Source organism: Nansenia antarctica, assembly GCF_963989245.1.
Source record: "Nansenia antarctica genome assembly, chromosome: 2".
Classification (NCBI taxonomy): Eukaryota; Metazoa; Chordata; class Actinopteri; order Argentiniformes; family Microstomatidae; genus Nansenia; species Nansenia antarctica.
The window spans coordinates 43,335,624-43,407,712 of record NC_137675.1 but is presented as its reverse complement, the minus strand read 5'-3'; the positions used below and the strand labels follow the sequence as shown (position 1 = coordinate 43,407,712).

The 72,089-nt window shown below is 46.6% G+C and overlaps 1 protein-coding gene across 2 annotated transcripts; it reads right to left on the bottom strand.

The window, feature by feature from the left end:
• Nucleotides 1-11,951: 11,951 nt before the first annotated feature.
• Nucleotides 11,952-58,754, bottom strand: mvp (major vault protein). 2 transcript variants are annotated; one of them, XM_080523892.1, is made up of 18 exons: nucleotides 58,473-58,754; nucleotides 56,386-56,552; nucleotides 51,668-51,863; nucleotides 50,212-50,335; nucleotides 43,402-43,533; nucleotides 39,139-39,233; nucleotides 37,714-37,950; nucleotides 37,247-37,372; nucleotides 31,187-31,234; nucleotides 29,691-29,903; nucleotides 28,847-29,082; nucleotides 25,879-26,076; nucleotides 21,025-21,169; nucleotides 20,463-20,674; nucleotides 17,667-17,783; nucleotides 15,714-15,840; nucleotides 14,820-15,008; nucleotides 11,952-12,741 (listed from the first exon to the last, which is right to left on the bottom strand). In XM_080523892.1, exons 2-18 carry the CDS (start codon nucleotides 56,550-56,552, stop codon nucleotides 12,619-12,621), a joined length of 2,685 nt encoding a protein of 894 aa, XP_080380018.1. In that variant the 5' UTR covers nucleotides 58,473-58,754; the 3' UTR covers nucleotides 11,952-12,618. The 2 variants fall into 2 exon arrangements, with proteins under 2 accessions (XP_080380018.1, XP_080380019.1); XM_080523893.1 differs by lacking the exon at nucleotides 31,187-31,234.
• Nucleotides 58,755-72,089: the final 13,335 nt, after the last annotated feature.

The window sequence follows — 72,089 nt, the reverse complement described above, 5'->3', positions numbered from 1 at the left end:
ATACTAATGGAATATCTGATCAAAAATAGAAACAGTGAAAAGACAAAAATCTCAAAAATTTACAAAATCATGCAAGAAATCAAGATACAAGAAGATAACACTAAAGAAAAATGGGAAAACGAATTAGCAATAACAATTACGGATGACGATTGGAAAGAAGCATGCAAAAGAATATTTAAGACAACACAATCAAAATTCTGGAAAGAATTTGCTTGGAAAATAAATATGAAGATCTTCCTAACACCGAAAATGTTGTCAAAATATAGGCCAACAGGCAATGCAGAATGCTGGAGGAAATGTACGGAACGAGAAGCCAATCACACACACATTTTCTATACATGCCCTAAATTGAAAAGGTTTTGGGAGGCAGTTCAAGTAAAAATAAAAAATACATTTACCTTACAAAATCCTATACATCCAGTCAATATTATACTCGGCCTTATTCCATTAGATATATACAGAGAGGGAGATAAATATTTGTACACCATACTACGTATCGCGGCTTTAAAGCAAATCACACGTAAATGGTTGGACTTAAACCCACCATCTGTTAATAATTGGAAAAAAACTGTTGAAGAGATAAAAGAAATGGAAAGAATTACTTGCAAAGTGGGAGGCCGTGAAGAGCAATTCACTATGAACTGGAGTAAATGGATCGAATGAATGAGTAGGAAGGAAGCCCCCCCCCCTCCCCCCCCCCCGATCCCACCCCTCCCACCCCCCCTCCCTTTGTCTCTTACTTTTCTATTTCTATCCCTATAATTTCTCTCTTTCTTTTCTATATTTTCTCTCTAGTCTCTATTCTTTATTTTCTTTATTTCTTGTTCTCTTTATAAAAAATAAAAAAAGTAACAAAAATGATGCAGGATGAACTTAAACAAGTGAAGAAAACTTGTGAAGTGTGTGAAATTAACTTGTGAAATGTAATGTAAAGTCCTGCAATAAAGTATAAAAAAAAAAAAAAAAAAAAAAAGTCACGTACGCCAATCAAAACCACGCCCACTAATCTGGCGCTTGCACAATACTGAACAAATCTAAGACAGAACTTATACAATTACAATAACAATACATACACCTTCATGAAAACGTACATGAATAGTATGGAAAATAATTAAGGAAATAACAGGGGCAAAATAGGGCTGATTTGGGGAAACTAACTGGCTCTAAATTGTGGGCCTTCATAACAGCCGCCCCATGAAACCCTCGGTTTCATTTAACTATGGAAGGCACACTGGCTAGGCTGCTCTAGCAGCGTGAGGTATGAGGTGATAGTGTCCTTTGTAATTTGAGGGAGCTCAATCAGGCGTGCCACAGGTCGGGTGTAAGTGCGACCACCAACGTCCACGATGGCCGTCCGCACCCTTCCATCCGGACCCGGCAGGACCTTGGTCACTCTGCCTGTCTGCCAGGCGGCGCGTGGAAGGGACTGGTCGATCACCAGTACCACGGCACCTTCGGACAAGTTGTCTCTCTCCCTCGTCCACTTCTGCCTGACTTGCAGGGTCGGCAGGTAGTGCAGTATGAACTGCCTCCAAAACTGGTCCGCGAGCACCTGGCTGTGCCTCCACCATCTTCTTCCGGTGAGCTCTGCAGGGTCGTAGACTACCTGAGGCAGTGCAGAGTCTCGCCGCCCCATCAGCAAGAAGTTGGGCGTAATGGGATCCAGATCTGCTACATCACTGGAGGTATAGCCTAGGGGCCGGGAGTTCAAGATGCCCTCAATCTCTGCTAGTACAGTCTCGAGCACCTCATCGGTAGGCACCTTCTGTCCGAGAATGGTACGTAGGACGTTCTTTACTGAGCGAATCTCCCGCTCCCAGGCTCCCCCGAAGTGTGGAGCATTTGGGGGGTTGAACTCAAACTTCACTTGCTGGGAGGCGAGTCTGTCACGGGCCTCCTCAGTCATCGCAGCGTAGCTCGCCCTCAGCTCGGCCTCACCACCGACGAAGTTGGTGCCTCTGTCCGACCGGAGGGTCTTAGGGGTCCCTCGCCTGGAGGTGAACCTCTTGAAGGACATGAGGAAGCTGTCGCTTGTGAGCTGGTGCAGAACTTCAAGGTGCATTGCTCTCGTCGTCAGGCACGTGTAGATGATGCCCCACCGCTTTTCGGAGGCTCGCCGGTTTCGGACTAGGAGTGGCCCGAAACAGTCGACCCCAGTAGAGTGGAACGGAGCCTGTCTCAGTCGCAGCCGGTCCTCGGGCAGATCGGACATCATGGGCTGCGGCGGCGTGGCTCGCCACCTCTGGCAGTCCGAGCAGGACCTTTGATATCTCCGTACCGCCTCCCGTCCATGGAGTATCCAGAATCTCCGTCGTACCTCCGCGAAGACACGCTCTCCACCCGCGTGCTGCACTTTGTCATCATGGTGCTTGATGACCAATCTGGTGACCTGATGCTTAGTGGGAAGCACGATGGGATGCTTCGTGTCTAGGTCTAGATCTTGAGCGCGGCGCAGTCTGCCACCCACGCGAATGAGAACACCGTCGAGCTCTGGAGCTAAGCCGCGGAGTCTACTGTCCGAGGGGATCGGCTTCCCTTTCTCGAGACACTCCAGCTCTCGGGAGAAGGCATCCTGTTGGGCACTCTGCAGCACCAGGAGCTCCGCCGCGGTGTAATCTTCGGCGCTGAGCGTAGTATCTAGGGGTAGACCGGCCTTGGAGCAGAACATCCTCTTCTGCAGCTCTTCGAGCGTCTCACACTCCTCTCCCGGAGTAGTCTCAGGGTCTACGACCTGGGTGGCTCCGCAGAACAACGTCTTACGCAGCTCTTTGTCCTCTCTGTCTTCTGCTAACGCCGGCGTGGCTGGCCACTCTGACTCCCGCTCCTGTAGGAAGTCTGGTCCCGTGTGATACAGGTGGGGCTCAGCCAGATCCTGGAGAGTTGCCCCTCTCGTGATGACGTCAGCAGGGTTCCTCTTGGTGTCTACATAACGCCAGCAGTTCACCTCAGTCAACTCCAGAATCTCTGCGACTCGGGTGCCCACGAACACCTTATACCGACATGAGCTGGACTTCAACCACTGGAGGACGGTAGTTGAGTCTGACCACATGGTGACGCTCATCAGAGGTAGCTGGAGCTCGTCGAGCAGGAACCTTCCCAGTTGCGCGCCGTTCAGGGCAGCACACAGCTCCAGTCTTGGGATGGACTGTTGCTTTTTCGGCACCACTCGGGAACGTGCCAGGACAAACGAGACGTGGACTTCACCTCCAAGCTCTGCCGCTCTGACGTATGCCACGGACCCGTACGCCATCTCCGAGGCGTCGCAGAATACATGTAGCGTGATGACACTCCTCTCTAGGTCCGTGGAGGGAGGGAAGTAGCTCCGCTGCAGCTTGATGTGCTGGAGAGTGGGAAGTTCCTGCTCCCAGGCCTTCCACTTCTCTTCTAGGTGACGAGGCAGAGGATCGTCCCATCCTCGTTCTTGGGCCCACAGCTCCCGGACAAGCACCTTGGCCATCGTCGTGAAGGGAGCGATATATCCCAGTGGGTCGTACTGGCTCGCTAGAGTGCTGTATATCGTTCTCATCGTGACGCGTTGGGGCTTGGCAGGCTTATTGCGATAGCGTAGAGTGTCGGTCTGGAACTGCCAGATAAGTCCGAGCGTCATCTCCTGAGCATCATCTGGTGAGTGAGAGACCCAAGCCTCGCTGCTGGTCGAGGTGGCCTCCTCCGGGAGGTCTCTGATGACTTGCGGGTCGTTGCTGGCCCACTGGCAGATCTCAAATCCACCCTCCTGGAGATGAGCACGCAGGTCCTGGACTAGCTGGCGGGCTTCCGTGGCTGTCTTCGAACTGTGGAGGCAGTTGTCCACGTAAAAGCTCTTATGGACGGCGTCAAACACTCCAGGAGGTGCCGTCTCCTGCGCGGCGTGAGTCTGTAGCGCATAGGTGGCGCAACAGGGGCTGCAGGTTGTCCCGAAGGGTAGCACCTCCCACTGGTAGATAGAGGGGTCGGGGTCGCTCGGGTCCTCTCTCCAGAGAAACCTCATGAGTGGCTTGTCTTCCTCCAACATCCTGACCTGGTGAAACATTCGCTTAAGGTCACCACTGACTGCGATCGGCTGCTGACGGAATCGCACCAGAACTCCCAAGAGGGCTGGGGTCAAGGTTGGACCAGGGAGAAGATAGTGGTTGAGGTTGAGCTTCCCCACCTGGTAGCTACAGTTGAAGACCACTCGGTTCTTCCCGTTGTGGTGAACATTGTGGTGCGGGAGGTACCAAGACTCGGCACTCTGGTTCGCCTCGGCTGGCTCAAGCTTCTTCACCAGACCGGACTCCGTCAGTTTCTTCATCTCCGTTCTGTAAGAAGCAGCAAGGACCTCGTCCTTCCTCATACGCTTCTCAGTGCTGGTCAGACACTGTAGGACGGTTCGAGGGGATACTCGAAACTCTGGCATGGGTTCTCTTCGGAGTAGTGGTGTGACGTATCTCTTCACGCCCTGGACTTCGATACGCACTGTCTTTGCTTTAAGGAGGTCTATGGCGTAGACGTCCTCCTTTGACCGTACGTAGAGCTTCTCATTCTTGTAGGGCGCAACGTCTAGCGTCCACAGCTTCTGGACGTTGTCTAGTAGCGCCGCATTCATGGAGTCCACACTGGTGTGAAGGCAGTTGATGGTCTGCACTTCTTCGGTTCGGACATGGAGGGATGACGTAGCTCTCCCGTCTCTATCTCTCCACTCGGTAGCGCCTTGGAGGGCCCACCCAAGCGCAGTCTTAACAGCCATCGGGCAGCCTCGTGGTCCTCTCAGCGGAGGACGGAGCGACACGATCAGTGCAGCGTTGTCCGAGCCGATGAGAAGGGTTGGCTCCGCTCCTTCTATCGGATGTAGGTCTACTCGCCATAGGTGGGAATATCTTGCGCGTAATCTCTCCAGGGGGTAGTCGTAGCGGGAGAGCGCTAGCTGGTCTGCGGTGAAGACATTCTGAAGCCGATATCTGTCCGACGGCCGCCCCACCGGGGAGATAGAGAAGTTGATTCTCGCCCCGGTGACCTCTTTAAGGTCGCGACGTATCGTGCGCAGAGTCAGCTTCTCCTCAGTCCCTTGGAGCCCCAACTGGCGCACTGCCTCCTGGAGAAGGATGGTCCGTTCCGACCCGTCGTCTAGAACGGCGTACGTGTCGTACACAGCGTTGTTGTGGTGAAGTCGGACCTTCACCACCTTCAGTAGGACCTTGGAGCCGCTGCTCTGGGTTGGGTCTAGATAGTAGACAGGTGTTTCCTCTTCCGGTGCGCTACCGGACCTAGGGCTTCTGGTGCCCTCCGTGGACCTGGCGAGGGAGACCTCGTGTAGGATGTTGAGGTGGACCTCCTCACAGCGGTTGCACTTTCTCCTCAAGGTGCAGTTCTTAGCCAGATGGTCGCGCCCACAGTTCCAGCACCTCTTGTTCTCCTCGAGCCACCTCTGCTTGGCCTCGGTACTCAGGTTGTTGAAGTCACTGCACTCATTGAACCAGTGCTCGCTGGTGCAGTACGGACATGGCGGTGGACCTCTCCGTCCCTTTTGAGGGGGTTGAGAGGAATCCTTTCCCTCAGGTCGGGCTTTCCTCTCTCTCCGAGGCTCCTCCTCCGTGTGCAGCACTCCTACTGGGCGTCCTCTGTTCGAGCTCGGCCTGTCCCAGCGGTCTCCCTTCTCCCTCTCCTTCTTCGGCTCAGCGTAACCCATGGCGTCTACGTTGGTGTCATGCACTTCCTCCAGTAGGAACTCCGCGAAGGCAGCCATGCTCAGACCCAACTTCCCGGGGTTACGAACGCGCTGCTGTCGCCGGAACCTCTCCTGCCGGAAGCGTGGGATCTTGCGGAGCAGCCGCTCTACGTTGGAGGTGCTGTTGATCTCGCTGGCGCCAGCTGGGCCCTGCGTCTTCAGCATTCCAACCAAGGTGTGCACGCGGAGCGCGAAGTCATCCAGCGCCCGTTCATCCTTGATGGGGGCCTGCTGTTCGAGGGCTTGCAGTTCAGCAAGGGCGTGGTTCCAGGGACGACTGTAGCGGGCATCCAAGTCGGCGAGCGCTCTGGTGTAAGGTGTCGGTGCGGAGGCATGGGCCAGAACCATGTTGTGGGCTCTGGGGTTCCTCACATGCTGAAGGAGAATCGCATATTTGTAGGACTCTGAGCAGGAGTCGTCCAAGAGCGTGTCTAGGCAGATGCGTAGTTCCACATACTGGCTCCTGTCCTCGTCCTTGAAGAAGGGGAACTTGGGTCCCTCCACCTGGGGAAACATCCTGTAGTGGATGATCGGGGCTGGAGTGACGGTCTGGGTGTCCGGCCTGCATGCCTTTTGGTTCACTGGAGGACCTAGGGGTGTGCTACGCTCTTGGGGAATGGCTCCCCTCCCGGGCAGCGACGCTGGCTCCCTCTGGGCCGCGTAGCGGTCGGGTCCCTGGTCCTCTTCCTTCAAGGTGGTCAGCTGGGCCTGTAGTTGGACAGTCATGGCGGGGGTCATGGAGCCATCGGCGGGGGGTTCAGGAGATGGCACTCGAGAGGGCCGTGCGGATGATGCTCTGGAGCTACGGGCCGACGGAGCTCTGCTGATGCACACGTCGCGCATGGTCTGCATCACTTCCTCCATCTTCTCCGCGTGCAGTTGCTCTCTCTCCATCTGGAGGCGGTCGCGCTCCATCTGGAGGCGTTCACGTTCTAGCGCCTCCTGGCGCTGCCTCTCCGCCGCGCGTTCCGCCCCCTCCATCTGGAGGCGCTCGCGCTCGAACTGGATGCATTCCCTCGCTAACGCCTCCTGGCGCTGTCTCTCCGCCGCACGTTCCGCTCCTTCCATCTGGAGGCGTTCACGCTCGAACTGGAGGCGTTCCCGCTCTAACGCCATCTCGGCCTGTTGGCGCATACATTCTGACAGCGCGGCACTACTCCCTCTGGAGTGCATGCTATCCGCCCCAGAGGCAGAACTGCCCACGGAAACCCTGGACCGGGAGGAAGCCACTGAACGGCAGGAGCTAGGTCTCGAGCGCGCCGTACTGGGAGGCAGATCGTTAAGGCTGAGGCCCTCCCTCTTCCGCCCGCAGGCGCTGTCAGACCGGGCCTCTCCTTCCTGCTCTTCCGTTTCTACGGCAAAACCCTGCTGTTCTGCCATCTCATCCTCAGGCTGGTGCTCTTTGATGGCTGTCTCGGTGCTAACCACCCGCGCGCCGGCGGACACCTCGGCCTCTCCGACCACTGTATCCCGTGGAGTGCGCTCCTCACTACCACTCAGTGAGCTTTCGAGCTCAAGCTCATACTCTTGTAACCTCTGAGGCAACCGCGGGACTCTCTGTGGTCGTGGCTCTGGCTCAGGGGGCGGAGAAGGGGGGGTAACTGTCTTGTCTGGTTGGCTGCGCTCAGCCATGCTATCACTACACAACCTATCCGGCTCGAAGGACCAATTGTAACCAGGGAGTAGCTAAAGGACTGTAGAATTTTAGGAAGGGCTGGTTATCTAACTAACTCTGAGCTAAATCGGCAGTGTAGGAGGATAGAGGCAGGGGGCGCCAGCAACCCTTTAGACTAGCATATCACAGTTATATATATATCATATATTATAATACAAGCTATAACTCAGTTAATCACACTATAAGACAATACTTAAACCCAATACTAGATTTGCTGTTAAACTAAACAATACAGACAACTAAACACACAGCAATGTATCAAATATAAACAAACACATTTATTTATACAAATTATATATACATCCCAATATACTCCCTCCCCGCCGGCCACACACACACTCACTCACTCACTCACACACAGTACCTGGCCTGAAAAGGCTTAGAGTCCCGGACTGAAAATGAGCGCGTTGAGGCCTGGTTGGAGCTCGTATGTGATTCGAGGAAGGCAGCAGATAAGGGGGGGGAGTGACGTTGCAATTTGAAGGGAAAGGGGCGTCTTCGTAGTAAACGACGAGGTGTGAATGGTTCAGGTCCGGTGGTCCACGGTCAGCTCCGGTGGTGTTAGCGGTCGGTCGCAATCCACCTCGGAGGCGACGGCTTTGTTTGGCTTTGGTCTCGCTATGCGCCAACGTTAGCAGCCGGCGGCTAGCAAGGCTGGCTAACGGTGACACAGCTAAACTGGGCTAGCGCTGTTAACTCACTAAACTCCGAACTCCCGCGGTGATGCGGGTAGCTAGTGATTTACTATTAACAGTCGATGTTAAAGGCAGGTCTCCTAGACAGCATCACACAGTACACAGTAATGAGTTCACCTTGACGAGGCTGAATTCAGCTATGCTTGGTCGACTTTGTGACTGACAGGAGTAACTTCTCATTCATCTTCACTCTAACGCACAGACCACCTCCGTAGCTATAGATACCAACCGAACATACATCAAGTCACGTACGCCAATCAAAACCACGCCCACTAATCTGGCGCTTGCACAATACTGAACAAATCTAAGACAGAACTTATACAATTACAATAACAATACATACACCTTCATGAAAACGTACATGAATAGTATGGAAAATAATTAAGGAAATAACAGGGGCAAAATAGGGCTGATTTGGGGAAACTAACTGGCTCTAAATTGTGGGCCTTCATAACAGTAACAGACTTCAATTATCCCGGAAATATTGCTCGCATACTAAATTTCTCGCATACTCAAATCTCGCATACTGTACAGTGTGAACGCACTGCATACTCAAAATCTACGTCATATCTAGTATGAGTAGTATGCTATTCCGAACACAGCCTGGGTGAAATTGATTTTCTGTTGCGGCGTTTCACTGACCATTTATAGGCAACTATGGGCGCTAAAAAGGGTGGGACAAAACGCTCGTTCACGTGCGGAAAATTTAGAGTTGATTGTGAATTATAAAGGGAAGCAGGCATGGAACTTGCTCACCGCAAATTCCACTTGCATGCTCACCGTTTTATGAAATCTGAACGTTGGTGTGCGTAAATGTTCTTGCTTTGCATACGTAAGCAAGCTTTTTACGCCAGTTCTACGGAAAGCATTATATGTGAGGCCCCAGGTAAGTTACTCAGCAATGATTACTTTAGAAATAAATATCTACTTTACAAAAATTAACTGCAGCGCATAAAGAGATGTATATCTGGTTAAACAGTCATAGAGATGTATATCTGGTTAAACAGTCATAGAGGTGTATATCTGGTTAAACAGTCATAGAGGTGTATATCTGGTTAAACAGTCATAGAGATGTATATCTGGTTAAACAGTCATAGAGATGTATATCTGGTTAAACAGTCATAGAGGTGTATATCTGGTTAAACAGTCATAGAGATGTATATCTGGTTAAACAGTCATAGAGATGTATATCTGGTTAAACAGTCATAGAGATGTATATCTGGTTAAACAGTCATAGAGGTGTATATCTGGTTAACAATCATAGAGATGTATATCTGGTTAAACAGTCATAGAGATGTATATCTGGTTAAACAGTCATAGAGATGTATATCTGGTTAAACAGTCATAGAGATGTATATCTGGTTAAACAGTCATAGAGGTGTATATCTGGTTAAACAGTCATAGAGATGTATATCTGGTTAAACAGTCATAGAGGTGTATATCTGGTTAAACAGTCATAGAGGTGTATATCTGGTTAAACAGTCAGAGATGTATATCTGGTTAAACAGTCATAGAGATGTATATCTGGTTAAACAGTCTGGTGAAACAAACGTTTTGAGCGTGAGATGTGCTTCACCTTGCAAAATGAGTCAGACACTGCACTTGGTGTTACATATCTGGTTAGGGTTGTAAACCCATTTACAGACTATTGTCGAGAGCAATATTACGATATTGAATATTTCCCCAACCCCATCGCTTAGTGGACAAAAGATCACAAGTTTGCGTCGCGCATGGGTTGGTGAGGGACGGATGCGCTAGACTTGGATCACCAGTATGCTTGGCTGACCACCGAGGTCGCTGCGGAAAAGGGAGAAAGTCACAGCGGAGATGAGTGTAAACGATGTTATCAGCTGCGCGCACACACACACACACACACACACACACACACACACACACACACACACACACGAGACTTGAAGAAGTGTCATCCTCAGCCATCAAGGTTGAGGGCGGTTAGCCATCCCAGACCATGGTTTAGACTAGCGGTTAATGGTAGCTTCATATACACCACATCACTAGACTGTGTCCATCTACAACCAAAGATCTCTACTCATTCATGTACGTCTGTGACTTCCATCCCCATTGTCCAACACTGCATACATACAGCATGTAGGATGTAATGTATATATATATATATATATATATATATATATATATATAATACTGCATACATACAGCATGTAGGATGTAATGTATATATATATATATATAATACTGCATACATACAGCATGTAGGATAGGATTACACCCCCCCCCCCACCCCCCCATGGCCAGAGTCTTTCCTTTGTCACTGTCGCCTCTGCTGCTCTGGACACGCCTGGATCATGCTTTAAGGTTCAGTATGTTTGTATGAGAGAGGCAGAGAGCAAGAACACTACACATGTTACATGGCCTCTATTTGGCTACTAGCCTACATTTATATGGGAACCCCTAGAATGCATAATTAACCTGCCTAAATAACACAAAAATTAATTAACTTGGGGTTTTGTCTCTCATTTGCTCTCTCTCTCACACACACACACACACACACACACACACATACACACGAGTAAAGAGCGAATGTGGGGCTTTGTTTCTCATTTGCTCCATCTCTCACACACACTCACATGCACACGCACACGCACGCACACACACACACACACACACACACACACACACACACACACACACACACACACACACACACACACACAGATGAGTAAAAAGCTAAATGAGCGAACATGGAGCTTTGTTTCTCATTTGCTCTTACTCTCACTCACACACGCACGCAGGCACGCACACACACACACACACACACGCACACACACATACACGCAGATATAGGCTATATGCAACAAAAGGATGGCAGATATTACAAGTAATTTACAAACAGCATGCTTATAGTGATTCCACCTACCTATCTTATTGAATCTGATGAGGCACTATCCTGAACATTTTTCTTTTGTTGAATACAATTCCAGAAATCACAAAAAAGGCAATTACTGAAATAAAACCGTAGCTGACACAAAACGCTGGCACGCTTAAAATCTCCACAGATAATGTTTAAGAATACTACTAAACTGATATCGACTACAACCTTTTTTCCTTGTGATAAACGGTATAACGGTACAAACCACGCAGTGGGATGTTAGATTGCGCGCTTGTGCTTGTTACCTCTGCTCTCTCTCCCTCGCCCGCGCAGACACACACAGAGAGAGAGAGAGGGAGAGGGAGAGGGAGAGAGAGGGAGAGGGAGAGAGAGAGAGAGGGAGAGGGGGGGGGGTAGAAAAGAGGTAGGGGGTTAGGCGAGGTATGTTGTTTTTCTCTCAGGCTCTATTTTGCTGATGAAGCAAATAATCTTAACGCCTTCTTCAAACCAAATTATTCATTGTATTCGCTGTATGCGCATAGTCCCTACCGCATTCAAACATTCAACTGTGCTTAATTCATTGCCCGATTTGCATGAAATTAGCCTGTGTCGGCACAATTTCACCACTTCACAAAGGTAGTTGATAGTCATCATCAATTCCAGAAAACAAAGCAGCAAATAGGCTAAAATGGACAACCTAAACATACAAAATAGCTACTTGTATTTTTTAAATTGATGCTTCTGTAGTGCAGACCAACAGTAGCCTGCTGGTTGCCTATCCCGCTCCTGACCTGAATACCAGAGCTATGCTCTTACACCGCCCTCCTGTGGCCAGACATCGCCATTACGCTCACAACAGTAAGACAAGTAGAGAACACACACAACTGTCTAAAAAGAAAACCATAGATGATCATCCATGCATTGTTGTGGTTGAATGGACATTGAAGTGTCCTAAATTATGTTTATCCTAGATAAACCCTCAAATAGAAGAGAGCCTAAATACAAATCATTCACACAAAGGTAGCCTCATGTTCTTTATTATTCATTGCTGAATGAGTTGCACACCTTCAAGGATGAAAGATGATTGCAAGTGTTTGCTTTGTATTCAAAGCGGTAAAACATTTCACAACAGAGAAATGTCATGTATAGAGCAGACATGACTTCCTACTCGACATACCAGACATTCATGTGGTTTTCATATCTCATTAACTGGGGACAATTCAGTTAAATTCTCTTTCTTTTCAACAGTAATAGGACATTCATAGACATCTTTTTTTCCCCATCACTTTCCTTCCATATATTTTTAAGATGCATTTAGACAGCAGGAGAAAGAGAGAACGCAGATGAGAAGGACTACAGGACAGATTTGGTGGGGCTCAGTGTCAGGACACAAGTGTTACCGTTTAATGTTACATTAAAAAGCAGTCTAGCCACTAATACCCCATATTTGTCAGTTACATTATCAGAATAGTGCAAGAATAGTGCAAGAATAGATGCAAATGCAAAAAATAAGTAATTTTCTTTGGACAAAGATTTCTTTGTAGGACAGAACACAGTACAACATTCTACTTTCAACATACTACATAGGCATATTCCTCTTTTTTCTTTCTATCCAACACATCTTCATTGTTTTGGACACCTAGTCCTCCAGTGTTAGATCTGAGGGAACTAGGAGGGGTAGGAGGTTGTTGTCTTCCTACACCTGGTTCTGGTTCTGCAGAGCTCCCAGCAGACCGCCGGCCGTGTTGAAGAGGTTGATGGGAGAAGAGCCATCTGTGATCAGGGTGGTCTTCAGACCCAGAGACTGGAGCAGTTTGACCTGGGGGAGAGAGAGAAAGGGACCGGGACGACACAAATATGTGATTCAGCGGTATACCACAGCTTCTCGTTCCATAACGCTTAATTGCATTGAACAGTTGTTTATCGGTTGCTAAGCAACGGTAAGTGACGCCACAGTGAGCTTCAAAGGAACACGTCCGTACAGTAACAACGTGAGTGAAAGAAAACACGTCTGTGTCATAGGACTTAAGTTTTACTTGTCATTTAGATATAGGTACATTAGGTAGGTATGTTACAAAACATGCCCAAAGGCGCCCCCTAAATGTCTCTCGCCAGCTGCTGCGCTCTGAAGTGTTGTGCCGTCAGTGGCTCGCAGTAGCGAGTTCTAAACTTGTGATCCATCAGTCAAACGAATGTTTAGCCGGTGGAATTTTTAAGAGGAAACCGGAGTGCGACGTGACCTCAACATTACCAAAAAAAAACAAAAAAAAAAAACATTTGCCGGCCACCTAAAGATGAAGCGCATCTTCGTGAACGACAGGGAAGAAGTTTCCATCGATCAAAAGTAACCTTCCATTGAGAAGAGGATATAATCTAATACATATGTTAGTATCATCACTAATTTCGTGTGCAAACTCGCACAAGAAGACCCGACAGCTGCTGCACACTCAAGTCAAGTGCCAATATTTAATGAGTATTTACCTCAATTTGCATATTTAAATGTGTTGGTAAAAAAAACTTAGAAACTTAGAAAAACTTAAAAACTGTTCTATACATGTTTGCTTTCACTATGTTAAGTTTCATTATGATAGGAGGGAAAAAAATATCATATTCTTGGGTGAAGATCACAGTTTTTAGACCATTTACATTGAAAACAGGGGACAAAATCATGCACTTTTTACTGAACTAATATTGGCAGAACTTTCTTATTTCTTAACCGATTTGGACGATCTTTGTGTTTTTCTTTTTCTTTTTTCAGGTCCTTTTAGGCTGGATGTTGGGCTTGGTTTCATTTTGGAAGAGTTTACATTTTTTGTAACATACCTACATTAGGTATAATAATGTACACTGATGAATAACTGAAATATCAAAGGAAAGACGAAGTTTTGTAACACGATTTTTGTTCAATATGTGAAGGCCCCAAGCCAACACAAGGATGTAACAAGCGTTTGAAATATCCTGTACTCCTCTCCCTCACAGGATATGCTGTCACACTACATTTCAATGCAATCACATAGAATCTTTTTTTAAAGTTAAATATAAATAAAGTCTTTGTAACAGCCCAGTTTTCTACTCACAATACTTTCATTGCCACCCTAGTCTATGGAATGACGCGTATAGTATGATAAATGTTGACTACGTACGACATGTGACAGTCTGATCGTTTGGTCCGCATGTCGGCAACCAATCCAAATGTTCTGACTTTTCTTTTGAAACACAGTACTACATTTTCAAATTAAATTTGTTTTTCAGATTTTTATCCCTTTTTCACCCAATTTGGTAGCCAATTGAACCCAACCTAGCATCCAATTATCCCCTGCCTATTGCGAAGGATCCGCCGCACGACCCCCGTGGCCGGCAGTCCCAGAGGAGGCCGCCAGGCAGACTAGCTGACTGGCTCCTCGAGCCCAGCACCGTTATTCCGGCACCCCGGGGGCGCTGTTGCGCGACGGATCCTTGTCCGGAAATACTCCTATACCCCCCCTCGGGAGCGGCCGCCCAATATGCCGCTCCCCGTGTGTGCCCCAGCCATATCCGGATCTGGCGAGCTGGGATTCGAACCCAGTCCCCGGTGGGCAGCATGCACTAGTGGCCAGTGCTTAGACCGCTACACCACCGTGGGGCAGTACTACATTTTCAACGGTGTCGAGAATCACAACACAAACTCGCTAGTCAAGCCAAAACACTGCAACGCAATGGATCCGGTGAGTAATCCCCACTGCTATCTAGTGAACTGATTAGTTGACTAGCGATGTGTCGTTGATTTTCAACAACGCGGAAACGTATTCAAATTTTTCAAAAAGAAAAGTCGCGATCGTTACATCGGATCCCCGACATGAGGACCTAAAACACTAAAATGTGTGACATATAATATCCGGTATGGGACAGGTGTGTTACCTGCAGCTCCGGCCCTGCCCTGGCCATCTCCTTGATGGTGTCGCTGCCCAGGTTCTCCACCAGCTGTTTGAAGCGGCTGCTCTCGATGCCCGCCATCTTTTCCTGTTTCTCGATCTCCAGGCGGTCCATCTCCTTCTTATAGGACAGCTCTTGTTCCCGTGCCTTCGCCAGACGCTGCAGCTCCCCGTCCTATGTGATAGATGCCATTTAGATGATGCCTAGCTAGCCGTTATACAAAGCTGTCCCTTTAGCTGGCCGTTATCCAAAGCTACCCCTTTAGCTAGCTGTTATACAAAGCTATCCCTTTAGCTAGCCGTTATACAAAGCTGTCCCTTTAGCTAGCCGTTATCCAAAACGACTTACATTGCAATGAGTGCATACATTTTCAGTATATATGGTCCCAGCGGGAATCGAACCCACAACCTAAAGAGTTGTTAGCGCCGTGCTCTACCAACTGAGCCACAGAGGACCCACGGACCCCCCCCACACAGACGTACCTCTACACTATAGCACACACACACAGACGTACCTCTACACTACAGCACACACACACACACGACAGACGTACCTCTACACTACAGCGCGCGCGCACACACACACACACACACACACACACACACACACACACACACACACACACACACACACACACACAGTCGTACCTCTACACTACAGCACACACACACCTCTACACTATAGCACACAGCGCACACACACACACACACCTCTACACTATAGCGCACGCACACACACACACACACCTCTACACTATAGCGCGCGCACACACACACACACACACACACCTCTACACTATAGCGTGCACACACACACACACACCACCCCACCCCACCCCACCCATCCACACGGCTATGGCCAGGTGATGTTCCTACGCACCGCCTCGATCCTCTGGGCCTCGGCCTTCAGCTTGGCCTCGTTGACGGCTGCCTCTCCCTGGATGCGGGCGGCCTCTGCCCTGGACTGGGCCTCCGCCTTGGCCGCGCCTGTGCTCTCCACCGCCGCACTGCAAGACATTTTTAGCCATTTATCCAAAGCGACTTACAAGTAAGTAAGTAAGTAAAATGTAATTCTATAGCGCCTATCCCAGACCAGGGGTCACAAAGTGCTTATACATATACAAGAACATAATAAAAGAGCAAAAGTTATAGCAGGTTAAAATAGGTAAACAAGTGAAAGAAGAACAAGTAACAAATAACAAGTGTACAACAATATCAATAGGACACAGAAAGACAGCCCTTTGGGGTTAGCCTATGTCCTGTCTATACAGGACAGTCTTTAGCTGTTTTTTAAAAGCAGAGACCGAGACCGCTGATCTAAGGTCCAAGGGAAGAGCATTCTAAAGTTTGGGAGCCACGGTTTGGAATGCTCGATACAATACATCTGTCAAAGTAGGTGAATCATCTATCCATCAGTCATCGTAAAAGTAATCGATGCTCGGGGCCAGGGGCCATCGGCAGTCAACAATGCTAGAGGAAGGAAGAATGTTTGTTTTTTTGTTTTTTTTCCTCAACGCCTGAACTCCAAAAGGACCGTTTTCCCATACTACAATCATTCAAGATACATTACAGAGCTTGTTTGCTAGTTCTTTACTATTTTTTGGCTTGAGTGTTAGAATGTATGGTTCATGGTGAAAGAATGATGAAGATGAATTTAATTTAATTTAATTTTAATTTTGCCATTTAGCAGACGCTTTTAATCCAAAGCGACTTACAATTACGAATTACAGGGACATTCCCCCTAGAGTAACTGAGGGCTAAGTGCCTTACTCAAGGGCACACTAGTGGTGGTGTGGTTTCAGATGGGATTTGAACTCACAACCTTCCGATCACAAGTCCAACTCACTATCCACTAGACCACCACTACCCCTCTGAATGTATGGCTAATCAATTCCTTCTCATTAAACCGCACAGTCCTCAGTTTGACGTGCAACAAACCTTGTTCCTGGGGGGGTGGCCCTGTCTAAACAATCAGGTCATTTCTTAACAATATCCATGTGTATTTAGGGGATCCATCTTGGCTCAGGTCTCCCAGAGGTGGGAAGGTTCCATACAGTAATGTAAACGCTGGCTCTACTGCTGGACTCTGACATTGGAGGATTAGCATCAACTCTGAGCGAACGACTTTAGCGATGGCAAAGCTTGTGGATAGCATTCAGCCTGCTTGTGACAACACAATGATTTTTCCATACAACATACAATAGCTTTAACACTATCCCGTTAACTCAACAGAAGATTGGAATAACTGTTTCCGATCAGTCTTAACATTAGCCATATTGGGTTGATTTAGCATTTCCTGGGCTGGGTAGGCCTACCCTACCCAGTACCCTACCCAGCCCAGGAAATGCTAAATTGACCCAATATGGCTAATGATATGTGATATATATGATATATGTTGTGTGTAGGGCAAGGTTTAGCATCAGTACAGTAGTATCATTAGTGTTTCTATCCCAGAAAGTGCTAACATGGTTTATTAGTGTCTTATGCCAACATGGTTTATTAGCGTCTTATGCTAACATGGTTTATTAGCGTCTTATGCTAACACAGTTCATTAGCGTGTTATGCTAACATGGTTTATTAGCGTCTTATGCGAACACGGTTCATTAGCGTGTTATACTAACACAGTTCATTAGCGTGTTGTGCTAACACAGTTCATTAGTGTGTTATGCTAACACAGTTCATTAGCGTGTTATGCTAACACAGTTCATTAGCGTGTTATGCTAACACAGTTCATTAGCGTGTTATGCTAACACTGTTCATTAGCGTGTTATGCTAACACTGTTCATTAGCGTGTTATGCTAACACTGTTCATTAGCGTGTTAGGCCCTCTCACCTGAGGGCCTCCAGCTCCAGCAACTCCTTGCGGGCCTTCTCAGCCTCGGCCTGGTCCGTGATCCTCTGCCTCTCCAGCCGGCCCCGGGCCTCCTGCTCCAGACGCTCCGCCTCGTGGCTGTGGGGACCAGGAGAGTCAAGAGTCAACACTACCGTCTGATTCTGACCAACACTACTATCTGATTCTGACCATCACGACCGTCTGATTCTGATGCTCCAAAACAAACAAAACTAAAACAAACAACACACTTCAATGGAAGATGAAAACTGGATTAGTTAAATGTGTGTTAAGGTTGGGGTAAACAGGACAGGTTAAATGTGTGTTATGGTTGGGGTAAACAGGGGGCCGTTCCACTAAAGGTGGATCAGTATATCGGCGATTGAAATAAATCAGGCGATCAGGCAACTCGGGATTGGAATTCAAGCCTCAGGTGATTCCTCGAACGAGGATCAGGCTTGTGTGATGAGTGTTCACAGAACACCGGCTTAGAAATCTTCGATATGGGCGCGTGCACGCAGACATAAAGAGCCCCGAAGAGTCGATCTGTCGAAATGAAGATACTCCACTCTGCAGGGGTTCTACATTTGCGCAGCATTCCGAATTATTGATCTTTATGAAGACGGAAAAATAAGATGTAAAATTAGCAATTAACAAGGCGAGGGAAATGGTTTGGCAAGAAATTGCTGACCGATTAAATGCGTAGGTCATACTAGCCCGAGTTATTGTTATATGTTCATATTTTAATAAATTAATATTACTACTGTGGTGATATCAGCAGCAGGCTACAATCCGTCATATCGCCACAATGGCCTAGTGGTATCGACCGCTGCCATAGGATTTATTCGTCATTTTTAGACGGTGGTTCGAATCCCTCTTCGGACACACTTTTTACTGCATTTCGTTGTCTGAATCTAATCTAAAATCTCATCTAAAAAAGTATGTACCGTAGGCTATACATTTATTGTGCAGGCTAATTTACAAGAACTGACACGATTACAATGGTGTTTGAAGCCTTTGCATGAAATCTTCGGTTAAATGTAAAAAAAAAAAAAAAAACTTATCCAAGTCTCGAACACGCAACCTTTGGAACTCTAGCTGGTTGCCTTAACCACTGCGCCAGCCAGACCGCTGTGATGACAGCAATGCAAGTTGAAACAATTACCTTTTTTTTAACACTCTTTTATTTATTGATCTATCGATCTATGTATCACACTTTCAAAATATCAAGTTATCTATCGATCGATCACACTTTCAAAATATCAAATTATCTATCTATCACACAGTCAACCAATCTATCTATCTATCTCGTGTGAAGTGGGAACTAATATTTCCTAAAAGAGGAACTGTCGTTCGGGATGTAGTTTCCGCCTGTGAGCCTTTTTTGACGCACGTCTTACTTTAGCCAGTGTTTTAGCCTGCTCGCGACCAGGCAAATTATATCTGACTCAGAAGGAGCTCAACCAAGCAGCGAATTATTTGAGCCACATTGATGGAACCGAACGCAAGCTAACATTATCGAGGCTTAGAACTTTATCGAGGCTTAGAAGATAATCTCGCTTAGTGGAACGGGGCCCAGGACAGGTCAAGAGGTGGACAGGGAAAACTGCTCATCCACCAGCACATTAGCGGAGACACTGCTAGTCTTGTTCCCAAACATGTGTCCTGTTTTAACTGGAGAGACTTGACAAGAGGACGAGAAGGTAGGGAAGGAAACTATAGACGCACTGAGAAAAACAAAGAGACGGAGAGAGAGGGAGCAATTAGCCGAAATGAACGAGACTATTAGAATAAAACAGCAATATCACAGCGAGGGAGGAACAGTCTCACTGAGGAATAAGAACACCCAAACCAAGTAAGAAACTATCTTTTCTTCTAATAACTATTTAGTTCCCATCTTTCATTAATGTATGTTTTTAGCGATGCCTCCTCATGTTAGGTTCATGTCAATAACAACTTCAATTAACCTAATACGGGTGGATGGACATTTGCACTATTGAAGCCACTGTAAAACCATCACTTCATTACTTGATCAATGTAGGGTCAGTTATTATTATTGTGTTTTTGGATCTGAATGCTGCAATGTCAGTGTTGAGGAGCCAACGCCTAAGAACGTGAGTCTAGTGTACTGGTAGAGTGAGGTGTAATAAAAGCGGTTGTGATTGTTTACAAACAGACAGACTCTACTGGTAGAGGGAGGTGTGATGAAGGCGGTGGTGGTTCTTTACAGAAAGACAGACAGAGAGACAGACAGACAGAGGTGTGATGAAGGCGGTGGTGGTTCTTTACAGACAGACAGAGAGACAGAGAGACAGACAGATAGACAGAGGGAGGTGTGATGAAGGCGGTGGTGGTTCTTTACAGACAGACAGAGAGACAGACAGACAGATAGACAGAGGGAGGTGTGATGAAGGCGGTGGTGGTTCTTTACAGACAGACAGAGAGACAGACAGACAGACAGAGGGAGGTGTGATGAAGGCAGTGGTGGTTCTTTACAGACAGACAGAGAGACAGAGAGACAGATAGACAGAGGGAGGTGTGATGAAGGCGGTGGTGGTTCTTTACAGACAGACAGAGAGACAGACAGACAGGCAGAGGGAGGTGTGATGAAGGCGTGGTAGAGGGAGGTGTGATGGAGGGAGGTGTGATGGAGGCGTGGTAGAGGGAGGTGTGATGGAGGCGTGGTAGAGGGAGGTGTGATGGAGGCGTGGTAGAGAGGGGTGTGATGGAGGCGTGGTAGAGGGAGGTGGGATGAAGGCGTGGTAGAGGGAGGTGTGATGGAGGCGTGGTGGCTCTGACCGTGCCGCGGCCTCCTGGGAGTTGGTGGTGATCTCGATGGCCAGCTGGACGCTCTTCTGCAGGGCGTCCCTGGTCCTCTGGTCCACCGGCTCCACAGACTGGATGTCCACGCTGCTGATCACCAGGCCGTTCTGGCCAAAGCGCAGGCTGGCCCGCACCGCCATCTTCTCGTCAAAGCCGAACACCGAGGAGCAGATGATGCGGTTGGAGTTCTGGTGAAACGAGGGGGTGGGGGGTAGATTAGATTAGATTAGATCCGACTTCATTGTCATTGCAGAGTACAAGTACCAGACAACGAAATGCAGTTTAGCATCTAACCAGAAGTGCAAATAGTGATATAAAACATGATAGTGATAGGTACAGTATAGCAAGTACGGTAGTCAGAGATATATACAGGAGAATGGATAGGAGTGAACTAGGTTGGATGAGTGTAGAGATATGGGTTATTGGTGAGTTGTTGGTAGACAGGCAGACAGGCAGGCAGACAGACAGACAGACAGACAGACAGGCAGACAGACAGAGAGACAGACAGACAGACAGGCAGGCAGACAGACAGGCAGACCTTGTGGAAGTCATCAAACTGCACGGAGGCCACGGCTCCTCTGACGCGGGAGGCGATGGCTTTACAGGCGTCGCCCACGAAGTCAGGCACAGAGAACAGAGACGCTGCCTGGGACGCCTCCGCTGGAACCTTCACATCAAAGTACCTGAGACAGAGAGAGAGACAGAGAGACAGAGAGAGAGAGTTAATCCAATATAGGGTCACATTTGTGTGGGGACAAACCGTTGAAGTCAGTCACCCAGCCAGCCAGTCACCCATAGTTGGGGGCCTTAGGGATATTTTTGTGCAAATGTGTGCAAAAGCACCAAATTTGGCCCAGATGTAGCTCAGAGTATGCTCTAATGATTTAGCCAGGGCGCCCGAGCCAACGACCACCGCCCTCTGAAAAAGGTTTCGGCTATAACCTTTGAACCAAATGAACTAGAAATGCAAGCCTGGTGTCTATTTTATGTTTTTTGACTATTAGAAACACATTAGAATGCTTATATTCATGAGTGGGTGTGTCTGGACCCCTAATTTGCATAATGCAATTTTTTGGTTTTGTTTGGCTTTTGGGTCAGGTCGATTGGCAAATGTCAATGTCCTTGCTGTGACGTATTGCGTCGGTCTTGCAGGTGTGATGGGCCAAATGCATTGTACTGACATTGACATTCTCGGTTGCAGGTTGGCATCTTCTTCTTCGGCGTATGGGTAGTTGTCTTTCCTCTCCACTCCACCAGGCTCGGGGCCGAGGGGCTACCCTTTTACCACCCCGAGACCTGGTTGAGGGGCTCACCCGGGCTATATTTCTGGACACCCCTCCAGAAGCCACGTCATCGTCTCGTCATCTAATACCGACAGACCATGCATCCCGTTGGGTGGGTGGTACACCGGGCAATCCAGGATAACATGGTCTGCGGTTTGGCATCTTCTGTATTAGCTGCACAGGGTTTGAGGAACTCTGGACCATGGAGGACGATATCATTGAACACTCGTAAGGGTTCAGCAACAGATGTTGTGAGACAGTTGGACAGGAAGGAGCCGTCAAATGTGTGGCCTCGTTGTAAGCAGTACTTGTGTAAAACCAAGGCAGCCCTCATCAACAGAATTGCCTCATCCTGAGCCAATTGTTCCTCTTAGCCACTTGTTCCTTGTTTGCGATGTAGGTTTCCCTCCCCTTCTGGTGTTCACTCTATTCAGGCAGATAGCTGAGGAGATGTTGCTTGAATGTTGTTGTGTGGGGTTCATAATCAGACACAAACACCTGCGTTCTTTCATAAAGTTCCTGTAGAGTTGCCGTAATAGGAGATTGTGAAGGAGGATCTGAATCCTCAACCAGAGCAACAATTTGTGCAATAGTTAGATGGTCAAAGGTTGTCCCCCACTCACTGGTAGATGCTTCCCCTTCTGACACCCTGGCCTGGCAGTGTCATGAGATGCTTGCCGTTTTGCTGCATATCTCAACATGAGATAACATTTGGCATGTAGTACACACCTGCTGCGTGCACATCGGAAGCTTGTGTAACTAATCTACCAAGAAGCTAAAAATGTTAACAGGATTCTGCTCAGCTTTTCAGATTGGAATCAACATTATCTGTTACTGCCTTGTGAAGGTCATCCATATCTCCCCCTCACATATGACACAATGAATGCCACAGGCTTTGGGTTGACATGATCGAAGCTTTTTAGGACTCACTACTAAGGAGGAGCCAACGTCATACTTTGGAGCCCTTTTGACACGACAACTACTACAGTAGCTTCTACAGCGTTTGTGATACATAGCATTATGTGTTTTAAGCGTTGCTGCAATACCTGAACCGTCATTCAACTGATCAATTGTAACATTAACAGTAGAAGGAAGAACATTAGCAATAGCTAAGAAATCTTTTTTTCCCTTTCTAGTGATACACAAGTCGTTGTATCTTGGGTCTTTGCAATGGTTCATCAGCATCTCATTGGCAGAGACAGCATAGGTCCCAATTAATGGTGCCGCTACTAGAGGTAGAGGTAGAGGCCATATTGTAATGACATAATACATGACTTACGTGAGATTGAGAAAATTGTAGCCAACATGTTGTCGTTGCAGGAAATAGTAGTTGTAGACAGAAGTAAAACAAGACAATACCTTATTTTCAGCATGTCTCCTATCAATTGAAATTATAAGAATGCATATATGACAATGGGCTGTGTTCGTGTAAACAGAAGAAGGCATCAGTCATTGTTATCTTGATAGCTAGCTACTGTAGAATATTACAGGCTGGCTCCACTACCAGCGTTGCGTCACCTCGCCACCGGCGTTGCATTAACTTGACGTTGTACCTGCTCCACCGTCATTTGTCGCATATGAAAATATAGATTTTTCCACCTCAAGTATCAGCCGTTCGTCATCCATTTCTGCAACAAGCTTCAAGCACCTGTGGTGATTAACAATTCGCAATAGCTGCGACCAGGTACGAGCTATAGAGTAGTTGGCTACGTGCATTTTCAATCTGGTGTCTTCTCTAGTAGTGGATTAACCGCTGTGGTGATTTAACTGATGATAAAAAGACATCAAGTAGACTGCAAACAGAGCAAAACAAGAAAACAACACCAGAAATCAACCAATATACAACTATAACCAACAACCAATATACAATTGTAAATATACGTTTGCGTTCGACATCAGAAATCAAACTTTGCCGAATTTTTACTTTGGACGCAGCCATCGGCCGCAACGCAACACCGCCGCACCTTTCATTGATTACAAAAGAAACGTTCCCTGGCTGACAGCAATTCCGGACGCAACGCAGACGCAACGCTCGATGGCCATAGTGGAGCCTGGGCGTTAGCTAGCCAGCTAATGTTGTGAGGTGCAGAGAGCGGGATCCTGGAATATTATGAAAATTACTGATGATGAATGATTAATTATAACTTACGTGAGGAAGAAAATAGTAGTTGTACACGTTACTGTCCATCTTTATGACTTGCACACAAGCATGAAGTCACACTACTGTAAACAGCTTGTTAAAATTCAAATTGTAACTGTCTTTAAGTTCACGAGGTCTGGCCCTCCCACATTCTCCCCAACATTCAAGTTATGGTAAAACAAATTTTCGGGGAGCCGCCATCTTGGAAATATGCAAATTAGGGGTCCAGACACACCCAATTATAAATATAAGCATTCCAATGTGTTTCTAATGGCCAAGAAACATAAATAAGACACCAAGTTTTTATTTGAAGCTAATTTGGTTCAAAAGTTATAGCCAAAACCTTTTTTCGGAGGGCGGCCATATTGATTTGGCCGCCATGGCGACCCCAGTGGTCACTGGCTCGGGCGCCCTGGCTAAATCATTAGAGCATACTCTGAGCTACATCTGGGCCAAATTCGGTGCTTTTGCACAAATTTGCACGAACATAGCCTCATATAGCCCTAAGGCCCCCAACTACCAGCCAGTCAGTCAGCCAGTCAGCCAGTCAGCCAGTCAGTCAGCCAGCAAGCCAGCCAGTCCATACCAGTTGAAGGAGAGCTAGTCAGTCCATAGCAGCTGAAGGAGAGCTAGTCAGTCCATGCCAGTTGAAGGAGAGCTAGTCAGTCCATACCAGTTGCTAGTGTTGTAGTTTTATATCATTTTATACTGAGAATTTAAGTCTCTCTACATTTTGGAGAATCTAGCACTCAAGGAAGGCCCATTTCCTTCCTGTAAGGGATGGGCCAAGATCTGTGGCGCAGTGAATAATTCTGACTATGGACAGGGCCCATAAACTTGTGCAATCACAGATTTGTATAATATGATTGGTTCCCAAGAATAGTGACCTCATGACCAAGGATAGTTCTATAAATATGAGTCCCGCCCAAGGTTGTTGTTTTTTTGCTTTTTGTCTGCTACTTTCTCTCTGCACTCATGTGACTTTGCTTACTAAAAGGCCTCTTTGGAGACAATTGATATAGGTCATGTTCTCACATGAAAATCAGAATCATGACCCGGAGCAAGTGGATGAGATTGCAAAATTGTTGCATAAATTATTTCTCTGATTTGCATTCTCACAGCCCTTTATGTAAACGAAGTAACATACGCAATCGAAGCAACAGACGTGGTAGTTGATTGGTCAAAAAAATGTAGAGGGAATTCAACAGAGACACGAATGATGGACCCACAACAACGTATGGCGTTTCTTTTTGGTGCCAGATAATGGCAAATCAAGATCAATACGAGCATGAGCGGGAAATAGATCTTCACCACCATTTATAAATAAATAAATAGGCCTACATACAAACAAACAAACAAGTGATGGGCTGTTCTTATGAACGGCAGAGAGTGGAGAACACACGCACTTGATCTAGAGACAGCTGCGAGCTTTCATTTACCGGGGGTCTCCACATGCAGCGAGCTTGTGACACACACACACGCCGACTGAATGCCCACCGACACGTTGACTGTCCTGGGACGTACGTAAAGTAGGCCTAGTCCATATAGCTGCTTTGAATTCGAGAGGTGCGCGCCCAACATAACAGGGGAATGGTCTCATAGGTTTTTTGAAGAGCAATGTAGGCTACAGATTAGAACGATCGATAGATCTGCCCGTTCGTCCCGCTCTTATCCAAAGCAACACGCATGCGCTGTTGCTTTCCTATGGACAGCCTCGATGCGTCGTTTCTAACCGGAGCGAAACCACCCTTTTCAGGCAGAGCATGCGTCGGTTGTTTGCTCCGGGAGCGACTTCGAATGTGCATTCTCACAGCTCCAAACGACGCAGAGCAAAGCGAATTTTATCCAAAACTTCGATTCCAAGTGAAGCAAATGTTCTAGTGAGAACACACCCAAGCTCTTTGTGCTTCTTTAGTTTTATTCAATCTATTAAGAATCAATTAAATCCACGACACTAGTCAGTCCATACCAGTTGTAGGAGAGCTGCAGCTGAAGGCGGGCATGGTCGGCCGTCTCGATGGTGATGATGTCGGTGAAGAAGTCGGGTCCGAGGAGCAGACACACGGCCTTGATGACGTTGGCTCTCTTGGGCTTGTCCCCCGACAGGGAGAGCACCGTGAACTGCTCATCAGGGCCCAGCATCACCCTGTCTGGCCCGAACAACACCCTGGGGGAGAGAGAGAGAGAGAGAGAGAGAGAGAGAGAGAGAGAGAGAGAGAGAGAGAGAGAGAGAGAGAGAGAGAAAGAGAGAAGGGGGGGGGGGGATGATTGTTGAAGATTGGATGATGAAGTATTTTTTTCATATATTTTTTTACCAGATTTATTGCCAGAAATCAATGTGCCAATGCAATGGCTCACATAGCCGAATGGCTAAATCACTGCTGCCTCGAACTAAATGTATCAAAAACCAAGAGTATGTTTTTTCACCAAGAAAGTACCGCCACCGATGCTGAGTCACACATATATATATATATATATTTTTTTTTTTTCTTTCCTAGCACCAGGGGAGCCACCCCTCCTAAATTTCGTTGTTTGGTACCTGTACTATAGCAATGACAATAAAGACCATTCATTCATTCATTCATTCATATCGGTTCTTGGTCAACAGCTAGAGATAGTTAAAGAGATTAAATATCTAGGCATAATGATCGACTCCAACATCACATTCAAGTCACAGGTTAAGAAGGTTTGCAACAGGGTTGAACACAGTTTAGCAAACTTTAGATATATCCGCAACTGTATGTCTCTTGAAGCAGCCAAAATGTTCATGAACGCCATGATTATGCCTATTATCTATTGCCTAACCACTTGGTCACAAACAAGCAGCACAACCCTGAAGCCTCTAGAATCACTATATAAACAATCCATGAAAATTCTTAACAGATTTCACCACTGCCACATACTGAAAAAACAAAACATTCTCAGCTGGGACAATCTAATCAAGTATGCCAACTTGTGCCTAGTCTACAAAGTTCTCCACAATCTGGCCCCACCTCCCCTCAGTGGCTTTGTAAAACAACGAGCACACACAAGTCAGATAACAAGAGGAGTCGCAAGAGGGAACTGTATTGTCCCACTGAGGAAGTCCACCTTTGGTCAGTCTGCTTTCTCATTTAAAGCTGCACAAGAATGGAACACCCTACCAAATCACATCGGGGAACCCACCACATACACACCAAATCTGCCAACACTAAAATGCCTATGAATGTGACAGTGCTGAGCTGCTTGCCTGTGCCTTTCATTGCCATGCTGTCCCACTGTCTTGTCTACGTAACCTTATGTCTATGTCTGTGTCTGTAGCAGGCACGTGCCGTGAGCTTTTAGATTGGGTAAGCATAAGATATAGAAATACACATAATTACACATACACGCTATCAGTGAACGCAGTTTCAAGGAAATGCAATTTTGATGCCCTAGAACCCGCTAATAAACTGTAGGGTCACTTTGTGATCAGATTACCAAAAACAAAAAAAACAGTTGCCAGTTTCGACTATATCAGGGGTGCTCATTGTTCAATCTTTTTTGAACCAAGATCTTTTCAAGTAGCCAGCCTGCTGAAATCTACAAGTCCAGTTTCAACATCGCAAACGCACACATGCACAACACAGACACACACCGTTTCCATCCTCCATAGTAAACTCACAACACACTTTCTTTTCACACTTTGTCACACAGGCACTTGACATCACATCACAAACCCTCCCTCTCTATCTCTCTCAAACACTTTTGGTCCAGAACCAAAGACAGCGACATTAGGCCAATCTCAGCGATTGATTAAGGAGCTCTCTCTCCAAACACAATGGCACAGGCCTACATTCAAAGGTATAAGCAGAGGAAGTCTTAAATAAGAAGCCATACCAGCAGTACAGCAGTACTCAAACCATATAAACAAGCACAGATCGCCCCCAGCCTCGCGAATCATATAAATCATATAAACCGCTCATACCAGGCTTGCTGGAACCCCCTAGCGACTCTCCCTTTCGGCTTCGGGCGGCATTTAGCCAGTAGTTCTGTTTTTCCAGTCCAGTCCAGTCTACGAAATCCCTTTAGGTCGCTGACAGTAATGTCCATGTCCATATTCACAAAATCAAGCAAGTTATCCTTATTGATTATTATTATTTAGATCGTTTGAGCTAGCTAGCAAAAGCTATTCTGCCGGGCGAGAGGTGAAATATTAAGTGAACTTGAAAGTGATAAGAGCCAATCAGTAGCTCTTATCGGAATTAAAGAACTACTGATTGGCTGTAAGCATGCTTACCCTGGCCACATTAAACAGCGGGCTGAGGCATCGGAAAAAAATTAAAAAGACATTTTCACGCATTCGAATGTACGCGAGGGAAAGCAGAGAGAGAAGTGCTTATAATGTAACGCAATGCAAGCAGAGTAGGAAGTGCTTACTCCTGCAGGTGGCGCTAAAAATACGACTCTTTTAATGAAAACAAACGGTTACATGCACTTTTATTTTAATATTTTCACGGTCCTTTTTTATTTTTTCGTTGGGTAAGCACTGCTTACTCTGCTTATATGGACGGCACGTCCTTGGTCTGTAGTGCCCATGCTGTGCTTCACCGTTGTGTGCCGCCCTGTGATGTACCCTGTCCTGGTGCATGCTGACTGTAATGTAGCTCCATGTGCTTTTAACCCTGTAATGTGCATGTTTGTGTGTGTGTGTGCATGTGTGTTGCTTTTATGCCTGCCTAACCAGTACTTGATTGTTGATTTTAATTGTTTTTATTGTTTTAGGTTTCCAAGTGCCAACTGAACATCTGGCCAGGGACTACGGACTTAAACTAGCCTTATTGGCTAACTCCGGCATATTGCATTTGTGTCTCATATGTATTTTAATATGCACTGTCCCTGTGAAATAAACAATAAACTAAACTAAACAATTGTTGGAATTGTGTATATTTTTTCACTTCCAACGGCGGCCATCTTACCTGGCCTTCTTCTCCCTGTAGTCGTAGACCTGCACAGCGGCGTTGTGGGGGACCCTGTAGGAGACCACCCTGGTCTTGTCCCGCGCCACGGCGTCTCGGGCCTGGCTGCGGTCCGAGCGGTCGGCCAGGGGGTCCCGGGTGGAGGCCAGGAGGGCCTCCACGTTCTGGGGAAGCTCCTTCTCCCACAGCTCCTCGTCCTGGGTCAGCATGTAGGTGTGGCCAATCACGGCACGCACCTGGGGGGAGGGAAGGGGGGGGTCGAGGGAGGGAGGGAAGGAGGGGGGGAGGGCATTGGGAAAAGGGAGTACGGTTTGTGTGTGTGTGGTGAGTCATGGTCACTTTGCAACTTTTGCAAATGACAGTGTGTGTGTGTGTGTGTGTGTGTGTGTGTGTGTGTGTGTGGTGACTTGCAAAGTGACCACGAGCCATGAGTCACTTGTGTTCCAGTACTCAGTAGACAGTAGACCTCTGACCTCTAGTCTGGGTTCTGTAGTTCTGACCTCTAGTCTGGGTTCTGTGGTTCTGACCTCTAGTCTGGGTTCTATAGTTCTGACAGGGTTAAATATGTTTGCGTTATCGGCCGTTACAAAGCCTCCGAACACGTCCACCCTCCAGGTATGTGACTGAGCCATCTTAACTCATTCAGTCTTAACTCATTCAGTCTTAACTCATTCATGAATGGTCCATATTCCAGAGTACCGAGAGTGACTATTCACCAAACATTCAGAAATGATGATCGTTTTGTAGTCAATCAAAGTGTTGTTGCTAGGTAAAAATACCACATCAAAAAACACTTGGCACTGTAGATGGTGAGCGCTCCCGGAACCCCCACCCAGAGCCTCACCTTCCCTGACTTGATGTCCCTGACGTAGATGCCCTCGTTCTCATCCAATGGCGTGGCCTGTCTCCGTAGCAACACCTCCACGGTGGCCGGAGGGACGTACTCGATTGGCCCACGCAGCATCCAACGGTCGCCGGGGCGACGGGGCACGCCGGCCCTCCGGGAGCGCTTGGCCCTCCCCTCCCCCAGGTCCTCCTCATCCTCCTCTTCATCACGCTGGCAGAGAGAGTGGCGGAGAGAGAGAAGGAGGGAGAGAAGGGTTATCATGGCAATGCACTGGACCGAGGGCTGGGTTTGGTATGGGAGGGGGGGCCGTGCATGAGGCATGCACTGAGTAGGTAGGAAAAGGGAGGAAGAGAGAGAGAGAGAGAGAGAGAGAGAGAGAGAGAGAGAGAGAGAGAGAGAAAGAAAGCAAGCAAGAAAAAAAAGAAAGAGAGCGAGAGAAAGAAAGAGATGATGCAGGGAAAAGAAGGAAGAAGGAGAGGGGAGAGAGCGAGAGAAAGAAAAGAATGAAGGGGGTTAAAAGAGAAAAGGCGACAGTGAGTCATGCCAGGCAAACAGTGAGCAATGTTAGAGGACAGGGAGGAGGAGTTGAAAGAATGCAGTTGAAGGGAAAGAAAAGAAGGGAAGAGAACAAAAGAAGAGTTGGTTAGAAGGGGTTAATGTGGGGAGACACAGAGAAGGGGGTACAGCGAGTGTAAAGTAATGGGACGATTAAGAATGTTGTCTTCTTTTGGCTCTACACTCCAAAGGTTGGGATTTTAAATAAATAATACAAAAGGTTAAAAGTACAGATTCTCTGCTTTTTAAAAATGGTATTTTGTATTATAACACTTTTTTAGGCCAACAAAAGTGATGGGACAAATGCATTACATATCCAAATTAAACACTCATGTTCAGTATTTGGTCGACAAATCATTTGCATGCAAGAACTGCCTGAAGTCTGTGACCCATTGACCCCACCAGACACTGGGTGTTCTCTGGTGATGCTCTGCCAGGCCTGTACTGCAGACATCTTCAGTTGTTTGTTTTGAGGATGTTAAGTCCTTAAGTCGCCGTATGTTCAATCTTCGGCAAATGAAACGCATGTTCGATACGATTTAAAACTGGAGATTGACTTTGCTAGTCAAGTTTTTATTCATTTATTTTAAGCACATTTTTCAGCACTGCTCGTGGAAAGTGTTAAAGCAGGTTGGTGGAAAGTGTTAGAGCAGGTTGGTGGAAAGTGTTAGAGCAGGCTCGTGGAGGGGATAGGGCTTTGGCGTTAGCCGCTGTCACAAATTCATCCTTTGAAATTGGCGGCTCCGTCAAAGCCCTACAATGTGATTGAGTTTTTTTTTCTTCTTTTTCTTAATTACGCTGAGTGCTTTCTTTACTTTGAATGATCTTCCAAACAGTAGATTTTTGTAGGTTTGGCAAGGCTAAGAAATCAATACTAGACATTCACAGCTGTCTTATGCCTGCATAAATGATGTAACGGGACGCATCTGATAACACACCTTCTGGGAGCGCTTGGCCCTCCCCTCCCCCAGGTCCTCCTCATCCTCCTGGCAGAGAGAGTGGCGGAGAGAGAGAAGGAGGGAGAGAAATATTAATTGACAGCTGTCATATGCCTGCATAAATGATGTGAGGGAACACACCTGATAAGCCATTTGTCGAGTGGTGTGAACCTATGGGGCTGGCTGTGGCTCAGCCGGTACAGCCGGTGTCTAATGATCGCAAGGTCGGTAGCTTGCAGGGGTTCGAATCCTGGCTGGCCACGTGTCAAAGTGAGCGAGGCACTCAACCCCTAATTGCTCCAGGGTCGCCGACAATGGCTCAATGACCCCTTGCCTAGAGCCTAAATACAGTTAGGTCCGGAAATATTTGGACATCGACACAATTTTCATCATTTTGGCTCTGTACACCACCACAATGGATTTGAAATGAAACAATCAAGATGTGCTTTAAGTGCAGACTTTCAGCTTTTGGGGGGGGGTATTTACATCCAAATCAGGTGAACGGTGTAGGAATTACAACAATTTCTATATGTGCCTCCCCCTTTTTAAGGGACCAAAAGTAATTGGACAATTGGCTGCTCAGCTGTTCCATGGCCAGGTGTGTATTATTCCCTCAGGGCTCGACATTAAGGCTTGTCCGCTTGTCCGGGGAAGTACATTTTATGTTCGGACAAGTGGACGTCCTCCTGCAGTTGTCCGATGGACAAGTCAAAACAAAAAAAGAAATCAATATGTATTAATATCTGCAAACATGAATTCCTCCTTCCGATCTGAATAGTAAAAAAAAAATAGCAAGCAAAGCGATGCCGCGCCTCATTCTCGCTATTTCAGTCTCTCGTAGTTCGTTATCGTCATAGTTCGTAAATTCGCTCAGAGCGCCAGAGCGCACACTGCGTTCAACGTCATAAAGAGACCAAGTAATTTGATTGGACAAAAGGCATTCCATGAGTGCTGATCAGATTCCAGAGCGAGTTTACGAACGCAGCCATAGTGTTGTGGGTCGCCTGTCACTAGTGCCATTCACGTGAACGCGTATTCGCTTCTTCTCAATGCCGCTTATTTTCATGTAGTTCGATGCGATCGTATATTTTAGGTTTGAAGTTTTAAGACCAGCACATCGCAATACGAACTTCAGAATGACACTAATTATAGATTTCTCAATTTGAATATAGGATAGGCTACTATCCAAAAGCTAGCAAATAAGATTGCTTCCATTGGGGAGAGACTATAGTTACAAATATTTTTTGTAAATATTCCTAGATATTCATCCCTTTTGTGGCCAATCTTAATCTAAAAGGGTTGGGTTAGGGGTTACGTTTTTAAATAATTACAAAATATTGAATACATTTGAAAATTAAGGATACATCATTATCAAATCAATAGTAGTCAAATGTGTCATTTGCATACACATACACTCACTGGCCACTTCATTAGGCACACCTTGGGGTTGGACCCCCTCTTTTGCCTTCAGAACTGCCTTAATTCTTTGTGGCATAGATTCAACAAGGTGCTGGAAACATTCCTCAGAGATTTTGGTCCATATTGACACTATAATATCACGCAACAGCCCGTCTGGCACCAACAACCATGCCAGGTTCAAAGTCACTTAAATCACCTTTATTTCCCATTCTGATGCTTGGTTTGAACTTCAGCAGATCGTCTTGACCATGTCTACATGCCTAAATGCATTGAGTTGCTGCCACATGATTGGCTGATTAGATATTTGCGTTAACAAGCAGTTGAAAAGGTGTACCTAATGAAGTGGCCGGTGAGAGTATAATATATTATTATTCATATTATTGCTTTTTCAAAATCTTTGGATTTGGACAAGTAACTTGAGCTCTCGGACAAGTAAAACACAAGTTCACTTGTCCGAAGGACAAGTACCTGAAAAAGCTTAATGTCAAGCCCTGTCCCTCATTGTTTCATTTACAAGGAGCAGACAAAAGGTCTAGTTAATTTCAAGCGTGGTATTTGCATTTGGAATCTGTTGCTGTCACCTCTCAATATGAGGTCCAAAGAGCTGTCACTTTCAGTGAAGCAAGCCATCATTAGGCTGAAAAATCCAAACAAACCCATCAGAGAGAGAGAAAAAACATTAGGTGTGGCCAGATCAGCTGTTTGGTACATAGAAAGAATGCACTGGTGAGCTCAGCAACACCAGAAGACCATGAAAAACAACTGTGGTGGATGACAGAAGAATTCTTTCCCTGGTGAAGAAAAACCCCTTTACAACAGTTGGCCAGATCAAGAACACTCTCCAGGAGGTAGGCGTTTCTGTGTCAAAGTCAACAATCAAGAGAAGACTTCACCAGGGTGAATACAGAGGGTTCACCACAAGATGTAAACCATTGGTGAGCCTCAAAAACAGGAAGACCAGATTAGAGTTTACCAAAAAACATCTAAAAAAGCCTGTACAGTTCTGGAACAACATCCTATGGACAGATAAGACAAAGATCAACTTTAACAGAATGATGGGAAGAGAAGAGTATGGAGAAGGAAAGGAACTGCTCATGATCCAAAGCATACCACCTCATCAGTGGTAGTGTTATGGCATGGGCATGTATGGCTGCCAATGGAACTGGTTCCCTTGTATTTATTGATGATGTGCCTGTTGACAAAAGCAGCAGGATGAATTCTGAAGTGTTTCGGGCAATATTATCTGCTCATATTCAGCCAAATGCTTCAGAAGTCATTGGACGGCGCTTCACAGTGCAGATGGACAATGACCCAAAGCATACTGCGAAAGCAACCAAAGAGTTTTTTAAGGCAAAGAAGTGGAATGTTATACAATGGCCAAGTCAATCACCTGACCTGAATCCAATTGAGCATGCATTTCACCCGACAAAACGGAAGTGAAAATGCCCCAAGAGCAAGCAGGAACTGAAGACAGTTGCAGTAGAGGCCTGGCAGAGCATCACCAGGGACCAAACCCAGCGTCTGGTGATGTCTATGGGTTCCAGACTTTAGGCTGTCATTGACTGCAAAGGATTTGCAACCAAGTATTAAAGGTGATAATTTGATTCATGATTGTTAGTTTGTCCAATAACCTTTGGTCCCTTAAAAGGGGGGGGGGGCACACATAGAAACTGTTAATGTAATTCCTACACTGTACACCTGATTTGGAGGTAAAATACTCTCAAATTAAAGCTGAAAGTTTGCACTTAAAGCACATCTTGATTGTTTCGTTTCAAGTCCATTGTGGTGGTGTACAGAGACAAAATTATGAAAATTCTGTCAGTGTCCAAATATATGTGGACCTAACTGTACATCGTTGTACTCTGTGCAATGACAAAGCTTGAATCCCTTTCCTTTATAACAAGTCATTGTTTATGTCCACACAAGTATTCACTGGTTATGTCCACACAAGTATTCCGTATTGCTTTGAACTTGCAAAAGCTTGTTATGAAGATAACATCTTAAAACATCTCCTGCAACAGTGTGTTCTTGGGAGTCAGTGGCACCATGCCGGCTGTTGGACGTGTGGACATGGTGGTTGGTGGTTTGGTCCGGGTACTTGACGCTCCATAAAGTTTCCCAATCACGAAGCTTCTGTCCAGATTGCCTTCTTTTTCATAGGACCCTGAAGTGTTTCCAAACGTTTGACTTCAGACAGGTTGGTCCATTAAACACTGTTTTTCTTCTTTTTTTACAATTGATTGTCAGGACCAGCTCTATTTCGGCTTAGAAGTAAGACAGTTGGGATGACGCTCCCCAAATGAAACCAAGCACGTTAATAACGCCATCTCTGATTGCCGTATCGGTTCATGGCAATTTGGAGGCTTCGAATCGGTGCAACCCCGTATTGTAGAGGCTTGGACCGATTTGCATCGGTTACAATTGTCTGATCACTCTCGGGTGACCTTAAAAAGTGTTTGAATTTCTAATTAAACCTCATGGTAATTGTTGGACTTCAAATCCAAGAACTTGGAGTATAGAGCCAAAAGAAAACATGCTGCACTGTCCCGTGACTGCAGGGCCCTGTAGAATATGACAGTGAAGGTTAGTCTTCCCTCCTTATCTGCTGAGCTGGTTTAGAGAGAGAGAGAGAGAGAGAGAGAGAGAGAGAGAGAGAGAGAGTGTGTGTGTAGTTGTATATTTGACTCCCAGTCAAATTCCATTGATCTCCCCTCCCATGCTTTAACCCTTCCCCCACTCTCTTCTCCTCCTCACCCCCCTCCCCCTCTCCTTTTAGAAGTCCAACTCTACCTCCACCCTCTCTTCCTGTGTCAGTCACGGCTCTGAACCAACACCACTCCCACTCCCTCCACCTTTTCTCTCGCCTCCCCCCTCCTGTCCTCCCTCCCGTCATTTCTCCTCGGCTGCTGACCAATTCTCCTCTTTTCTCTCTAAGGCAGGGGTCCCCACGGGCAGGGGGCCCCGCGGGCCGAACACGGCCCACCCCCACACTTGGACCGGCCCTTTGAACAACGTCGCCCCCACACACTCTCAACAATGCCAGAAACATATTTTGAAAATTAAACTTTAAATATATGTTTTAATCATATCATATCTGTATTTGATATTAAAGGTTGGCTTTCAAATTAAAATGTCCCTTAGTTATAAACTATTTTCATTAATAACATTATTAGTTAGTTTCACCCGCCCACAGAATGCGGTACATTCAACGTAACGTTCCATAGTGAACGAGCCCGGATCTGTAGCAGGTGCACGCGAGCTAGAACGAAAATTCAGAGAGATGAAAAATGGCCAAACGGTTGGTAAAGAGAAAAGTTGATTCAGAATGCAGGGTTTTTAACCAACAGTGCACAAGTGATTATTATTGTTAAATGCAAAGAAGTTTGTCAATAAATGTATGAATGTGATCGCGGAGGAGGTGTGTCCCGTGAGTCTGTCCCAAGTAGGCACCAGATGAATTGAAACAATGGGGCATAGATAATGTAGATGCCCAGCTGCAGGAGAAAACGGAAAAAAAAATCCGATATGTTCATGATCTGTGTCAAGCAGGGTTTTTCCTGCATAGAGAATTATGAGGCGGCCGCCTCCATCATATTTCTAGCCGCCTCCAGCTCTCGACAAAACTCTGACGGTCGTATTAAACTCGGTGGATTTCTGTCATTTCTGACTGCAATTGCGGCACTGCGCCGACGTGGTGGCGGGGGCGCTGTTTCGCAAATAAGTTAGCTTTCGTGTTTGCTAGTGAAACAGCTGATAGTTGATGTTGACTGCTCAAGGAGAATACATATTTGAAAGTACAGAATGCCTCAGAGCCTTATATGGCATTATATTACATTACATTTTGAATGGTCATCTGGTGCCTGAATATTGTGTTTTCCTTTACATAAATAATGACATTTCCACCATAAATTGATGCAGAAAGGGCACAAATTGCATCTAAATTCACCAGAATGCAAGAAATTAAGTGTTTGATGCTCGTTTAAGGACCCCCAGACAGCCCTGCTTCATGGGTCCCCCCGTGTATGATGAGGGTCCTCCCTCATGTATCAGACTGTAAAACTGATTATATTTAATTGACATATCACTATAGGTATAAATTCCATCCAAATTCAACTGTTTAGACTTTGTTTGCATCCACCAGTGCTCTCCTGCGCGCAATTGCTTTGCGCAACCGCCTCCATTCCACTCCGTTCCATATTATTTTATGTTAGAGACCGACCCAGGCCCCCCATCACAGAAAGGAAAAATGATGTGGCCCTCACAGAAAAAAGTTTGGGGACCCCTGCTCTAAGGCATGTGCTCTACCACTCCCCTGCACAGATTTAAAAGGAACAGACTGCTGGGTGGATGGTGTCTCAGGGTCTCTCTCTCTCTGTCAGTCGGCACACTTCCAGGTGAAGGGTAGAGAATTACAACGCACCACTCGCATCTCCCTCCTCAGCACGGTTGAACGCCTCCGCACCTCCGCACCTCCTATCCCCATCCTCACCCATTCCCTCCTCTCTCTCATCCCCCTATCTTCATCCTTCGTATCGTTGCAGGCCTCCAAAGCCCTATGGACCAGGCCCTCTTCTCCTGGATAATCAGCCATTTCTCTCTCCTCCCCCTCCCTCCTCCTCCTCGTCCCCCATCTCTCCTCACCTCCTCTGTGTCGTTGAAGGCCTCCACAGCCCTCAGCACCAGGCCTTCCTCCTCAGACAGGATGTAGATGTCCTGGATGCCCTGCTCCAGGTGCTCCCCTGGCTGCAGGAAGAACGAGCGCTCGCCCTGAGGGAGGGAGGGAGAGAGAGAGAGAGTACAGTCGTAATAAACGCACAATGAACGACTTTACGATGGCCTGAATTAATAATAAAAAATAATAATAAACGAATCCAAGACACCTGAACCGATCCCTCCTCCACTCCCTCCCTCCCTCCCTTGTTCCTTCACACGGTACAATTTAGTACCGCAGGAGCAAAAAAAAGGTGAACATCCCACCCCCCGCCCATAGGGGAGGTGGAGATGGCGGTGGAGAGAGAGAGACAGAGAGAGAGAGAGAGGGAGAGGGAGAGAGACCGAGAGAGAGAGAGAGAGAGAGAGAGAGAGAACAAAAGAAAGAAAGAACTCACCTTCACCACCCTCTTCTGTCCCAGCTGCGGCTTGCCGTCGTTGCCGACCGGGTCGAGCACCACACAGTACTGCCTGCTGGTCAGCGTGGTCACCTGCACCACGCCCACCACCTCCTCCGCCACCGAGGGGATGTGGGCCTCGCGCTCCTCCACCGTCACCAGCCAGTCCTCCCCTGTGCGACGGTCACGCCCCCCCGCGTCCCGGAAGGGCCGGAGGGCTCGCACGTGAAGCGCTTTCTGAAGGAGAGAGAGAGAGAGAGAGAAAGAAAGAGAGTGAGAGTGTGAGTGTGTAAGAGAATGTGAGAGCGAGAGAGAGAGTGTGTGAGTGAGAGAGAGAGCAGGAGAGAGAGAGTGAGAGAGAGAGAGAGAGAGTATGTGTGTGAGAGTGAGAAAGTGTGTAATAAAATGTGAGAGCAAGAGAGAGAGAGAGTATGAGAGAGAGAGAGAGAGAGAGAGTGAGAGAAAGAGTGTGAGTGAGAGAGTGTGTGTGTGAGTGAGAGAGTGTGTGTATGTGGTCATGAGCCCAGGTCTCTAGAACCACCGTAACAACCGCCTCAAAGCATGATGGAGTTGGTGTGTTACTACCTGGACCTTTCTGAGTCAACACTCTCACTGTTATATTAGCGACTTGCTATTAGCCTTGTTATATTAGCGACTTGCTATTAGCCTTGTTTACATTTACATTTTTGGCATTTAGCAGATGCCTTATAACAAAGCGACTTACAATCAATACATTTGACTAAGCAAGTGAATCATCAATCCATCAGTCGTATCAGGAAGAGTAATCTAGCTCAGGCCAGGGGTCATTGGCAGTCTCAGTGATAATAATAATAAAAATAAAAATAAAAACGTTTTTCTTCTTTTTAAATATATATAGACACTGGAGAACAGAGAGACAGTACAAGGTTATATTATTAAATATATATATATTATTATATAAGCGACTTGCTATTAGCCTTGTTATATTAGCAACTTGCTATTAGCCTTGTTATATTAGCGACTTGCTATTAGGCCTAACCCTAACCTTTACTTCAACACAGGCCTAACCCTAACCTCTACTTCAACACCAGTGGATGAATCATCTGGATATGGGCCGGTAACACACTCTTAATGATGGGTTATCATATTTCATACTCCAAAACTCAAAGAGAGAGAAAGAGGTAGAGAGAGTGAGAGAGAGAGAGGTAGAGAGAGAGAGAGGTAGAGAGAATGAGAGAGAGGTAGAGAGTGAGAGAGAGAGAGGGGTAGAGAGAGAGAGAGGGGTAGAGAGAGAGAGGTAGAGAGGTAGAGAGAGAGAGGTAGAGAGAGAGAGAGGTAGAGAGAGAGAGAGATGTAGAGAGAGAGAGAGGTAGAGAGAGAGAGGTAGAGAGAGAGAGAGAGGTAGAGAGAGAGGTAGAGAGAGAGAGGTAGAGATGTCAGACGTACCTTGTCAGTGAGGATGAAAGCGTTGACGATGTCGATGACTTCCTCGTGAGCTCCGGGTAGATACGCTCCCACCTTCCTCACCTGCCACTCCTCACCTGACACACACACACACACACAGATTTATTAGGTCAGAGGTGAAAATGCAGAGTCTCACAAATCGAGAGCTGTTTACCAGACTGATCTAGAGACAGTTTATCAACAGTTTATCATCTGCAGGAATGTCTGATGGGGAATGTCAACAACTGTGAGATGGGTGCTTATGCTTCTGCCTGTGTAAAAAGATCTTGTTGTTGGGTTGGAGTTGGTTGCAAGCTGGAATGAGAGAGAGACTATGCCTGTATCCTATATGCTGCAATTCTGTCATAAATCTATTCTCCTGAGTACCCAGAGACCCGAGGTTTGAAGTCCATCATTGATCCTGAAGAGCGTACTGTTTTACATTGAATGGTTGGAATGACACAACGCAGAGATGAGACATCTGAGATCAACATCCTCCACCATAGTCAATAACCGAAAAACACACCACTACAGTACATCACACACACACACACACACACACACACACACACACACACACACACACACACACACACACACACACACACACACACCACTACAGTACATCACACACACACACACACACACAGGGTTTTTCCTGCATAGAGAATTATGAGGCGGCCGCCTCCGTCATATTTCTAGCCGCCTCCAGCTCTCGACAAAACTCTGACGGTCGTATTTTCTACAAGCGTTGCACTCGGTGGATTTCTGTAATTTCTAACTGCAATTGCGGAACTGAGCCGACGTGGTGGCGGGGGCGCTGTTTCGCAAATAAGTTATCTTTCGTGTTTGCTAGCGAAATAGCTGATAGTTGATGTTGACTGCTCAAGGAGAATACATATTTGAAAGTACAGAATGCCATAGTGCCTTATATTGCATTATATTTTGAATGGTCATCTGGTGCCTGAATATTGTGTTTTCCTTTACATAAATAATGACATTTCCACCATGAATTGATGCAGAAAGGGCACAAATTGGTGCATATAATATCAATTCACCAGAATGAAAGAAATTAAGTGTTTGATGCTCATTTAAGGACCCCCAGACAGCGCTGCTTCATGGGTCCCCCCGATGTCAAACACCACTGGTACCACCTCCGCCTCATTTTGAGCCAGGAAAAACCCTGCACACACACACACACACACACACACACACACACCACTACAGTACATCACACACACACACACACCACTACAGTACATCACACACACACACACACACATTAATCATTTATTTCTGTCCACATAGAAACAAGTATACAAGGACACAAATACTGAAGGCACAGATGGGATGCATTCACAAACAGACATGGACAATGTCTTTCACATACAACAGGACAAGACTCACGGGTACAAGTAACACCGTCTCCGCCATATTTGGCGGCTGCCAATAATCGCAGAGATAGAGCAATACTTGCTGAGCCTTTTTGCTTCTCCCTTGGACATTCCCAGTAGACGTAGTCCTCTGACAACCAATCTGTGCACATGTCCAAGACTGCCAAATATAAAGACTAATAGCGTACACCTATAGCCTAGCTCTGAGATGGTGTCTACAAGCTGCTGGTATTTCATGACCTTAGTCATGAAGGCTTCCTCTAGGCTTATATCAAAGGTGCATGCTACCTCTAATACAGACACCTCTCTGGACTCTTCATTAACAACAACAACATCTGGTGTGTTAGCAGACAACTGTGAAAAGTGACGTTGGTCATTACAGAAATTGAACATGGATGCATTGACACAAGCATGTGTATACATTTTCACTGTAACTGGGAAGTGGAGTGATATGTCCTTTACTATTAGGCTCACAATTCTGTCATGACGTGCTATATACATTCCTTTGTAAACATAACAGCCATTCAAGATATGTGAAAGTGTTTCTGTAACCTGTTCTGTGGTGTGGTGCAAGCAATGAGGAACCTGAGTGGAGGGAAACCAAATAGAGAGGTTGAGTCTGGTAGGAAGGACTTGTAATCTGGCCTTGGTTGTGAATATGACAATGTCCTCATCGAGTGCAGTGTTTTTTAGAAAAGAATGGGAAACAGAGTGATCAGCTGTGGGAAGACATGCCAGTTTTCCCTGGAGTTTCAGACCAGTCCAGTGTTGTTGTTGTTGATGTTGATGAAGGTCCATGAGAGTCCGTCTGGCCCCTCTAGATGTTAGCTGGTGGCTCTGTCCAGCAAAGGAGGCTGTTGCACACACACACACACACACACACACACACACCACTACAGTACATCACACACACACACACACCACTACAGTACATCACACACACACACACACACACACACACACACACACACACCACTACAGTACATGACACACACACCACCACAGTACATGACACACACACACCACTAAAGTCAGGGATTAAAGCAAAAAAAAATCTCCTGACGGAAAAAGAAATTCAGGCCAAATCGGGGCCGGTGGCTTTCCGTGCGCAAAGCGTGCGATTTTCCGTTCTACGTTCTAATGCTTTGACTTTTCTTTCGAAAAATGTGAATACATTTTAATAATTAATTTTGTAACTGTTTTTAAATTTGTTGTACGGCGACCTTGAGTGCCATGAAAGGCGCCTTATAAAATAAATGTATTATTATTATTATTATTAATAATAATACATTTCCGCGTTGTATAAAATCAATGACACATCGCTAGTCAACTAACACGGCTTGTTTTGTGAGCCTGCTAACAATGTAAAGTAGTGTTCTAGTTAACTAGGTAGCAGTCCAATCCATTTCGCTGCAGTATTTTGGCTTGACTAGCGAGTTTGTGTTGTGATTCTCAACAACGTTGAAACGTAGTTTCACCCTTTTCCATAGTTTTGAATAATAAATGTGTGGACTGACGATGTAGCGCAGCCTAACTTATTCTAATAATTATTTAACGTAGTTTTATTGTGATAATTTTTTCCCCCTCCTCCCAGACAAGGTCACATTATTATTGGATTGGTTGTTTGCGTGCCGGGTGAAGTTAGCTAAACATTTAACCTGCTAGCTAGCAAGAGAAACATAATGTCACTCTCCAAAGGTCTAAAGAGGAAAGTTGACGGTGAAAACAGGGCATTTAAAGAGGAATGGACAGCGAACTATGCGTTCATCCTACCTGGTTTCATCAATGCAAAGCCGTTGTGAGAGACTCACATTTTACGTGCTCACAATGAATGTTCCCTTCCACCTATACATGCGAGTCGTCCTTTCGTCAATGAATGCGATATAGACGCACTAGAGGAATCGATTGGTGCATAAAAACCTTGAGAACTGCCGGATTAAAGTGACGCCCATAATAATAATAAATAATAATAAATTAGACTTATAGCACTTTTCTAGACACTCAAAGACGTCCATATCACCAGATAGCCAACAAATAGTGACCGATGGGAGATGCCAGTTTTCTCATTAAGTGAGATTTAATAGCCTAATATTATTTTTTCTATTTTTAATGAATGGCTCATTGTAATTATTATCCCTAGTAATGTAGCGTGTTTGCTCTGTCGTTTCAGGAGCATATAGGCTAAGCGGATTCAGCTTTCTTTTTTTTTGCGCCGATTTTGTTGTCAATGTTTTTCATAAAATTAAACTGCATTTGCTTTGTTACTGTTCACATGTGTGGTGCAGTCACATTCACATAGCCTATAAGTAAACATTAAGTTTGAATGATTTACTGAGCTGGCGTTACTTTTTTCAAACCACACCGCATGTCGGCTATTTCAGCACCACGCATTGTCCACCTATTTATCACTACGAGGGGTTCAGCGTCAGTGCACCCCGCTCTGTTACTGTCGCATAGTTGTAGCCAATAAAGGCCTATATGTAGGCTATATAGGCTATTATATATCATTTATATACCTAATACCAACATCAAACGAGATTGTATGCCTCTACAAATCATATTACACCAGGTAAAATCCGTCACAACTTGGAATAAATCCGTCGCAACTTGGAATAAATTGACGGAAATCCGTCGTAGCGACGGAGAATTTTAATCCCTGTAAAGTACATGACACACACCACCACAGTACATATGACACACACACACACACACACACACACACACACCACCACAGTACATATGACACACACATACACACACACACCACCACAGTACATATGACACACACACACACACACACACACACACCACCACAGTACATATGACACACACACACACACACACACACACACACACACAGCAGGTCTCTCACCGGTCACCCTGCGTACGCCTCCTCTGTCCACACCCTCCTTCCGGGCCCGCAGGGTGATGGCCTGGTTCTCCCTGATCACCGTGGCCTTGATGGTCTCCAGCACCGCCACCTCCTTCCTGGGGATGTAGGTCCCTGCAGGGGTCAGGGGGGTCAGGTTCACGTCTCCTGCCGAAAGCCCTATCGGGACTACTTTCCTCCTAAAAACCCAGACCCAAACTAACGTATAAATCATTAGAGATAGGATCATCAGATGCAAAAGCAGGACGCCATTGGAGACGTCACACCTTGAGGTTGTGTGTGGATACGTCACACCTTGGGGTTGTGTGTGGATACGTCACACCTTGGGGTTGTGTGTGGATACGTCACACCTTGGGGTTGTGTGTGGATACGTCACACCTTGGGGTTGTGTGTGGATACGTCACACCTTGGGGTTGTGTGTGGATACGTCACACCTTGGGGTTGTGTGTGGATACACTCAGATCATAGTTCAGAATAACACACAACCACACGATCGAGGAGATAGTCATCGATAATCTGATTAAAGCCGAATTTGGGCCCCCGCCCCCGGTTTCACATGGGATGGACTGGTGGTCTTCCTGCCTTCAGGACACATGGTGGTCAATAACCCTTAAAACACGCCGCAAGCGTCAACCTCAGCAGCGTGTGTGCGTTTCATTTTGCTGCCCATGTTAACAGGTTAGAGCAGCCATACAGCCTATGTTAACAGGTTAGAGCAGCCATACAGCCATGTTAACAGGTTAGAGCAGCCATACAGCCCATGTTAACGGGTTAGAGCAGCCATACAGCCCATGTTAACAGGTTAGAGCAGCCATACAGCCCATGTTAACAGGTTAGAGCAGCCATACAGCCCATGTTAACGGGTTAGAGCAGCCATACAGCCCATGTTAACGGGTTAGAGCAGCCATACAGGCCATGTTAACGGGTTAGAGCAGCCATACAGCCCATGTTAACGGGTTAGAGCAGCCATACAGCCCATGTTAACGGGTTAGAGCAGCCATACAGCCTATCTTAACGGGTTAGAGCAGCCATACAGCCCATGTTAACAGGTTAGAGCAGCCATACAGCCCATGTTAACAGGTTAGAGCAGCCATGCAGCCCATGTTAACGGATTAGAGCAGCCATACACACAGCTTCCTGCTTCTGAGTAGATTAAACGTGCTTCTCCCTCGCTCCTCTCCTCTCTTTTCTTGCTTCTTTTTTTATAGTTTTAACTTCTTTTATTTCTTTATTTTACGTTTTTAGAGCCACAGAAGAAACACAGCCAGTTAGAGACACAGAAGACACGCAGCCAGTTAGACACAGAAGACACACAGCCAGTTAGAGACACAGAAGACACGCAGCCAGTTAGAGACACAGAAGACACAGCCAGTTAGAGCCACAGAAGACACACAGCCAGTTAGACACAGAAGACACACAGCCAGTTAGAGACACAGAAGACACGCAGCCAGTTAGAGACACAGAAGACACGCAGCCAGTTAGACACAGAAGACACACAGCCAGTTAGAGACACAGAAGACACAGCCAGTTAGAGCCACAGAAGACACACAGCCAGTTAGACACAGAAGACACACAGCCAGTTAGACACAGAAGACACACAGCCAGTTAGAGACACAGAAGACACGCAGCCAGTTAGAGACACAGAAGACACGCAGCCAGTTAGACACAGAAGACACGCAGCCAGTTAGACACAGAAGACACACAGCCAGTTAGACACAGAAGACACACAGCCAGTTAGACACAGAAGACACACAGCCAGTTAGACACAGAAGACACACAGCCAGTTAGACACAGAAGACACACAGCCAGTTAGACACAGAAGACACACAGCCAGTTAGACACAGAAGACACACAGCCAGTTAGACACAGAAGACACACAGCCAGTTAGACACACGACACACAGCCAGTTAGACACACGACACACAGCCAGTTAGACACAGAAGACACACAGCCAGTTAGAGACACAGAAGACACACAGCCAGTTAGACACAGAAGACACACAGCCAGTTAGACACAGAAGACACACAGCCAGTTAGACACAGAAGACACACAGCCAGTTAGAGCCACAGAAGACACGCAGCCAGTTAGACACAGAAGACACACAGCCAGTTAGACACAGAAGACACACAGCCAGTTAGAGCCACAGAAGACACACAGCCAGTTAGAGCCACAGAAGACACGCAGCCAGTTAGACACAGAAGACACACAGCCAGTTAGAGACACAGAAGACACGCAGCCAGTTAGAGACACAGAAGACACGCAGCCAGTTAGACACAGAAGACACACAGCCAGTTAGAGACACAGAAGACACAGCCAGTTAGAGCCACAGAAGACACACAGCCAGTTAGACACAGAAGACACACAGCCAGTTAGACACAGAAGACACACAGCCAGTTAGAGACACAGAAGACACACAGCCAGTTAGAGCCACAGAAGACACAGCCAGTTAGAGCCACAGAAGACACACAGCCAGTTAGACACAGAAGACACACAGCCAGTTAGACACAGAAGACACACAGCCAGTTAGACACAGAAGACACACAGCCAGTTAGACACAGAAGACACACAGCCAGTTAGAGACACAGAAGACACAGCCAGTTAGAGCCACAGAAGACACACAGCCAGTTAGACACAGAAGACACACAGCCAGTTAGACACAGAAGACACACAGCCAGTTAGAGACACAGAAGACACGCAGCCAGTTAGAGACACAGAAGACACGCAGCCAGTTAGACACAGAAGACACGCAGCCAGTTAGACACAGAAGACACACAGCCAGTTAGACACAGAAGACACACAGCCAGTTAGACACAGAAGACACACAGCCAGTTAGACACAGAAGACACACAGCCAGTTAGACACAGAAGACACACAGCCAGTTAGACACAGAAGACACACAGCCAGTTAGACACAGAAGACACACAGCCAGTTAGACACAGAAGACACACAGCCAGTTAGACACAGAAGACACACAGCCAGTTAGACACAGAAGACACACAGCCAGTTAGACACAGAAGACACACATCCAGTTAGACACAGAAGACACACAGCCAGTTAGACACAGAAGACACACAGCCAGTTAGAGCCACAGAAGACACGCAGCCAGTTAGACACAGAAGACACACAGCCAGTTAGACACAGAAGACACACAGCCAGTTAGACACAGAAGACACACAGCCAGTTAGACACAGAAGACACACAGCCAGTTAGACACAGAAGACACACAGCCAGTTAGACACAGAAGACACACAGCCAGTTAGACACAGAAGACACACAGCCAGTTAGACACAGAAGACACACAGCCAGTTAGACACAGAAGACACACAGCCAGTTAGACACAGAAGACACACAGCCAGTTAGAGCCACAGAAGACACGCAGCCAGTTAGACACAGAAGACACACAGCCAGTTAGACACAGAAGACACACAGCCAGTTAGACACAGAAGACACACAGCCAGTTAGACACAGAAGACACACAGCCAGTTAGACACAGAAGACACACAGCCAGTTAGACACAGAAGACACACAGCCAGTTAGACACAGAAGACACACAGCCAGTTAGACACAGAAGACACACAGCCAGTTAGACACAGAAGACACACAGCCAGTTAGACACAGAAGACACACAGCCAGTTAGACACAGAAGACACACAGCCAGTTAGACACAGAAGACACACAGCCAGTTAGACACAGAAGACACACAGCCAGTTAGACACAGAAGACACACAGCCAGTTAGACACAGAAGACACACAGCCAGTTAGACACAGAAGACACACAGCCAGTTAGACACAGAAGACACACAGCCAGTTAGACACAGAAGACACACAGCCAGTTAGACACAGAAGACACACAGCCAGTTAGACACAGAAGACACACAGCCAGTTAGACACAGAAGACACACAGCCAGTTAGAGCCACAGAAGACACGCAGCCAGTTAGACACAGAAGACACACAGCCAGTTAGACACAGAAGACACACAGCCAGTTAGACACAGAAGACACACAGCCAGTTAGAGCCACAGAAGACACACAGCCAGTTAGACACAGAAGACACACAGCCAGTTAGACACAGAAGACACACAGCCAGTTAGACACAGAAGACACACAGCCAGTTAGACACAGAAGACACACAGCCAGTTAGACACAGAAGACACACAGCCAGTTAGACACAGAAGACACACAGCCAGTTAGACACAGAAGACACACAGCCAGTTAGACACAGAAGACACACAGCCAGTTAGACACAGAAGACACACAGCCAGTTAGACACAGAAGACACACAGCCAGTTAGAGCCACAGAAGACACACAGCCAGTTAGACACAGAAGACACACAGCCAGTTAGAGCCACAGAAGACACACAGCCAGTTAGACACAGAAGACACACAGCCAGTTAGAGCCACAGAAGACACACAGCCAGTTAGACACAGAAGACACACAGCCAGTTAGAGCCACAGAAGACACACAGCCAGTTAGACACAGAAGACACACAGCCAGTTAGACACAGAAGACACACAGCCAGTTAGAGCCACAGAAGACACACAGCCAGTTAGACACAGAAGACACACAGCCAGTTAGACACAGAAGACACACAGCCAGTTAGAGCACAGAAGACACACAGCCAGTTAGACACAGAAGACACACAGCCAGTTAGACACAGAAGACACACAGCCAGTTAGACACAGAAGACACACAGCCAGTTAGACACAGAAGACACACAGCCAGTTAGACACAGAAGACACACAGCCAGTTAGACACAGAAGACACACAGCCAGTTAGACACAGAAGACACACAGCCAGTTAGACACAGAAGACACACAGCCAGTTAGAGCCACAGAAGACACACAGCCAGTTAGACACAGAAGACACACAGCCAGTTAGACACAGAAGACACACAGCCAGTTAGACACAGAAGACACACAGCCAGTTAGACACAGAAGACACACAGCCAGTTAGAGCCACAGAAGACACACAGCCAGTTAGAGCCACAGAAGACACACAGCCAGTTAGAGCCACAGAAGACACACAGCCAGTTAGAGCCACAGAAGACACACAGCCAGTTAGAGCCACAGAAGACACACAGCCAGTTAGACACAGAAGACACACAGCCAGTTAGACACAGAAGACACACAGCCAGTTAGACACAGACCAGTTAGACACAGAAGACACACAGCCAGTTAGACACAGAAGACACACAGCCAGTTAGACACAGAAGACACACAGGCCAGTTAGACACAGAAGACACACAGCCAGTTAGACACAGAAGACACACAGCCAGTTAGACACAGAAGACACACAGCCAGTTAGACACAGAAGACACACAGCCAGTTAGACACAGAAGACACACAGCCAGTTAGACACAGAAGACACACAGCCAGTTAGACACAGAAGACACACAGCCAGTTAGACACAGAAGACACACAGCCAGTTAGAGCCACAGAAGACACACAGCCAGTTAGACACAGAAGACACACAGCCAGTTAGACACAGAAGACACACAGCCAGTTAGACACAGAAGACACACAGCCAGTTAGACACAGAAGACACACAGCCAGTTAGACACAGAAGACACACAGCCAGTTAGACACAGAAGACACACAGCCAGTTAGACACAGAAGACACACAGCCAGTTAGACACAGAAGACACACAGCCAGTTAGACACAGAAGACACACAGCCAGTTAGAGCCACAGAAGACACACAGCCAGTTAGACACAGAAGACACACAGCCAGTTAGAGCCACAGAAGACACACAGCCAGTTAGACACAGAAGACACACAGCCAGTTAGAGCCACAGAAGACACACAGCCAGTTAGACACAGAAGACACACAGACAGTTAGAGCCACAGAAGACACACAGCCAGTTAGACACAGAAGACACACAGCCAGTTAGACACAGAAGACACAGAAGACACACAGCCAGTTAGAGCCACAGAAGACACGCAGCCAGTTAGACACAGAAGACACACAGCCAGTTAGACACAGAAGACACACAGCCAGTTAGAGCCACAGAAGACACACAGCCAGTTAGACACAGAAGACACACAGCCAGTTAGACACAGAAGACACACAGCCAGTTAGACACAGAAGACACACAGCCAGTTAGACACAGAAGACACACAGCCAGTTAGACACAGAAGACACACAGCCAGTTAGACACAGAAGACACACAGCCAGTTAGACACAGAAGACACACAGCCAGTTAGACACAGAAGACACACAGCCAGTTAGAGCCACAGAAGACACACAGCCAGTTAGACACAGAAGACACACAGCCAGTTAGAGCCACAGAAGACACACAGCCAGTTAGACACAGAAGACACACAGCCAGTTAGACACAGAAGACACACAGCCAGTTAGAGCCACAGAAGACACACAGCCAGTTAGAGCCACAGAAGACACACAGCCAGTTAGAGCCACAGAAGACACACAGCCAGTTAGAGCCACAGAAGACACACAGCCAGTTAGAGCCACAGAAGACACACAGCCAGTTAGAGCCACAGAAGACACACAGCCAGTTAGAGCCACAGAAGACACACAGCCAGTTAGAGCCACAGAAGACACACAGCCAGTTAGAGCCACAGAAGACACACAGCCAGTTAGAGCCACAGAAGACACACAGCCAGTTAGAGCCACAGAAGACACACAGCCAGTTAGAGCCACAGAAGACACACAGCCAGTTAGAGCCACAGAAGACACAGCAGGTGTTTCAGAGGCAGAGGCAGACAACCCCCTCCCCCCCCCCCCCCCCCCCCCCGCCGGTTGTATTTCACCTCCCCCCTCCAGGCCACATACCTGGCCCCTCGAACAGCCACTCGTCCCCAGCTACCCTCTTCTCTCCTCCAGCCTCCTCAAAGTCCAGCAAGGCTTGCAGACGCAGAGCGGTGTCTGGGTACACGATCTGTAGCGCTGTCACATCCTGGGAGGGTGGGGGAGAGAGAGAGACACACAGAGAGAGAGAGAATTGACATCACAGCCAGTGGACCATCAACTTTGCAGCATACCATCATTGTTTATTGTTTGTTTTGTGTTATTTCCCTTATTAGCCTTTTCATATGTGTCTTTACTTCCTGATTGTTCTCACCTCTTTATCTTATGATTGTTTTTTGATGCTTTGGCAATGTAAACATTTGTTTGTTCATGCCAATAAAGTCAACATTTAATTGAATTGAGAGAGAGAGAGAAAATGGGGAGTGTGGGTGATGGGAGATGAGAGAGAGGGAGAGAATGGACCTTTGACTTGGTCATTTAAAGATACACAGATTACATGTATGTCGTTTCTTAAGGCTCAAAGGTTAAACCTACCTCATTTATTATTCTTATTCATCTGTCAAAGTATAGTAGTTTTTATGCCTGTCATTGTTCGGGACAATCACATTTATTACATTAGATTCAACTTTATTGTCATTGTACCAGGCAAAGGGTAATTGAGTGTTCACATTGACCAGGGGTGTGTGCAAACAGCTGTACTGTAAAGGCAGGATTGGTTGTCCATAGTGACTGGGGGAGGATTCTGAGAGTCAGCATACTCCATGTTGGGGGGGTTTATCTTATAATAGTGCTAACGTCAGCACATAGAGTTTTCACATTGGTTACATTCTTTGGACCAATCAAAGTGATGAAGAAGCAGGATAAACAAAAAATGTTACAACAAGATGGCGGCTACTTCACTGGAAATGAGGCCATCTTCCACTACAGTAAAAAACTATATTTTGTTTATTTATTTTGTATGAAAAACACTTTCTAAACACGTTCTCTTACTAGCAAGCTACTCTGTTAGTAGCATAGAAATGGCCAGGAAGTTCACCGAAGGGAAGTAGAGGAGGCGCTTCTGACACGGAAGAAAACACTCTCTACTGCAACTGTCCTCGATCCGAGGTAGAGTGTGTGTGTGTGGGTTTGTGTGTGTGTGTGTGTGTGTGTGTGTTTGTGTGTGTTTGCTGACCATGTGAGGAAGATAGGGAGAAAACAAAACAAAACTTTTTCTAATCACTGTCAAGTGACTTGAAGGCAATAGATTGACATTCATTCTGACAATTTCAGCCTAGCTTGTCTTTTACCAACTAAAATATAATTATAAAATTAAAATATAATACAATTATAATTATATTGAAATATAATTATATATTAATTAGTGCCATCAATCGATGGCTGCGATTAATCATGATCTCTTCCCCAGGGTAGAGGTGGTAACATACACCCTACCTGCTGGGTCTCTTCCCCAGGGTAGAGGTGGTAACATACACCCTACCTGCTGGATTTCTTCCCCAGGGTAGAGGGGGAAGGGGTCCTGGGTGAGGCGGATCTCCAGGTCGGCGTGGCGAAGCTTGGCTTGCCCCGATTGGTCGAAGAGCGCCTGGCCGTTGTCGTCGCGGGCGATGGGGTTGAGCACCACACAGTAGTGGCGCGGGGGCACCATGGTCATCCGCACGGGAGAGAACAGCACCCTACAGGAGGGCAGAGGTCAAGGGTCAGGGGAGAGAACAGCACCCTACAGGAGAGCAGAGGTCAAGGGTCAGGGGAGAGAACAGCACCCTACAGGAGGGCAGAGGTCAAGGGTCAGGGGAGAGAACAGCACCCTACAGGAGGGCAGAGGTCAAGGGTCAGGGGAGAGAACAGCACCCTACAGGAGGGCAGAGGTCAAGGGCCAGGGGAGAGAACAGCACCCTACAGGAGGGCAGAGGTCAAGGGTCAGGGGAGAGAACAGCACCGTACAGGAGGGCAGAGGTCAAGGGCCAGGGGAGAGAACAGCACCCTACAGGAGAGCAGAGGTCAAGGGTCAGGGGAGAGAACAGCACCCTACAGGAGGGCAGAGGTCAAGGGTCAGGGGAGAGAACAGCACCCTACAGGAGGGCAGAGGTCAAGGGTCAGGGGAGAGAACAGCACCCTACAGGAGGGCAGAGGTCAAGGGCCAGGGGAGAGAACAGCACCCTACAGGAGAGCAGAGGTCAAGGGTCACAGTCTGGCTGTGGACCAAAGCCCTCGTCTGTCCCAATATCATCCACATGCATGACCGACTCTTCTGGCTTAAAGTTGATGAGGTTAAAAGTAGGGCTGGGCCTTTAACGCATTAATAAATTGCAGAAAAAATAACGCATTTACTTTTTAAATTACTTTTGAATGCATTTGAATGCATTATTTTCTTTTTTTCTTTTAGTATTTGGCCAGCCCTGCCACTTCGGTCCCTGGTGAGAGACTTTTCTCCCTTGCAGGCAACATAGTGTAGAAAAAGAGGGCTCCTTGAGCTCTGAACATGTAAACAGGCTAGTTTGTCTCAGCAACTGGCTGAAAGAGAAGAAGCAAAAGTAGCTGGCTTAGAGGTATCCTGAGACCAATGGGTTTGTTGTTACTGTGAAGGGTAGTGGGGGTTTTTTGTTACCATTTTAGATGTCACTTGTGACTTTATGTTAAACTGTTGGTCTGTTTATTATTTTGACCAAGGATATTTGGGTGGGTAGGGGAGGGTGAGGAGGGTTAGTGTAACATTAGGTTAGGTACATTGTGTGATCTGTCTGATCGGTCTGTGTAGCTAAAATAAACAGGATTTTGCTGCTTTAAGCTTATGGATCTACGGTATTCATTGATTCACTCGTATACCAAATACATTTGAATTGAAAACTGTTGCTTCTCATGTCAAATATTGATATGCGATTAAAATGTGATTAATTAATTACAAAGCCTCTAATTATTTTGATATTTGTTTTAATCGCGTCCCACCTCTAGTTAAAAGCATCACTTCTTTCCTTTGTAAAAAAAAAAAGAATGTTCTGAAAACCCCTGTCTGTTTGTATAGGCAGCTTAGGGTGTGTTCTCACTAGAACATTTGCTTCACATGGAATCGGAGTTTAGGATAAAATTTGCTTTGCTCTGCGTCGTTTGGAGCTGTGAGAACGTGCATTCGAAGTTGCTCCTGGAGCAAACAACCGACGCATGCTCCGCTTGAAAAGGGTGGTTTTGCTCCGATTAGAAACGACGCATCCATCACTTTGCTTTGCTTTTGGTGAGAACGCTGCTTGAGGCAGTCCATAGGAAAACAACAGCGCATGTGTGTTGATCTGGATAAGAGCGTGACGAACGGGCAATTTTAAATTTTTCTGACCAATCAACTACCATGTCTGTTGCTTCGATTGCATATGTTACTTCATTTACATAAAGGGCTGTGAGAACGCAAATCAGAGAAATAATGTATGCAATCTCCTCCACTTGCTCCGGGTCATGATTCTGACTTTCATGTGAGAACATGACCTTACACTCAGCTCTGATGCACACACATCACCCCACCAGAGGTAACTACACGCACACACCCCACCAGTGGTAACCCCACACACACACACACACACACACACACTTCCCAAAACTAAAACAAATTCGAAACAATGTTTTTTTTATTTCTTTTTTTATGTGGCTTCAATTAGACTTTGCTCCGTTGCCAGCACCTCGCCTACATTTTCTGCGGTGCGCGTTCTACCAGGTCACATGGTCTCAAAAACCCAGAATAAAATCAGACGCATGAGATGTGTGTAGTCACGGTACTCCTAACTGAGTATTTAAATTCTACTTGTGTTATTTATTGTTGTGTGTGGATGGTTTTTCTTTGTTCTGTGTTTTGTGATGCTCACCAAAAACTAAGGCCGTGTTATATTCGTTGGACATGCATGTTGATGTTATTCTTCTTTGTTATATGTTTTTGTGATGATTTCCTTTATGTTTCGTGTGGACCCCTGGGCCCTGTTCCACAAAGCAAGATTAACTCTGATCCAGGTTTAAATCAGATCCGGGCGCTAATTTAAGCTTGCGGTCGGTTCCATCAATGTGGCTCAAATAATTCGCTGCTTGGTTGCTATGCAACCAATCCTTCTGAGTAATTCTGGTCGCGAGCAGACTTACAGGCTGGTTTAGGTAATGCGTGCGTCAAAAGTCTCACAGGCGGAAACTACATCCTGAACGACAGTTCCTCAAGTGTCTTTTAGGAAATATTAGTTCCCACTTTTTACGAGATAGATAGTTTGACTGTGTGATAGATAGATAATTTCATATTTTGAAAGTGTGATCGATCGATAGATAGATAGTTTGACTGTGTGATAGATAACTTGATATTTTGAAAGTGTGATAGATAGATAGATAAATAAATAAAGTGTAAAAAATAAATAAAATAGGTATGTCTATCAACTTGCATCTCCGTCATCACAGCGGTGTGGCTGGCGCAGTGGTTAAGGCAGCCAGCTAGAGTTCCGAAGGTTGCCTGTTCGAGACTTGATTTAATTCAACATTTATTTTATTTTTTTACATTTAACCGAAGCCTTCATGCAAATCGATTTACAATATATATATATCTGTCTAAGTGAATCATCTATCCATCAGTAATCATAGGAAAAAATAATCTATGCCAAATCCAGGGTCCAGTTAGAAGAACATAATTGACTACTCAGAAAGGCTTCTCCATTGTAATCGTGTCAGTTCTTGTAAATTAGCCTGCACCATCATTTTATAGCCTACATACTTTTTTAGATGAGATTTTAGATTAGATTAAGACAACGAAATGCAGTAAAAAAAAGTGTGTCTGAAGAGGGATTTGAACCACCGTCTTAAAATTACGAGAAAATACCATGGCAGCGGTCAATACCACTATCCCCATCAAAGAACGTATACAATTCAAAGTCCTCATCCTCACATACAAAGCCCTCCATAGCCTGGCCCCCCCTTACCTGACTGACCTCCTTCTCCCCCACCGCCCTACCCGTACCCTCCGATCCTCATCCATTGTTCCCCTCACTGTCCCACCCTCAAAACTCAAAGGCTTCGGTCACCGTGCCTTTTCACGAGCCGCACCCCGCCTCTGGAACTCTCTCCCTCAACCACTCAGAGACTCACCCTCACTCCTCACTTTTAAATCCCACCTCAAAACCTACCTGTTCTCCCACGCCTACAGCCTTCCCTACCCCTAGCCATCTCCCCCATCCCTGCCACCCCCGCCCCCCCCCCTGGACATGCATACAACCTCCCCTATCCCTAACCTTCTCCCCTAACCCTCCCACCCCCCTCCCCCCATGGACATGCATACAACCTCCCCTTCCCCGTTCGTTAACTCTGTATTCTATGTGCTCATGTTATCTGTTGCTTGTTGTTTCTGTGTTTTCCGTTTTTCCCATATTGTCAGCGTCTTTGAGCCTCGGAAAAGCGCTTTATAAATCCAATGAATTATTATTATTATTATTATTATGCCATTGTGACGATATGATGGTTTGTAGCCTGCTGCTGATATCACCACAGTAGTAAATATTCATTTATTAAAATATGAACATATAACAATAACTGGGGCTAGTATGACCTACGCATTTAATCTGTCAGCAATTTCTCGGCCAGCAATTTGCCAAACCATTTCCCTCGCCTTGTTAATTGCGGCAGTATTGCACTATTTTACATCTTATTTTTCGTCTTAATAAAGATCAATAATTAGGAGTGCTGCGCAAAAAGAGTGTAGTATCTTCATTTCGACAGTTCGACTCTTCAGGGCTCTTTATGTCTGCGTGCACGCGCGCATATCGAGGATTTCTAAGCAGGTGTTCTGTGAACACTCATGACACAAGCCTGATCCTCGTTCGAGGAATCACCTGAGGCTTGAATTCCAATAATGAGTTGCCTGATCGCTGCATTTATTTTTATCGCCGATATACTAATCAACGTTTGTGGAATACCCCCCAGGAAGAGTAGCTGATGCTTTGCATGAGTTAATGGGCATCCTAATAAATCAAATCAAACACTTCCTCCTCTCTGTTCCACCTGAAACCTCACGTCACCTAGCTTTGTCAACTTCCCTACTTGATATCTACAGCTCTCATTTCCCTAACCCCCCCACCATAACAGACAGATACACACTCTCATCAGACACATACACATTTACACTCATCACCCTACACAGGACCAGGAAGGACACACACACGCACAGACACACACACACACACACCTTACCTCTCATTGTCCTGGCGGATGTAGGTGAGCGGTCCAGTCTCCACACGGGCTATGTTGGTGTTCTGGTCCAGGACATGGATGTAGTGGTGGGGCGGGATCCGGATGATGGACGCGTCCAGCAGCCCCTCAGACTCCGCGCCTCTGGTACCGCTCTTCTTGGATGCCATCTGGAGCAGAGAGGAGAGGGCTCATTCTGATCACACGCCAGAGCAATAGTCTCACACCTGAATGTTCTACGCTGTGCTTATTTCACTACTTAAAGCTATTTAGGAATGAGCGAGTGCAAATGTTGTTTTTAAACGGATGACATCATAGGGGTCATGATGATTTGCGTAGCACTTCACTCAAACCAAGAGTGTTCATACTGTATGGAAAAGGGGTCCAGTCAGCCGAGTTGGTCGACTACAACTGGTACGATAGCATAGTAACAGCAGAGCATAGTAACAGCAGAAGTAGACTGTACATAGGCCAGTTTTAACACAAAGGACAACACCACTTAGCTAACATGACTCATCCAGTCTGAGGGGAAATCAGCCATATCGTATTCCTCAACAACTGTGGTAGGAAAATACAGTAAGTAGCCTAAGTATAATATTTCACATGTGCACATGTACACACACACACACACACACATTTTGGGAGTGCCACAGAACGGTGATTACAAACTCTCTGGACAACGACACTAAAGAAAGACTGATGGCGCAGACTGGCCAAACTGGACTCGAAACTGGAAAAGAAAAGAACTGTGTGTCTTTTCCCATACACAGACAACCCCCTAAGCATGGGGACATTATACACAAACGCACACACACGCACACACACACACACACACACACACACACACACACACACTATACATTCCAGCAGTAACCCCCTGAGCAGAGGGAGAGAGAGAGTATACACATACTGCACATAGTGTCCTGCACCATAGGAACAGTGTTTGTTCTAAGGTAGGTGTGTAGCTGGAATACCAAAGCAAGGCAGCGGTTTCTCAACCAGGTCACAGAGCAACAATCTGAAGACCAAACCCACAGAGACAAACAACCTGTTTGTCACGTCTTTAGGGGCTTAGAAGTACATAGAAGGGATGTGGTTCAACTAGGTGGACGAGATAAAATTGTTTGTTTTCTCATGTGTACATGACAGGTTACACCTCATTCGCTACAAATCAACTGTTTCAAGTTGATATATATATTATATTATATATTATACCAACTCTAATTGAATGGATGATACATGGATGGTAAACAGTTATGTGTTCCCTCACAAAGGAATCTGAACTTGACATTCAACTTGAAAACCACATGTCCTACATACATTAGGCTGCTGGCTGGGGAAGGGGCAGGAAGTTTTGTTATTTTGCTTGTCATGTCGTGTGGTTCAGTTGTCCTGTTGTTACTTTATTTTTATTTTATTTGTATTTAGTTTTTTGTGAAATGTGTTGTCTAATTGTCTTGTTATTTTATTGTTGTCGCATAGGACCCCGAGATATCATATCATCTCGAGATATCATATCTCAAGAGGTTATTCCTAATAAAGCAATTTCCTCATCAAGGGAGTGTGAAGGTTCAGGGAGGAACCCAACATCATCCACAATCAGTAGAGTGGTAGACCATCATAAAGCTGTGGGGACAAAGTGCATTCAACTCCATACATAACATCAGGGTATTCCCCTAGAATAAGGAAATAGGCCTGGAGCCCTACTCCAAGCTTTGAGATTATTGATTCATTAAACTATGTATCAAATTATTGAAATGAATATAGTAATATTGAACAAACTATATTCCATGTTTGACCAATACAACCTTGGTAAATGAGTGATTGAACTTTGAAATGTCTTGATAAAACCAGACAATTAATTAAAATACACTTTCAGAATGGAAATGTCTGGATTGGAACATGAGGGATGTGAAATGCCATAATGATATCCTCGCAACCTCTTCTTCCTAAAAGAAAAAGAAAGTATGTCTAAACAAGGGTGCGTCACCAATGAATAAGCAGTCTGCTCCAACTGTCTTATGCACAAACACACACTCCAAAACAGGCCAGCGAAACTTCAACACAACCCGGAGACATGACAGTCTTACCTTGTTAAATAGATGCTTCTCCTAGTCTCAAATCTGCGGTTCAGGAAATTGTAACCTGTGTATTTCACGGGTTTTATATCGCTGTGTTTAGACGACGATGGTTGGTGGGCGTGATTTAGAAACTAGTCTCCTGACTCGGTAGCTACTTGGGATCCTTGGGACGAACCTACTCATAACCATAACACTAACACTAACCCTAACCCGTTTTAAATCTCAACTTCAATGAGATGTCGTCAAAGTCGAGTTGTTCTAAGGATCCCGTTTAGCATCTAACCTCCTGAAAGTGTGTTTTTGCAACACGATTCCCGGAAGAAAGATACTAGTCACGTGGTTAACTGGGCGACGATGACGTGGTGTTGTTATATAATAGAGATACAAGACAGAAACAAGATTCGTTAACTCTAGTAAAAAACAACAACTGTCTGCACAGTGGACGAGGGATATTTTCAGCTGAGCAGACCTTTTTGAGAAAAAGTTATAGGCCTGATAAAGTAGAAGGAGAGTGACTTCGTCAGAGGATCGAATCAAATCAAATCAAGTTTTATTTGTATAACGCATTTCTCACAAAATGACAATGACAATGCGCATACGTCCCCTCCATGTCATTCATCAAGCCCAGTTTATGCTTCTGCGTAAAATCGACGGCGTAGGCTACGGCGTAGATTGACACGCACCTCTCCAAAAATGTAACTATGCGGCAGTTTCGACGTAAGCACAGTGATTGGTCCGCTTGGTAGCACATGATTCCGATATGATTCCGACTCTCGTCGGCCAAAATGCGGAAGCCATGACAGAAATGTCATTTACTTTTTCTGTAATTACTTATTAATTAAGATTTGAAAAATTATGATAACCATCATATTATCTTAGTTTAATGACATTTCAATGCATCATATAACTTTTATTTACAACAAGCATCACCAACATCTTTAACCAGTCCCTGTCCCAGGCCACCGTCCCACCCTGCCTGAAAACCTCAACTATCATCCCAGTCCCGAAGAAAAGCACGGTGAGCTGCCTAAACGACTACCGCCCGGTGGCACTCACACCAATCATCATGAAGTGCTTCGAGAAACTAGTCCGGGCCCACATACTCACACGCCTCCCGCCCAACCTGGATCCATACCAGTTCGCCTACAGAGCCCACAGGTCCACAGAGGACGCCATAGCGACGACTCTCCACGCCACTCTATCCCACCTGGAGAGGGGAAACAGCTACGCGAGACTGCTCTTCGTGGACTTCAGCTCCGCCTTTAACACCATCCTTCCAGACAGGCTAGTGACCAAACTACTAGACCTGGGTCTATCACACTCTATATGTGCGTGGATCAAGGACTTCCTGACCAACCGCCCCCAGAGGGTGCGGGTGGGCCCCCACACCTCCACAGCCCTCAGCCTCAGCACTGGGTCACCCCAGGGCTGCGTGCTAAGCCCCATCCTCTACAACCTCTACACCCACGACTTCACCCCCATCCACCCCAGCAACTACATCGTAAAGTTTGCAGACGACACCACCGTGGTGGGATGTATCTCGGGGGGGGACGAGGCGGCGTACAGGGATGAGGTAGAGCAATTGAGCAAGCTGTGCAAGGTAAACAACCTGCTGCTAAACAAGTCAAAGACCCAGGAACTCATCGTAGACTACAGGAGGAAAAAGTCCGAGATCCTGCCCCTGCTCATCGACGGAGAGAGCGTAGAGATGGTCTCAAACCTCCGTTTCCTGGGACACATCATACGGGATGACCTGGCCTGGAAGGACAACACTAAAGGCACCATCAAGAGGGCACAACAGCGGCTATACACCCTGAGATGCCTCAAGAAACAACACAGCAAGCAGGAGATGCTGGTGGCCTTCTACCACGGAGCAGTGGAGAGCATCCTCACCTTCGGCATCTCCAACTGGTACCACAGCTGCACGGCAGCGGAGAGAAACGATCTACAGAGAGTCGTGAGAACAGCACAGGGGATCACCGGCGCCACCCTCCCCTCTCTGAAGGAGCTGTACGAAACACGCTGTCTCAGGAGGGCCTCCAAGATCTCCAAGGACCCGACCCACCCTGGGCACGAACACTTTGTCAAGCTGCCCTCGAACAGGAGGTACAGGACCCCGGCCGCTAGGACAAACAGACTGAAGGACAGCTTCTACCACAGGGCCGTCAAGGCCCTGAACACAGAAAAGGCCCAAGTTCTGGGCCCAGGACAAGTCCGGACGGATTGTAATGGCAGCTAGTGCTGAGGCACAAACATGTACATTTTCAAGCCTGCAAACTGTGACACTTTAAAAAAATGTGAAAAAATACTTTCTTGTGCAATATGACAACCCTAGTTGACTATCTGTGCAGTATAGTACAGTGGATTGTGTACATAGCCTCTATTGATGTAAACCAGCTCCTTATCTTCTTGTGATTTTATGCATCTATGCTTTTTCCAAAATGTGTTTCTTTTTCCTTTCTTAAACACCAGGGGAGCCTCCCCTCCTAAATTTCGTTGTTTGGTACCTGTACTGTAACAATGACAAATAAAGTCTATCTATCTATCTAAGCATAACAACAACAAAAATCGCTATTATGCCGCTTTGAGTACACCGTAGCGCCCTATGGAGGCACCGCCTTCCTATAAGAAGCGCGATTCACATTTACGAGATGTACAATCCTGTTTATTTAGAAATAAATGATTAGTTACAGGGAGCCCCATGGCTGTTCGTTGGGTTTAAATTATATTTATGATAGACATATTTAATGTAAAGTTATCCAGTGGTGTGCCGTCAGGGCCAGCAAGGCCTTCTCTGCTGGCCTAAACATCATCAGAATATACATTTTATTTTAATATATTTTTTCCACAAATATGTATTAATGATTCCCCATAGTCTATTCTCTTCATTTCATAGCTTTCCTCTTGGTTGCGCTGCTTCCAGTCTCCGATTGAGATTTGGAGGGCTGGCCTTTATGTTAGAGCTTTTATCCAATCAAAATGTGTTGCCAGGGGGCTCCGAAATCTGCCCGCCTGCACAAAAAACTGTGCCGCGGATACGACCTGTAACTTAACGTTGAACGAGTAAACCTCTGGCGTTCCTAGTGGAAACCTACGTAGATTTCGAGTCGGCGAGCAATAGCAACAACGGCAACAAAAGGCTCAATGATGTCAGCACCCAGCACGTCTTTTGATTGGATACGCACTATTGATACGCACTATTGATATTCACTATTGAGATGCGTAACTATGCCGGTAGATGTGGGACTTTTGAACACCTTTGAATGAATGGACTTTATTGGGGACACCCGAGTGGATTTACAGCTCAACGAACAAGTGCGCTTTCTTTTCTTGCTGAAAACAACCCAGATGTACATTACCACCTGTCCACAAACAAAGTGTTTACTGGGACGTCAGGCAAAATACAAAACGACCTGATTTTTGCTATTACTGAAGTGATGGGAGAAGAGATCAAAATGGAGATTAAAAAGGCACCCTTTGTCGCTATTATGGTGGACGAGACGACAGACGTGGGTAATGTAGCGATCTTAAAGATGTTAGTTTAACACTCTTCATTGTAAATGCGGATTTATTGATTAAAAATGCTTCGGAAATATTAATATAACTCTGTTGTACTTGTCTGACTATGTTAAGGTGATGCAACGCCCGGTTATACTGTGTTTCTGTCTAGTTTCTAGAGCCATGGCGTCATAACGATGGTATTAAGAGGTAGAATAATTCAGGTAGGAATGTGTCGGACATCACTGAAGGCCTAGGTGTGAAATGCACCGCCCGCCACTGTAGGCCAAATACTTTTGTCTTACACGTGAGCTGTAGCAGCGCTCCAATTGGCTGTCTCCTATTTCTCGGCCGGGGCGCAAAAATTTGCGTCCTGAATATCCGGTTGTTAAGTCTGACGTCAAACGTGACGTTTTGCAATTTCCGGCTTTTACAAAAAAAAGAAAACAATGTGGTGGTCTGTAAACTGTGCAGAAATGAAATGGCCTATCACAGCAGTACATCTGCAATGAACGAGCACCTCAAGCGAAAGCATCCTGGAGCTCTTTGTGAAGACAGCCGCAAGATACCACCGTAAGTCAGCGTTGTATTTCTGTTCACTTTTCCGGCCGTGTATGAGTGAAAAATGGATAGCTACTAGCTAATGTTACACAAGCAATGTAGCTCACCACAGTTTGTATGTCTTGTCTTCTGGTGTTAGTAACGTTAGCTATGTAGCTGGCTAGCTACGGTAGCCTATTGTCATTGTGGTGCTCGCACCTACTGTACGTTTACGTTATCTAGCTCGTAGCTCGCATGCTACGTTAGCATCAATTTAGCTAATCATAACATAGCAGCGAGAGTAACGTTAGCTAGCTATGTAGCTACTAGCTAGCTATGTGTTGTGGTGTTGGACAGACTTCTAAATGGCCATGTTGGCATTCAAGTTGGCTAAACATAGCAGTGAGGTGGAAATTAAGGGGCCTACACATGATAAGATTGTTTTTTATTTTTTTTATCGAACATAACTTTCTTATTCTGCTAGAATTGGGCTTCATTGGTAATACCATAATGGCATATTTACAGTACATGGACAGTGGATTGAAGCATTTGAAATGTCTGTTTTGTATAGTATAGTTGGACATGTTTTTTTTTCCAGGTGAGAGAGTAATGTCAAAATGACATTATCTGACTGCATTGCCCACAGCAATCCAAAATTCAATTATAATTATGTTATAAATTGATATGGATCAATTTATACCTCTTATTAGATTATAAATACTCTGGTTGTTATGTTTGCCTTTTGGTTGACAGCAAAAGGGAGAGAGGAGGATAGAGAGGGAGAGAAGGAGAGAGAGCAGGATGGTGTCGGCACACCAGAGAGAGACAGCAAGAACCAGGTGAGAAAGTGGACAGGTAGTCAAGACCACATAAGTAAGTAGCCTTGAGAACCGATGGTTCTCGAGCCTAATGGCCCATAGGGAAGGAGCCTATCTCCTGTTTCCGTAGCGTGAGGCGGCTTAATGTACAAGTTAGTACACCCCCTGGACATGACGCTGGTATGTCGCAGGGTCTTACCCCCTGGGGGGGGGGGGGGGGGGGGGGGGGTCCATGCCACGGTCCATGCCACCCCCCCAAGGCAGCAAACCTAGGGGAAACACTGTTATTCTCATGCCAAAATCGACTGTAAATCCAGATTTTAAAGTTGATATTCTTCCCCGTGGAGCATGCCCCCATAACCTGTGCCCCACCCAAAATGTTTAGCACCAGCCGCCACTGAGATAGGATAATGAATACATCTGTTCAATGGGCATAGATCACTGTTATTGACACTTAGCATTGACTGAGAAAGTACACATTACAGTTCTACTTTATAAAATGCTAATTGTAAATATAGTTAATAAGTAAGAAGAATAATAAGTCAGTCAAGTGTGAAAATGTCATGAATGTCAATTTGTAGTTGTTGGCTAATGTTACTATGAACAAAATAATGTTCTCATACATTCCTCATGCCTTTTTTGTGTTGTAATGAAATTACATAATCAAACTTTTAAGTGAATTTCAGTTATGTACAATTCTTAAAGCAAGACAGCTGCCTGATATGCTAGTTGTGGTGTTATGTTAATATATGGTGTGACGCTTATGCTGTAGACCAATGGGAATGGGTTGGGGATACAGGGGAGAGCATGCGCAGTGGGAAAGCGGGCAGAGTGGAATGAATGGTGGAACTGGATGGTTAATAAAGTACGTGGTATATAGTTAACAGTTGTCTCACGCGTTTACTTACGAAACACGACATGGTGTCAGAAGTGCTGTTGAACTAAATCAGTACAGAGATGTGCCTAATCGACAGGCTGTATGAGCGATTCCACGTTACATGCTGAAGGCGAGCTGGCTAACAGTGACGGCGAGCTGGCTAACAGTGACGGCGAGCTGGCTAGCGGACAAGAAGGCGAGCAGCTGGCTAACGACAACGTGCCGCAAGAGGAAGAGGAAGCTAGCAGAATGGCTACTACAAATGCGACGTTCAACATTCAGCCGCCGGAGCCTTTTGATTTTTCTAAGCCGCTCGAGTGGACAAAGTGGATACGGAGATTTGAGAGGTTCCGACAGGCAAGCAACCTAGCCGCCAGCTCTGATGATAATCAGGTGAACACTTTGATTTATTGTATGGGAGATGAGGCCGACGATGTTTTGAGGGGTTTGAAACTCAGCGAGGGAGACCTGCATCTGTACAGTAAAGTGAGGGATGGCTTTCAATCCTTCTTTGTAGTGAAAAAGAACATTGTGTACGAACGTGCGCGATTTAACATGCGCAAACAGGAAGCAAATGAGACCGTGGATGCATTTGTCACTGCCTTGTATGCATTGGCAGAGCACTGCAATTATGGACAATTGCATGATGAACTGATCAGGGATAGGTTAGTGGTAGGGCTGGCAGACTTGCGGCTCTCAGAACGCATGCAAATGGAAAAAGACTTGGACTTAGAAAAAGCTATCAACATGGCGAGACAATCAGAGGAGATCAAAAAGCAGCAAAGCACACTGAGGAGTGACAGCAGCAGTAGTGCAGTGCAGATGGACGTCAGCTCTGTAGACAGAGTGTTTAAAGGGAGGCCAAAGGAAAAGCCCAAACCTAACATGTATAAGAGCTTTGGAGCAAAGGCACACAGCAGCCAGAGCAGCTCCCAGTGCTACAAATGTGGTGGCGCGCCACACCCCAAGCTGGAGTGTCCTGCCAACGAGGTGAAGTGTCACTCCTGTGGAAAAATGGGTCACTACAAGCGTGTGTGCCTTGCAGGTAAAGCTGTGCACGGTATTGAAGAAGAGGTGGAGGGCTGGTTCCTTGGTTCTGTGACGTCAGAGGCTGATCCATGGATTGTAGAAATAGAAGTGATGGGAAAACAGGTCACCTTCAAGCTCGATACTGGAGCCGATGTCACTGTTGTGTCACAGGCTGTTTTTGCTAACATGTTTTCTAACACACAGCCACCCATTCTCCACAAAGCAGAGAAACCTTTGTTTGGTCCAGGACGAATGCCGCTGGACGTGGCAGGGTTCACCAAGCTGCAGCTGGGGAGAGGAGGCAAGCAGACCACGGAGAAGGTCTATGTGGTGAATAACCTGAGCACGCCTTTGCTTGGGAGGCCAGCCATCGTAGCCCTGGGCTTACTCCTCCGTGTCAACAGCATAGACATGGAGACCCTCAAGACGACCTACCCCAAGCTGTGCAGTGGCCTGGGTGAGGTACAACAAGCATACACCATAAAACTCAAACCGGGTGCTGTGCCATTTTCCTTGAAAACCCCCAGGAGGATTCCGCTGCCTATGATGGGGAAAGTCAGAGATGAGCTCCAGCGCATGGAGAACCTGGGTGTCATCAGCCGCGTGGAAGAGCCAACCGACTGGTGCGCCGCCATGGTGGTCGTCCCCAAAAAGGACGGTAAATCAGTGCGTCTATGTGTGGATCTGACCGGCTTGAACGAGTTTGTATGCAGGGAGAAGTACATTCTGCCGTCGATAGAGCAGAGCCTCGGGATGCTTGCCGGAGCAAAGGTTTTCAGTAAACTGGACGCAAACATGGGGTTTTGGCAGGTTCCACTTGCAGCAGAATCAGCCCACTACGTTCATCACCCCATTCGGAAGGTTTCATTTCAACCGCCTTCCTTTCGGAATTGCCTCAGCACCTGAACATTTTCAGTGCATGATGGCGGAGGTAACCGAGGGGCTGGAAGGTGTGATATGCCACATCGATGACCTGCTGGTGTGGGGGCGGGATCAGGAAGAGCACGATACTCGACTCCACGCAGTACTGCAAAGGGTGGAAAGGGCCCACATCACCCTGAATATGGACAAATGTGAACTCTCAAAGAGTGAGGTGGTCTTCCTGGGCCAGATCGTCACGGCTACAGGGGTCCGCCCAGATCCGAGGAAGACGGAGGCCATCATGGAGATGAAGGAGCCCGCAAACGTCAGCGAGCTGCGAAGCTTTCTTGGAATGGTCAATCAACTGGGAAAATTCATTCCCCAGTTAGCAGAAAAGGACAAGCCGCTCCGTGACCTTCTCTCGAAAAGAAACAGCTGGGCCTGGGACGTGGCCCAGGTGACAGCATTCAGAACACTGAAGGAAGCCCTGTCCTCTCCTCCAGTGCTGGCGGTCTATGATCAAAAGAGAGACACCAAAGTGTCAGCCGACGCATCCTCGTTCGGCTTGGGAGGTGTTCTGCTCCAGAGGTGGGGGGTTGAATGGAAGCCTGTGGCTTACGCGTCTCGGTCCCTCACTCCCACAGAACAACGATACGCACAGATCGAGAAGGAGGCCCTGGGCCTCACATGGGCCTGCGAACGGTTCCAGGATTTCCTCATAGGAAAACACTTCTGCCTGGAGACCGACCATAAACCCCTTCTCAGCTTACTGGGAGGCCAAGCCCTGGATCTTCTGCCGCCAAGAATCCAGCGTTTCAGGATGCGGTTGATGCGCTACTCATATTCTATCGTGCACGTGCCAGGAAAATCACTCTGGACAGCAGACACGCTGTCGCGCTCCCCAGTGACAAGATCCAGGTCTACATCAGAAGAGGAGCTAATGGAGAGCACCAATATATATGTGGACTGTGTAATGGACAATCTACCCGTTGGTGCCTCATATATGGAAAACCTGAGGAAGGAGCTAAATGCTGACAGTGTCTGCTCACGTGTTATGATGCTGTGCACAGAGGGATGGCCTGACCACGCAAGCCAGGAACCTGTGCTGAAGAGCTACTGGCGGGAGCAAGCTACGCTCACAGTGGAAGACGGTCTACTGCTGAAAGGCACACGACTGGTGATACCTTCAGTAATGAGGAACGACGTGCTGGCCAGACTACACGAAGGACACCAAGGTGTTGTGAAGTGCAAGGAGCGTGCCCGCCAGTCTGTGTGGTGGCCTGGACTCAGCCAACAGGTAAATGAAATGGTGCTCAATTGCAGGGCATGCATTCAGGAGCGACAGAATCCCAGAGAACCTCTCATGCCGTCAGAGTGCCCTGAAAGACCATGGCAGAAGTTGGGGGCCGACCTGTTCGTCCTGGGAAAAGACACATACCTACTCGTCGTCGATTACTTCTCCAGGTATGTTGAGATTGCCCAATTGTCTCACACCAGGTCCACTGACATTATTGTACATCTGAAGTCCATGTTTGCCCGCCATGGCATCCCGGAGGTCCTGATGTCAGATAATGGGCCTCAGTTTTCTGGTCAAGCCTTCACCTCCTTTGCTGCTGCGTACGGGTTCAGACACATCACCAGCAGCCCAAGGTTTCCACAGAGTAATGGTGAAGCAGAAAGGGCAGTCCAGACTATGAAAAACCTCCTGAAAAAAGCGAGCGACCCCTACCTGGCTCTACTCGCCTACCGAGCCACACCCCTTCAGAGTGGGTACAGCCCGGCCCAGCTCCTCATGGGCCGACGTCTGCGCACCACGGTGCCAGTGCTGCCCTCTCGACTGGTCCCTACACTGCCGGACAGCGACGCGTTCGCGCAGAAAGAGGAGGTGAAAGGGAGGTCGGATGCGGTAAACTACAACCGGCGACACCGTGCAAGACCCCTCTGTGACCTGTCTTTGGGAGAGCAGGTATGGGTCACGGATGCTAAGACGTCGGGAACTGTGCTCCGAAACCACTCTACTCCGAGGTCCTACCTGGTGGGCCTGCCCCAGGGGGTGGTGAGACGCAACCGACAGCATCTGATACCCCTACACACACCTACACAAGACAGGGGCTCCCCGCCGCAGCAACAAGCCCCGGAGCCGGCCCCAGACCCGACCCCTGGGCAGGCTCCCATGTCACCTGCAGTCGGAACACAGGCCCCACCTGCAGAGACTCCCACGCTCAGAACAAGGGGGGGGAGAGCAGTGGTTAAACCTAGGAGGTTTGACATGTAACTGAGAAATGTGGACAAGTGTTTGTATAAGTGTTTACCCTAAAAAAAAAAAAAAAAAAAAAAAAGGAGTATATGGGTAATGTTACTGTTGTATTTAAGGAAAAGTTATTCCATGTTACGTTGGATGGGGTCTAGTTTGAGCACTTTTAGTAGCCCTGTTAGTTTTGAGATTTATGGATCAAACCGCTATAGTAACGTATGTTCGGGATTTACACAGGGACAGACCTTTACAACAAAAGAGGCAGAATAATCCTCTAAGGTCTGACGAGGCAAAGGCAGTCTACCCTTTGTCTCTAGAAAGGGGAGATGTGGTGTTATGTTAATATATGGTGTGACGCTTATGCTGTAGACCAATGGGAATGGGTTGGGGATACAGGGGAGAGCATGCGCAGTGGGAAAGCGGGCAGAGTGGAATGAATGGTGGAACTGGATGGTTAATAAAGTACGTGGTATATAGTTTACAGTTGTCTCACGCGTTTACTTACGAAACACGACACTAGTTACAGTCTTTTTTTCTTTTTCTTGCATCAATTTTAATGTTGGACCAAAGCATTGCATGTGATTAAAATACAGGCAAATAAAAGTCATTAAGTTTGATGTACATTCTTGGCTGTCTTTTTCTCTCAACGCTTCAATAGGTACAGTTGCCGTACCAGTCGCCATACCACACTGAGATGTGCAACAGTTTTACATTCACTAAATACCTACAGTTAGTTAGCAAAGTCAGGTGGGGGGTATTAGTGTGGCAGTGTGTGTAGCCACACCCACACCCCAGCTGTATTTAATTAAGTAGCCATGTGCGTGTGGAAGTTTACAAAATGGATGCTGACGTTCTCAATAATGCTATCAACAGAACTTCAGAAGCCGGTAGAAATATCGACAGTGGGCAATTAATGAACTCTGAATCTGAAGATGACAATGACGAAGAAGACAACTGAATTTCAGACATTGATCTCAACATCAGTTCACTATTTATGGCACAGTCGTCTGCAGACAGACCTTCTGCTGTGTTCTTGGGTAACTTTTAGTGTGTTGTATTCTGCGTTGTTTACTTAGGATAGCAAACAGTTATTTGTTGTTTTGTGAGTAAGTAGTGCCTTTGTTAGTGTAACCAATGGTTAGATGGGTGACAACGCCATTCTCTTTAAAGGGTAGAAACCAGTGGTGTAGTCTAGTTTTTTCTAGTGGGTATACTGTGATTTTGCCCTCCCAGTCAGAGCGACACCTGTCCCGTAGCGCGTAGCGACACCCCATAAGCACCACCACACTCACTTATGCATACAGTATGCATCTACACCGGTGTTTGCTGCCTTGGGGGGGGTGGCATGGACTGTACTTGTACATCAAGCTGCCTCACGCTACAGAAACAGGAGATAGGCTCCTTCCCTATGGGCCATTAGGCTCGAGAACCATCGGTTCTCAAGGCTACTTACTTATGTGGTCTTGACTACCTGTCCACTTTCTCACCTGGTTCTTGCTCTCTCTCTCTCTGGTGTGCCGACACCATCCTGCTCTCTCTCATTCTCTCCCTCTCTATCCTCCTCTCTCCCTCTTTTGCTGTCAACCAAAAGGCAAATATAACAACCAGAGTATTTATAATTTAATAAGAGGTATACATTGAATTCATATCAAATCATAACATCATTCTAATTGAATATTGGGTTGCTGTGGGCAATGCAGTCAGATGCTGTCGTTACTTACTCTCTCACCTGTAAGAAAATCGTATGTCCAACTACAAAAAACAGACATTTCCAATGAGTGAGGGTTTGTTCCAATGCTTCAATCCACTGTCCATGTACTGTATATGCCATTATGGTATTACCATAAAGCCCAACTCTAGCAGAATAAGAAAGATAGTATATCTACTTTAAGTAAAATAATAAAGTGCCTCCAGTTAGCTCTTTAGCTGGCAAGTGTGCAGCAGACTAGCTCATCTAATCACCTCTGAGCTAGCTAGCTTGCTAGTTCTTTGACACTATTATTCACACCATGAAACTATAATCAGACACTTTCTAATCACAATAATAACGACTAATTTGAACCAACTTTCTCTGTCAGAACACAGTAATTACATTTGCTAACGTTTCAACTTGCTTACTTTCTTCTACAGAGCTTTCACCCTGCAAAAACTCTCTCGAGCTAAAACAAAACCAAAACCAAACCATTCTCCAGCGGCACGAAGCTGTGTGTGGAGGTCTGGCCAGCCCGCGAATTTGCGAAACCTAGGATGGTAAGGGGAGGCAGGGCACGAGAGACTCGCCAGCCAATGAGGGAGTGCTTCGCCAACCAATCAGGTAGCGGTATTGCCCTGCCTCCCCCTACCATCCTAGGTTTCGCAAATTCGCGGCCCGCCCGAAACCCAGGATCCGAAACCCAGGATGGTAGGGGGTGGCAGGGCTATACCGCTACCTGATTGGTTGGCGAAGCACTCCCTCATTGCCCCCTCATTGGCTGGCAATAACGCTACCTGATTGGTTGGCGAAGCACTCCCTCATTGCCCCCTCATTGGCTGGCGAGTCTACCATCTAAAGCCAGACTCCTTGCTATAAGCTATAGCTTGGGCTAACGTAAACGCTAGCATGCGGCGTGTGAACGGGTTGAAAAGCACGCCCAGAGAAGTTAGAAGTCATAAGGAAACATGTTTATTGACTGGGCAACACAGTGTAAAAATACACAGCTTCATAAAATAAACCAGAAACACTCATTCTGCAGTCTGCACGTTTTATTCTGATATTAACCAGCTATCACAAACCATATTACTGCATAAGCAACCACACAGGGGAAATACAGTATCAAAGGAGCAGTACATTTCAGGAACATTTCAGAACTTTAGGAGTTGTTTAAACTTGAACTCTCTTAGATTATATTCAAGCCGATCTTCACACAACGTAGAAAAAGAACACCCAAATGTAAAAGTCTGTTTTTGTCTTTAATTAAACATAATACTGTAGGAGTGACGGCAATAACAGGACGATGTAGTCGGTTTGCCGGTAGAAAAACAATCATGTGCTTTATTCTCACTCTCTGCATGCGTACTGACAACAACAAACTTTCATTCCTCTCTGTCCCACTTATATCCCGTCATATCACCCGCTAAGCATCCTGGGTGATTGAGTAAACACAAACATATCAACAGTGCTTTATACAAGGCTGGAACGCCGTGAATTACGAATACTCTGCTTGCTAGCGAGCGGTCACTACACACGTCCCCCCAGAATTCACAAGAACCGGCCCCAAAAAACGGTCAGGGACTCTGATCACTCGCCCAAAGCGACTCTGGCGCCCTTGAGCAGGCACAGGAGACCGAGGCAGGGGAAAAACAACAGGCGGACGTTTGGCCGGCCTCGGACGGCAGGGCAGGGGGTCTGCAGGAGCTAGGGTCGGGACTGTTTTAACAGGGGGGCGACCGCGGCGGGGCGGGTGGGCCACCTCGATGGGACGGTCCAAGTCCAGATGAGCTGGCTTAAGGCGATCCACCGAGATGCGTTCCTTACTACCCCCCATGTCGATAATAAAGGATTTGTCGCCTGTCTCCACGACCCGGTAGGGACCATCATAGGGCGGTTGCAGAGGGGCTCGATGGGCGTCTTGGCGGATAAAGACATACCCCGCTGCCTTCAGATCAGGCGGGACACGTACCTTAGGAACGCCGTGGCATGAGGTAGGGATCGGCCGGAAGGACTTGGCTTTGTCCAGCAGCGCACTTCGCTGTTCTGGTGCTGACCAGGG

Excerpts from the sequence above, each read along its gene's own strand:
- mvp (XM_080523892.1), bottom strand. The coding sequence starts at position 56,552 with ATGGCATCCAAGAAGAGCGGTACCAGAGGCGCGGAGTCTGAGGGGCTG. Across the intron at positions 37,951-39,138 it reads CTTTCATCCTCACTGACAAG|AAAGCGCTTCACGTGCGAGC; the intron begins GTACGTCTGACA and ends TCTCTCCTTCAG. Across the intron at positions 26,077-28,846 it reads TACAGGGAGAAGAAGGCCAG|GGTGTTGTTCGGGCCAGACA; the intron begins GTAAGATGGCCG and ends TCTCTCCCCCAG.